The sequence below is a fragment of the Bombina bombina genome, chromosome 7, assembly GCF_027579735.1.
Source record: "Bombina bombina isolate aBomBom1 chromosome 7, aBomBom1.pri, whole genome shotgun sequence".
Lineage (NCBI taxonomy): Eukaryota > Metazoa > Chordata > Amphibia > Anura > Bombinatoridae > Bombina > Bombina bombina.
Window position 1 is genome coordinate 61,903,515 of NC_069505.1, and position 72,089 is coordinate 61,975,603.

The window sequence follows — 72,089 nt, forward strand, 5'->3', positions numbered from 1 at the left end:
TATAAAGCTCGCGGTGGGCTCTGGGAGCGGCGGTTTAGGGGTTAACATATTTATTATAGTGGCGGTGGGCTCCGGGAGTGGCGGTTTAGGGGGTAATATATTTATTTAGTTGCGGCGGTGTAGGGGGGGCAGATTAGGGGTGTTTAGACTCGGGGAACATGTTAGGGTGTTAGGTGCAGACATTTCCCATAGGAATGAATGGGATATCTGGCAGCAGCGAACTTGTACTTTAGCTATGGTCAGACTCCCATTGATTCCTATGGGATCCGCCGCCTCCAGGGCGGCGGATTGAAAACCAGGTACGCTGGGCCGGAAAAGTGCCGAGCGTACCTGCTAGTCATTTGATAACTAGCAAAAGTAGTCCGATTGTGCCGCACTTGTGTGCGGAACATCTGGAGTGACGTAAGAATCGATCTGTGTCGGACTGAGTCCGGCGGATTGAAGTTTACGTCATAAAATTCTACTTTTGCCGGTCTCTAGCCTTTGATAACTAAGGCGAATCAGCCTCGCCACAAATACGCTGCGGAATTCCAGCGTATTTGAGGTTGACGGCTTGATAACTACCCCCCAATGGGGCCAATTTATGAAAGTGCGAACGGACATGATACGAAGTAGCGTATCGTGTCCACCGCACATTGATAAATGCCGACAGCGTTTATCATTGCACACACGCAGAATGGATTGTGCATATATAAGTGCCTATACCTTCAATCTGTGTGTGTATATATGTGTTCGTTTCTTAATATGTAAATTTCTAAACGTGTCCGTGTCTTTAATCTGTGTGTGTCTAAGCGTGCGTGAGTGGAAAGAAGGGGGAGAAGGTGGAAGGAGGGAGGGGGGTTCTTATAGTGGAGGGGTGATTAGAGCCTTGGAAATTGATCTGGGAGGGGGAGGGTAATGAGGGGGGGCAGCTACACTACAGAAACAAGTTTTTATTATTATTAAATAAAATAAAAACATTTTTTTATTTCATACACAAATAAGCTTGGACGTGATAGATACTATCCTGCAAATACCCATATATTCCAGAGACCGCAATACCTTATATATTACATTTACTCATTGATATTCCCATTGCCACTCATAACATGTTTTTGCCGCTAAGGGACCATCGGAGCATTATTCAGTTATCTGCGCATGACCGGAAGTGCGTAACGCCACTTGCGGCTCAAAGCGTTTCCGGTTATTCCGGCTCAGAGGACATACACGAAGGATAAGAAAACACTCCAAGGAAATTCGTAAATATTTCCAGAGCCAAATCCACATAGAGCCACATTAGATAAGTCAAAGGTTAATATATATGGGGTGAATTTTAGGCGCAAAATTTTTGGCCCAAATCTTTTGGCGCAAATTTTACAAACGTCCTATTGGACATAACAATCTATTTAAAGCAATGGAAAGAGATAGCCGATACCAGTCTTGAGAAAGGTCTTTCGTTAGACCGAAACGCGTAGATTGCACTGGTATTGTGTCTTTGATACTTACGGTAAGCAGGATACTTATCTTGTCCAACTATAGAGACATTATTGCACTATGTTATTTTTGTTTTAAATATTTTTATTAAGTCAAATAAATTCCATTAAAATATATTCAAACATTTGAAACATCATTTCCATCAATATACAGAATTCTTCAGAATATATCATTTCAATAACAGCATTATCAGTTTAATTTGTTTATCACCATAACAATAGTTTCTGGTTTGTAAATAACATCATTTACCAGGTTATAGCTATAAGGATAGGGGGGGGGGGGTAGGTAAGCGGGGGGGGTGGGGGGGATAGGTAACATAAAGTTAGGATATAACACATATTTGGGGGGGGGGGAAATAAACCTCATCACATCAAGATCTCATATATTATGCCAATACCTCAAGTTAGCAGGGTGGATCCGTGGTTTGATTCCACAAAAAGAGCATATTAGTAAAATCTTCTGACTTATTATTGAAACTATAGTACATTTCTTCTAAACTCATAACATGTTTAATCTCTACCTTCCATTGTTGAATAGAGGGACTTTCTGTTTTTTTCCACAAGCGTGGTATAAGTCTCTTGGCTGTATTTATCATCAATTGAAGTAGTTTGTTTTTGTATTGGCAATGTAGGTGTGGGAGTTTATGAAGTAAAAATGTCTGTGCGTCAAGAACTATTGTTTGATTTAGTTTGAATGAAATGTAGTTTTCAACTTGTGCCCAGAATGGTCGGATGGTAGGGCAGTCCCACCAGATATGAGACAGTGTACCTTGGTTCCTGCATCTCCTCCAGCACAATGGAGATGCCGTTGGATAGATTCTATGCAGTCTTACTGGGGTTAAATACCACCTGGTTAAAAGTTTATAATTAGTTTCTACTATACTTGTAGATATAGAAGACTTTTTAATTAGCTTAAAACAATCTTTCCAGGATTGGTCATCAATCTGCGTATTTAGCTCTTTTTCCCATAGGGATCGAAAGGATGATGGTGTCTGTGCGTTTGACCTTATTAATATCTTATATGTTAATGATATTAAGTGTTGCGGGGGGTCGGGGAGCAGGCACATTCTCTCAAAGGGGGTACAGGCCCTTAAGAGGTCTTGTTTTTGGGGATGATTAAAAATAAAGTGTCTAATCTGGAAATATGAAAACCACGAATTCAAAGGTGCTCCTATTTCATCCCTTATTTCCAACATTGACTTAAGTCGACCATCTCTCAGTAGGGAGCAAATCGGGGTTTTAGCTACTCTATTTTGTGTGATATCCGGCAAACAAGAGTGTAGTCCCGGAAGTATGTCCCTATTAAAAATCGGTAGAAGTGGAGAGTATTGTGTTGATATGTTAGTATACTTAGCTATTAATTTATCCCAGATTCTTAATGTTTCTTCAATTAAGGGGTTAGAGGTTACAGTACAAGGGCGATATCTATTAGGTATCCAGCACACCTCACTCGTTGTAACATGAGCAAGGATGCAATTATCAACTTCGACCCAGAACTTAGGACTATGTAAATGATTCCATGACACTATACGGGAGAGATGTATTGCAGTATAGTAGTTCAAAATATTCGGTACCCCCATTCCCCCTAGCTCTTTTGGTAGATAAAGTGTGTGTCCCGGAATTCTTGATTTGGAAAAAGCCCATATAAACTTGTTTATACTCTTTTGTAGATTAGATATGTATGAATTAGAAGGGACAAGAGTCAGTGTTTGCATGAGGTATAAGATCTTAGGAAGAATGGTCATCTTAACTGCATTGACCCGTCCTAGCCATGAAAGGTGTCCAGATCTATGCCATGTGTTAAGTTCAATATGAATCTGTCTTTTAAGTTTGTGATAATTAGTTTGAATTATTTCTGGTATAGTAGGTTGTATTATAATACCCAGGTATGTAAAACGAGACACCTGGGTAAATGGTGTTTGCTCGTGAATAAATTTGTCCTCCAATGAAGTAGTTTGGGATGTCATGATCATTGACTTCTCCATGTTAACGGAAAAGTTTGAGTGTAATTTGTATTCGTCGAGATGCACTATGTTATTTTTATGTTTTACATAGGAATTCGATGCCAGATTTAGGATTACCATAAAGAAGATAACAAGCGGAAACTACACTATCATCACTTCTATACCTTCTAAGAAATAACACAGAACTGACTTTTCAGGATTTATAAAATAACACTAATTTGATCCATCAGGACCTAACTCATAAGGATAACCTATAAAGTTAATCGAACAACACATATTTTTGAGAGAGAAATTTCTCCACTCATTAGGATCACATAACATAAGGTGTACACACACCTTCATTATTTTTTTATCCTTTTTTACTATTTTTTACCATTTTTTTCATTTGACATATTTTGAATTTAAAAAGGATCCTTTTTTTCGTTTCACACAATTTTGTCACATATATCCACATATATCCACGGAATTACTTTTCTTTTCTTTTTTCAGGGTTCATCTGAGTACCCTGTGGACACCACCTTAAGCCACATAAACCCTAGTAGGGACATTGTAGCGCTCTTTCCTCAGCATATTTTTCTACCTTTCCTTTCCAGACACAGATATCCCTCTAGACGCAGCCTGGACTGCAGAGGGGACGGAAAATATACGAATATACGATCACCTTATTAGTGACAAAAAACGCCATTTAAAGGTATACCTATTGACTTCTGTGAATATATTTTTTGTCTGTCATGTAAAGATCATTATTCTATAGGCTGTGTCACAAATTTCATTCGTACACAAATTTACTGGGAGACATCCCAGCATATATATATTTATTAGTTATTCTGTTTTTAAAGTCTGTATATGTTTTACTTTTTAGTTTGATTAAATAACTATATTTTTTAAACTACTGTGTTCTTTTAACCTTCTATCCTTAGCTTTGATTTAGCGCTGTCTCACATCTGTTTTTGCTACATATCTAGTTAAACTTGAGGGGTTTTTACTGAGTTTCAGCAGGATTGGTTGAATCTTTAGGCGCTCCTATCTTTCTTCTCACATATCTTCACCTGCGACATGCCCAGCCCCACTTTGTGGCACGCCCAACCCCCGCCCATAATAGCCTAGTCCTGCCCAGCACGTCTTATCTAGTCTTCCCACTGAGCCCCACCCACAAATCACCAGTGGGTCTCCTGGAAGTGCCAACTAAGAAGGCGTATCTAGGGACACCATTGTCCTATCCCTTTAAGCAATTAGTATGGCTACATTTACTAGTATTTTATGTCCTTGTTTTTTGGTGGATTGGAGTGGGTGGAGCTATGCAAACAATAAAGGGGTGTGGCTCTGCTGCAACGTTTCCCTGGAAATAGTTTTCAAATGTATGTATGTACTGGCATATACACACAGATTGAAGACATAGATACGCATATACATACACAGATTAAGACATGGACACGCATATATACACACAGATTGAAGACATGGACATGTATACATACACACAGATTGAAGACATGGACACGCATATACACACACAGATTGAAGACATAGACACGCATATACACAAACAGATTGAAGACACGGACACATATATACACACACAGATTGAAAACATGGACACGCATAGACACACACAGATTGAAGACATGGACACGAATATATACACACAGATTGACGACATGGACACGCATATATACACACAGATTGAAGACATGGACACGCATATACACACACAGATTGAAGACATGGACACGCATATACACACACAGATTGAAGACATAGACACGCATATACACACACAGATTGAAGACATGGACAAGCATATATACACACAGATTGAAGACACGGACACGCATATACACACACAGATTGAAGACACGGACACGCATATACACACACAGATTGAAGACACGGACACACATATACACACACAGATTGAAGACACGGCCACACATATACACACACAGATTGAAGACATGGGCACGCTTAGACACACACAGATTAAAGACACGGACACGTTTAGAAATTTACAGATTAAGAAACGAACACATATATACACACACAGATTGAAGGTATAGGCACTTATATATGCACAATCCATTCTGCAGCTTCATCGCTTTCTTCCACCACTTCTCTGTCTGTAGGTTCCTCCATAGCCTCCATGATTTGTTTTGGAGGTACCTTAGATCTCCTTGAACGCCTCATGTGAAAACTTTGAAGAAACCAGCAGAAAGAGGAATACACAGGTAGTAGTAACCAGCAGGAACATAGGCAGCAATTGTAAACAGGATACACAGGCAGTAATAACCAGCAGGAACATAGGCAGCAATTGTAAACAGGATATACAGGCAGTAGTGACCAGCAGGAACATAGGCAGCAATTGTAAACAGGATACACAGGCAGTAATAACCAGCAGGAACATAGGCAGCAATTGTAAACAGGATACACAGACAGTAATAACCAGCAGCAACATAGGCAGCAATTGTAAACAGGATATACAGGTAGTAGTAACCAGCAGGAACATAGGCAGCAATTGTAAACAGAATACACAGGCAGTAGTGACCAGCAGGAACATAGGCAGCAATTGTAAACAGGATACACAGGCAGTAATAACCAGCAGCAACATAGGCAGCAATTGTAAACAGGATATACAGGTAGTAGTAACCAGCAGGAACATAGGCAGCAATTGTAAACAGAATACACAGGCAGTAGTGACCAGCAGGAACATAGGCAGCAATTGTAAACAGGATACAGAAGCAGTAATAACAAGTAGGAACATAGGCAGCAATTGTAAACAGGATAGAGAAGCAGTAATAACCAGCAGGAACATAGGCAGCAATTGTAAACAGGATACACAGGCAGTAATAACCAGCAGGAACATAGGCAGCAATTGTAAACAGGATTCACAAGCAGTAATAACCAGCAGGAACATAGACAGCAATTGTAAGCAGGTTACACAAGCAGTAATAACCAGCAGGAACATAGACAGCAATTGTAAACATGATACAGAAGCAGTAATAACCAGCAGGAACATAGGCAGCAATTGTAAACAGGATACAAAGGCAATAATAACCAGCAGGAACATAGGCAGCAATTGTAAACAGGATACACAAGCAGTAATAACCAAGCAGGAACATAGGCAGCAATTGTAAACAGGATACACAGGCAGTAATAACCAAGCAGGAACATAGGCAGCAATTGTAAACAGGATACACAGGCAGTAATAACCAGCAGGAACATAGGCAGCAATTGTAAACAGGATACACAGGCAGTAATAACCAGCAGGAACATAGGCAGCAATTGTAAACAGGATTCACAAGCAGTAATAACCAGCAGGAACATAGGCAGCAATTGTAAACCGAATACACAGGCAGTAATAACCAGCAGGAACATAGGCAGCAATTGTAAACAGGATACACAGGCAGTAGTGACAAGCAGGAACATAGGCAACAATTGTAGACAGGATACACAGGCAGTAATAACTAACAGGAACATAGGCAGTAATTGTAAACAGAATACACAGGCAGTAGTGACCAGCAGGAACATAGGCAGCAATTGTAAACAGAATACACAGGCAGTAATAACCAGCAGGGATACACAGGCAGTAGTAACCAGCAGGAACATAGGCAGCAATTGTAAACAGGATACACAGGCAGTAATTACCAGCAGGAATATAGGTAGTAATTGTAAACAGAATACACAGGCAGTAGTGACCAGCAGGAACATAGGCAGCAATTGTAAACAGGATATACAGCAGTAGTGACCAACAGGAACATAGGCAACAATTGTAAACATGATACACAGGCAGTAATAACCAGCAGGAACATAGGCAGCAATTGTAAACAGGTTACACAGGCAGTAATAACCAGCAGGAACATAGGCAGCAATTGTAAACAGGATGCACAGGCAGTAATTACCAGCAGGAACATAGGCAGCAATTGTAAACAGGATACACAGGCAGTAATAACCAGCAGGAACATAGGCAACAATTGTAAACAGGTTACACAGGCAGTAATAACCAGCAGGAACATAGGCAGCAATTTTAAACAGGATACACAGCAATAGTGACAAGCAGGAACATAGGCAACAATTGTAGACAGGATACACAGGCAGTAATAACTAACAGGAACATAGGCAGTAATTGCAAACAGAATACACAGGCAGTAGTGACCAGCAGGAACATAGGCAACAATTGTAAACATGATACACAGGTAGTAATAACTAGCAGGAACATAGGCAGCATTTGTAAACAGAATACACAGGCAGTAGTGACCAGCAGGAACATAAGCAGCAATTGTAAACAGGATACACAGCAGTAGTGACAAGCAGGAACATAGGCAGCAATTGTAAACAGGATACACAGCAGTAGTGACAAGCAGGAACATAGGCAGCAATTGTAAACAGGATACACAGCAGTAGTGACAAGCAGGAACATAGGCAGCAATTGTATACAGGATACACAGGCAGTAATAACCAGCAGGGACATAGGCAGCAATTGTAAACAGGATACACAGGCAGTAATAACCAGCAGGAACATAGGCAGCAATTGTAAACAGGATACACAGGCAGTAGTGACCAGCAGGAACATAGGCAGCAATTGTAAACAGGATACACAGGCAGTAATAACCAGCAGGAACATAGGCAGCAATTGTAAACAGGATACACAGGCAGTAATTACCAGCAGGAACATAGGCAGCAATTGTAAACAGGATACACAGGCAGTAATAACCAGCAGGAACATAGGCAACAATTGTAAACAGGTTACACAGGCAGTAATAACCAGCAGGAACATAGGCAGCAATTGTAAACAGGTTACACAGGCAGTAATAACCAGCAGGAACATAGGCAGCAATTTTAAACAGGATACACAGCAATAGTGACAAGCAGGAACATAGGCAACAATTGTAGACAGGATACACAGGCAGTAATAACTAACAGGAACATAGGCAGTAATTGTAAACAGAATACACAGGCAGTAGTGACCAGCAGGAACATATGCACCAATTGTAAACAGGATACACAGCAGTAGTGACCAACAGGAACATAGGCAACAATTGTAAACATGATACACAGGCAGTAATATCTAGCAGGAACATAGGCAGCATTTGTAAACAGAATACACAGGCAGTAATAACCAGCAGGAACATAGGCAGCAATTATAAACAGGTTACACAGGCAGTAGTGACCAGCAGGAACATAGGCAGCAATTGTAAACAGGATATAAAGGCAGTAGTGACCAGCAGGAACATAGGCAGCAATTGTAAACAGGATACACAGCAGTAGTGACAAGCAGGAACATAGGCAGCAATTGTAAACAGGATACACAGGCAGTAGTGACAAGCAGGAACATAGGCAGTAATTGTAAACTGGATACACAGGCAGTAATAACCAGCAGGAACAAAGGCAGCAATTGTAAACAGGATACACAGGCAGTAATAACCAGCAGGGACATAGGCAGCAATTGTAAACAGGTTACACAGGCAGTAATAACCAGCAGGGACATAGGCAGCAATTGTAAACCGAATACACAGGCAGTAATAACCAGCAGGAACATAGGCAGCAATTTTAAACAGGATACACAGCAATAGTGACAAGCAGGAACATAGGCAACAATTGTAGACAGGATACACAGGCAGTAATAACTAACAGGAACATAGGCAGTAATTGTAAACAGAATACACAGGCAGTAGTGACCAGCAGGAACATATGCACCAATTGTAAACAGGATACACAGCAGTAGTGACCAACAGGAACATAGGCAGCAATTGTAAACAGGATATAAAGGCAGTAGTGACCAGCAGGAACATAGGCAGCAATTGTAAACAGGATACAGAAGCAGTAATAACCAGCAGGAACAAAGGCAGCAATTGTAAACAGGATACACAGGCAGTAATAACCAGCAGGAACAAAGGCAGCAATTGTAAACAGGATACACAGGCAGTAATAACCAGCAGGAACAAAGGCAGCAATTGTAAACAGGATACACAGGCAGTAATAACCAGCAGGAACATAGGCAGCAATTTTAAACAGGATACACAGCAATAGTGACAAGCAGGAACATAGGCAACAATTGTAGACAGGATACACAGGCAGTAATAACTAACAGGAACATAGGCAGCATTTGTAAACAGAATACACAGGCAGTAGTGACCAGCAGGAACATATGCACCAATTGTAAACAGGATACACAGCAGTAGTGACCAACAGGAACATAGGCAGCAATTGTAAACAGGATATAAAGGCAGTAGTGACCAGCAGGAACATAGGCAGCAATTGTAAACAGGATACAGAAGCAGTAATAACCAGCAGGAACAAAGGCAGCAATTGTAAACAGGATACACAGGCAGTAATAACCAGCAGGAACAAAGGCAGCAATTGTAAACAGGATACACAGGCAGTAATAACCAGCAGGAACAAAGGCAGCAATTGTAAACAGGATACACAGGCAGTAATAACTAGCAGGAACATAGGAAGTAATTGTAAACAGAATACACAGGCAGTAGTGACCAGCAGGAACATAGGCAGCAATTGTAAACAGGATACACAGCAGTAGTGACCAACAGGAACATAGGCAACAATTGTAAACATGATACACAGGTAGTAATAACTAGCAGGAACATAGGCAGCATTTGTAAACAGAATACACAGGCAGTAGTGACCAGCAGGAACATAAGCAGCAATTGTAAACAGGATACACAGCAGTAGTGACCAACAGGAACATAGGCAGCAATTGTAAACAGGTTACACAGGCAGTAATAACCAGCAGGAACATAGGCAGCAATTGTATACAGGATACACAGGCAGTAATAACCAGCAGGAACATAGGCAGCAATTGTAAACAGGATACACAGGCAGTAATAACCAGCAGGAACATAGGCAGCAATTGTAAACAGGATACACAGGCAGTAATAACCAGCAGGAACATAGGCAGCAATTGTAAACAGGATACACAGCAGTAGTGACAAGCAGGAACATAGGCAGCAATTGTAAACAGGATACACAGGCAGTAATAACCAGCAGGAACATAGGCAGAAATTATAAACATGTTACACAGGCAGTAGTGACCAGCAGGAACATAGGCAGCAATTGTAAACAGGATACACAGGCAGTAATAACCAGCAGGAACATAGGCAGCAATTGTAAACAGGATATACAGGCAGTAGTGACCAGCAGGAACATAGGCAGCAATTGTAAACAGGATATACAGGCAGTAGTGACCAGCAGGAACATAGGCAGCAATTGTAAACAGGATACACAGCAATAGTGACAAGCAGGAACATAGGCAGCAATTGTAGACAGGATACACAGGCAGTAATAACTAGCAGGAACATAGGCAGTAATTGTAAACAGAATACACAGGCAGTAGTGACCAGCAGGAACATAGGCAGCAATTGTAAACAGGATACACAGCAGTAGTGACAAGCAGGAACATAGGCAGCAATTGTAAACAGGATACACAGCAGTAGTGACAAGCAGGAACATAGGCAGCAATTGTAAACAGGATACAAAGGCAGTAATAACTAGCAGGAACATAGGCAGCATTTGTAAACAGAATACACAGGCAGTAGTGACCAGCAGGAACATAGGCAGCAATTGTAAACAGGATACACAGCAGTAGTGACAAGCAGGAACATAGGCAGCAATTGTAAACAGAATACACAGGCAGTAATAACCAGCAGGAACATAGGCAGCAATTGTAAACAGGATACACAAGCAGTAGTGACCAGCAGGAACATAGGCGGCAATTGTAAACAGGATATACAGGCAGTAGTGACCAGCAGGAACATAGGCAGCAATTGTAAACAGTATACACAGCAGTAGTGACAAGCAGGAAAATAGGCAGCAATTGTAAACAGGATACAGAAGCAGTAATAACCAGCAGGAACATAGGCAGTAATTGTAAACAGGATACAGAAGCAGTAATAACAAGCAGGAACATAGGCAGTAATTGTAAACAGGATACACAGGCAGTAATAACTAGCAGGAACATAGGCAGTAATTGTAAACAGAATACACAGGCAGTAGTGACCAACAGGAACATAGGCAGCAATTGTAAACAGGATACACAGGCACTAATAACCAGCAGGAACATAGGCAGCAATTGTAAACAGGAAACACAGGCAGTAAGAACCAGCAGGAACATAGGCAGCAATTGTAAACAGGATACAGAAGCAGTAATAACCAGCAGGAACATATGCAGCAATTGTAAACAGGATACACCGGCAGTAATAACCAGCAGGGACATAGGCAGCAATTGTAAACAGGATACACAGGCAGTAATAACCAGCAGGAACATAGGCAGCAATTGTAAACAGGATACACAGGCAGTAATTACCAGCAGGAACATAGGCAGCAATTGTAAACAGGATACACAGGCAGTAGTGACCAGCAGGAACATAGGCAGCAATTGTAAACAGGATACACAGGCAGTAATAACCAGCAGGAACATAGGCAGCAATTGTAAACAGGATACACAGGCAGCAATAACCAGCAGGAACATAGGCAACAATTGTAAACAGGTTACACAGGCAATAATAACCAGCAGGAACATAGGCAGCAATTTTAAACAGGATACACAGCAGAAGTGACAAGCAGGAACATAGGCAACAATTGTAGACAGGATACACAGGCAGTAATAACCAGCAGGAACATAGGATGCAATTGTAAACAGGTTACACAGGCAGTTATAACCAGCAGGAACATAGGCAGCAATTTTAAAAAGGATACACAGCAGTAGTGACCAGCAGGAACATAGTCAACAATTGTAAACAGGATACACAGGCTGTAATAACCAGCAGGAACATAGGCAGCAATTGTAAATAGAATACACAGGCAGTAGTGACCAGCAGGAACATAGTCAACAATTGTAAACAGGATACACAGGCTGTAATAACCAGCAGGAACATAGGCAGCAATTGTAAACAGAATACACAGGCAGTAGTGACCAGCAGGAACATAGGCTGCAATTGTAAACAGGATACACAGCAATAGTGACCAACAGGAACATAGGCAGCAATTGTAAACACGATATACAAGCAGTAATAACCAGCAGGAACATAGACATCAATTGTAAACAGGCTATACAGGCAGTAGTGACCAGCAGGAACATAGGCAGCAATTTTAAATAGGATACACAGGCAGTAATAACCAGCAGGAATATAAACATCAATTGTAAACAGGATACACAGGCAGTAATAACCAGCAGTAACATAGGCAGCAATTGTAAACAGGATACACAGGCAGTAATAACCAGCATGAACATAGGCAGCAATTGTAAACAGGATACACAGGCAGTAATAACCAGCAGGAACATAGGCAGCAATTGTAAACAGAATACACAGGCAGTAATAACCAACAGGAACATAGGCAGCAATTGTAAACAGGATACACAGGCAGTAATAACCAGCAGGAACATAGGCAGCAATTGTAAACAGGATACACAGGCAGTAATAACCAGCAGGAACATAGGCAGCAATTGTAAACAGGATACACAGGCAGTAATAACCAGCAGGAACATAGGCAGCAATTGTAAACAGAATACACAGGCAGTAATAACCAACAGGAACATAGGCAGCAATTGTAAACAGGATACACAGGCAGTAATAACCAGCAGGAACATAGGCAGCAATTGTAAACAGGATACACAGGCAGTAATAACCAGCAGGAACATAGGCAGCAATTGTAAACAGTATACACAGGCAGTAATAATCAGTAGGAACATAGGCAGCAATTGTAAACAGAATACACAGGCAGTAGTGACCAACAGGAACATAGGCAGCAATTGTAAACAGGATACACAGGCAGTAATAATCAGTAGGAACATAGGCAGCAATTGTACACAGGATACACAGCAGTAATAACCAGCAGGAACATAGGCAGCAATTGTACACAGGATACACAAGCAGTAATAACCAGCAGTAACATAGGCAGCAATTGTAAACAGGATACTCAGGCAGTGTATGCATTTCCTGATTGGATCACCAGGTGTGAACAAAGTTTTTTTTAAATGTGTAAAAACACAGAGGTGTGAATATTAGTAGCACGCATATGTTCTTCGCCATTGTAAAATCCGATGAGTGGTGTTCTGTAGGATTTTGTAACCGGTGACATGCGCGGAAAAAGATGTCCAGAATGCGATTACATTATCTTCATGCATGCATTGAAGACGTGGTCGCAAATTCTGACGGGTTGCAGAATCTGACAAACAAGTGGCTGAGACATTGAGAAACATAAACAAAACTTTCTGCTGCAATAGTTCTTACCTGGCTCTACAATCTCTGCCATTGCAAGTAACAGGACTTATGGCTCTCACATTCTTATAACATCATCATGGCTTTTAGCATAATGATGTGCTAGGTGACATGCAGCAGGAGCAGCTCCCAAGCCCCTTTGTTATTAATGTGTCTGCTTACGCTCCAGATCCATGAGTGATGCCTGCATGTAGAAGCCAGTGCTATAACAGTAACAATCCATGCTGGAAACTGAGAAATCGGATATCAGGCTGAGCACTTGAGTCACTCCTGACAGTCCCGCATTTCTAAATTAAATATCCTGCCACCCGCTGCATGTCTGAGTGTGCACAGCAAAATGAACTCCTCCCCATTCCTCTGCTAAAGACTACAGCCGGCTACTTGCTCTGTAAAGACGAGGGCTCTTCCGGGCTCCAGGAAATACAAGAGCATATGAATGTCATAGGTGTCTTCAGACCTCAGAAATAGGGACTGTCCCACACAAATCAGGGCAGTTATGAGGTCTGGAATGACCAGTAGGACAAAGCAAATTTCAACAGGATACATAGGAAGTAGTGACCAGCAGGAACTTAGATAGCAAATGTCAACGGGATACATAGGCACAGCGACCAACAACAGACAGGTAGTGCTCAGAGACCAACTCCCACCAGCGGAATGAATTGCCATTTCTATTCAGCCTCCTTCACGCTGACTCAATCCACATAAACACGCTCACTACTCACACAGTCCCGTACAGATGACGTCATCATCCGAAGCACTCCATCAAATGCCTCCCAGAAATACAAAGAAGAACAAAGCAGAAAGGCACCCGGTCTTCAGACGAACACAGGACTCTCATCACTGCGGTCATTGAAGAAGTTCAGTATTCTGTATACGAAACATGTTTGACCTTTTCCTGTGATGTGTATTTCGTATTTTTGATGCCAAATTGATGCTGAATTAATGCCGAATAAATGTTTCTGCTTTTACCTGAGAGTCCTGTGATCTTCTGGAGACTGTGTGCCTTTCCGCTTTGTTGTTCTTTGGATACATAGGCAGCCAGGGTGGATACAAATCAATTATTTAAATAAATAAAAAATAAAAAAATTTTTAATTTAAATTGGATTTTTTTTAAATTAAAATGTTTATTTGGGGAAAATCTATTTAAAGATAGTTTTCTTTTTAAGATATGGTATAGTCTAAAGGTTATTCCTCTTGACAATATTATCACATTTTATTGATTTTGTAGTTCTCAAAACTGTGAATTTGTTTCTGCAGAAATAACATGCCCCTTCTTCAAATCCACCCTGCAGGCAGCAATGACCAGCAGGAACAGAGATAGAACACGTCAGCAGGACACACAGACAGCAATGACCATTAGGAACAGAGATAGAAGAACACGTCAACAGTATACACAGACAGCAATGACCAGCAGGAACAGAGATAGAACACGTCAACAGGATACACAGACAGAATGACCAGCAGGAACAGAAATAGAAGAACACGTCAACAGGATACACAGACAGCAAAGACTAGCAGGAACAGAGATAGAACATGTCAACAGTATACACAGACAGCAATGACCAGCAGGAACAGAGATAGAACATGTCAACAGGATACACAGACAGCAATGACCAGCAGGAACAGAGATAGAACAGCTCAACAGGATACACAGACAGAATGACCAGCAGGAACAGAGATAGAACACGTCAACAGGATACACAGACAGAATGACCAGCAGGAACAGAGATTGAACACATCAACAGGATACACAGACAGCAATGACCAGCAGGAACAGAGATAGAACACGTCAACAATATACACAGACAGCAATGACCAGCAGGAACAGAGATAGAACACGTCAACAGGATACACCGACAGCAATGATCAGCAGGAACAGAGATAGAACATGTCAACAGGATACACAGACAGCAATGACCAGCAGGAACAGAGATAGAACAGCTCAACAGGATACACAGACAGAATGACCAGCAGGAACAGAGATAGAACACGTCAACAGGATACACAGACAGAATGACCAGCAGGAACAGAGATTGAACACATCAACAGGATACACAGACAGCAATGACCAGCAGGAACAGAGATAGAACACGTCAACAGTATACACAGACAGCAATGACCAGCAGGAACAGAGATAGAACACGTCAACAGGATACACCGACAGCAATGATCAGCAGAAACAGAGATAGAACACGTCAACAGGATACACAGACAGAATGACCAGCAGGAACAGAGATTGAACAAGTCAACAGGATACACAGACAACAATGACTAGTAGGAACAGAGATAGAACACGTCAACAGGATACACAGACAGAATGGCCAGCAGGAACAGAGATAGAACACATCAACAGGACACACAGACAGCAATAACCAGCAGTAACAGAGATAAAAGGCGTCAACAGAATGCACGGACAGCAATGACCAGCAGGAACAGAGATAGAACACGTCAGCAGGACACACATACAGCAATGACCAGCAAGAACATAAATAAACATGTCAACAGGACACACAGACAGCAATAACCAGCAGGAACAGAGATAGACACGTCAACAGGAAACACAGACAGCAATGACCAGCAGGAACAGATATAAACATGTCAACAGGATACACAGACAGCAATGACCAGCAGTAACAGAGATAGAAAACGTCAACAGGACACACAGACAGCAATGACCAGCGGGAACAGAGGTAGAACACGTCAACAGGATACACAGACAGCAATGACCAGCAGTAACAGAGATAGAACACGTCAACAGGATACACAGACAGCAATGACCAGCAGGAACAGAGATAGAACACGTCAACGGGATACACAGACAGCAATGACCAGCAGGCACAGAGATAGAACACGTCAATAGGATACACAGACAGCAATGACCAGCAGGAATAGAGATAGAACACGTCAACAGGACACACAGACACCAATGACTAGCAGGAATAGAGATAGAACACGTCAACAGGACACACAGACACCAATGACTAGCAGTAATAGAGATAGAACACGTCAACAGGACACACAGACAGCAATGACTAGCAGGAACACAGATAGAAAACGTCAACAGGATACACAGACAGCAATGACTAGCAGGAACAGAGATAGCAGGACACACAGACAGCAGGACACACAGACAGCAATGACCAGCAGGAACAGAGATAGAACATGTCAACAGGATACACAGACAGCAATGACTAGCAGGAACAGAGATAGAACACGTCAACAGGATACACAGACAGCAATGACTAGCAGGAACAGAGATAAACATGTCAACAGGATACACAGACAGCAATGACTAGCAGGAACAGAGATAAACATGTCAACAGGATACACAGACAGCAATGACTAGCAGGAACAGAGATAAACATGTCAACAGGATACACAGACAGCAATGACTAGCAGGAACAGAGATAGAACACGTCAACAGGATACACAGACAGCAATGACTAGCAGGAACAGAGATAAACATGTCAGCAGGACACACAGACAACAATGACCAGCAGGATTCCGTGGCTAATTGTTGCTATTTAATATGCATAGAAAATGAGGTTAGCTGTTTTATTTATACCGGTACATCAATTCTCACTCTGATGTGCCATTAGGAATTTGGGCATCCACCTAATGGCTGTCCTATAATCTGAATCATGAAAGTTTCATTTTGACTTTATTGTCCCTTTAAAGGGACATGAAACACAATTTTCTTTCATAATTCAGATAGAGCATATCATTTTTATTTTTTTTTTCAATTTTTTTTTTTATTTAAACAAAAAATAACACGGTAACATTTAGATTAAAAGAGCATTGAGTAGACAAGTATAGTGTTAACATCGTATTGACATGGTCATTACCATTTTAAAAATAGTACAGAATAAGGTATATCATCACAATTTCATATTGTGTTACAAACTTGTAGTGGGGGGTAATGACCCAAGTTATAGCTCAATCTAGTCCCATTCCCCATTGGGGTGCACCCCAATTAGGGAATTTCAGAAGCCAGGGAGACCAGATCTCAAAGAATGAGTCGACTTTTTCTAGCACTTTGTAGGAGTGCTGCTCCATTTGTCCAATATGTTGGATTATGGCTAGGGTCTGGGAGAAGGATGGGGAATTCTCATTCTTCCATGATCTGGCTATCGTTAATTTCGTGGCCATGAGAACATAAATTGCAAGGGCTTCCTTTGGAGGATTAAGGTTTGACATCTGGAAGTGGAGCAGAGCTGTTTCTGGAGTATACTGCATAGTGATTCCTAGGGTGTGGAGGAGGCTATAGACTTTTTTCCAAAGTGGCTGGATAACTGGGCAGGACCACCAAACGTGTTGTGCTGTGCCTATGTGTTGACAACGTCTCCAACATTTAGGTGAGTGGGTGCTATAGATTCTGTGTAATGTAGTTGGGACTAGATGCCAGCGACTAAGGATTTTATAATGTAGCTCCCAGAGAGTAGCGGAGTGTACTAACTTTTTAGTTATTAGGAGAGCATATAATTTTAAACAGCTTTCCAATTTGTTATCTAATTTACTTTGGTCTCTTGTTATCTTTTCTTAAAAGCATACCTGGGTAGGCTCAGGAGCAGCCACGTCTTTTTAATACACATTTTATTGCCCCTCTGAAGTATTTTGTATCATGGTAATATCTCAATATTTCAAAACTGACAAATTTGTCTCAATTTTTTCATTTCTCTTTAAACATTTTTTGTGTGTGTATGTGTTAGAGTGGACTGTTATATTGAGGGAGTTTTTTTTGTTTGTCCGATAAAGTTTTGAAGATGTTTTTGTGACTCTGTTGTTCTTCACAGTGAAACTCGTCTTCTGCAGCTTTTGAGTTGGAATTTTGCAGAGAGTTTTTATTTGTTTCACAAACAGGTTTTATTGAAACTAAGACAATAAGAATTGTATGGGGTAGATTTAACAAGAGATTTAACAAGAGTCTTCAGGCTCACCGGAAACAGCAGTTATGAAGCAGCGACCTAGAGACCGCTGCTCCATAACTTGTCCGCTGCCTCTGAGGCTGCGGTCTTCAATCCGCCCGATCCTATACGATCGGGCTGATTGACACCCCCTGCTAGCGGCCGATTGGCCACGAATCTGCAGGGGACGGCATTAGCCACGAATTAGCCTGAATAAAAAATAAAAATAAATAAAAAAAAGGGCCTAAACTGCATAACGGTAGACTGTCTGCCAGTACCTAAGATGATGAGGATGAGTGTTGGGGGGGGGGGGGGGTAGCTGATCAGGGATGTGGGAGGGTAATCCCTACATTACAGTACTATTACCCCTACTAGCTAACTAATTAACCCCTTCACTGTCGGGAATTTCAGAAGTGTGGTGCGCAGTGTGGCCTTCTAATAATCAAAAACCAATGGCAAAGTCATATATGTCTGTTATTTCCGAACAAAGGGTATCACAGTGAAGCTTTTACAATAATTTGTAAAATTTAGTTTTTTCTATGAATGCATTTGGTAACAAAATGGTGGCATGAAATATACAAAAATCGTCCTAGATCAATACCTTGGGTTTTCTACCTAAAAAATGTATAGTTTTTAGAGGTAAATAAAATAAAATAGGGCTCTATTTCTGTATAAATAGAGTGATAGTAAAAATGCTAAAATTCTCCAGTATTTTAAGAAGGTTTTTTTCTGAAATTTCTGATAATGAAGGGGTTAAAACCAGAACACTGCGGGGCTGCAAGCAGGAAGCAGGCTATATACCACCCAACCTGTGAGAATCCCACAGGATGCAGGACACTTAGAACAGTGTTTTTCAACCAGTGTGCCGTGGCACACTAGTGTGCCGTGAGAGATCCTCAGGTGTGGCGCGGCAGACTGACAACAGTGAGGGGGTGTCCCTCTTTCAAATTTTGAAATATTGGTAGGTATGTGACAGGCTCATCAGGCATCATTTACATCCATGACATTGACATTCATTCACAGACAATCATTATGATTGTTTGTGAATGAATGTCAATATGTCATGTATAGTTTGTAGGAGGCATGGCATGACAGCACAGTACAGTGTGTGTGTGTGTGTGTGTGTGTGTGTGTGTGTGTGTATATATATATATATATATATATATCCTGTATTAGGCTACAATGTGTGATTTTGTAAAATATTGGAATGGTGGTGTGCCGCAGGATTTTTTAATGTAAAAAAGTGTAAAAAGTGTGCCACAGCAAAAAAAAGGTTGCAAATCACTGACTTAGAAGGTATGTAGTTACAAATACCACATAAATACATTGTCTGGAAGTTGATAAAACAGCAATAACTAAATTAAAAACAAAAAACAAAACAAGAAACCTTAACAGGTATCACATCTTTTCAAAGTTATTTTTGAACTGATCCAAACACAACACCTGGATTCCCACATCTCTACTTTTAATCTCCCGTAAACATTTTTTCTTTTTTTTAATATATATATATATTTATTTACAATCCAATTCCAGATAAGAGTGGGGAAAAAAACATCTGCACAAAGCAAAAATTACCAAGACATAAAGATGAACATACATTGTTGATTTTGACAGAAAACATTCAATATAAACAGTATTCAAATTATCATTAATCAATTTCTGCCGTATCATTTATAATTAACCAGGAATTGGATAATTTTCTGAATAAGCAAATGCAATACATGAACTTGAACAACAATCATACAAGCAAACAAAAGAGAATATCACGATAAAATGTGAATTGTTAAATTTGACAGAATACATTCAAAAATTAGATATTGATCTAAACAAGCAAATGCAACACATAAGCATAAATAATAAAAAAAGAGGACCAAACATAGGAAAGAAAGAGAGGGGAAATAAATAAAAATAACTATACCAGAATTTGTCGCCAATGTGAAGGATAACAGTCCAATTGTAACAGTTGGAGAAAGAGAGGGGAGGCACGAAATGGGTCCAGAATTTGCAGTTGAGTCTCAATAGAAAGTGACAAAATAACTTTCTCCCATTTTGATAGAAATGCTCTTAATTTATTATCTGTGCATATCAGTGGGTCTTGTTGTTCAACTGCTAATTGGAATAACATATTTTTAATGAAAGCAGAGATAGTTGGTGCCTTTCTGTCCTTCCAACTTTTCAGAATAATTTGTCTTGCAACTAGGATAGCCAAACTGATTAACTGTTTGTTCTGAGAGCATCTCTAAATAACCAGAAAGAACACTTGTTTAATTTCTAATTTAATTCTAGTGGGAAGGAATCTATTAAGCCAGAAGGAAACCTGCATCCAAAATTTCTGAAGTTTGGGACACAGGAAGAATGCATGAAGTAGGTCTGTTGCCGACTTACTACATCTGGAGCATAAATTATTGCCCTGAGGGTACCATTTAGCCATTTTTTAGGAGTGATATATGATCTGTTTATTATTCTTATATGTGCTTCTCTCTGGTATACTTGGTTACATTAGAGAAACCCTTACTAAAACATTCAAAATTGTGGCCTTCAATATCTGTGCGCCATTGTTGAAAAAGACCTGCCATTTTATCTTTTGCGTTCTGAGATATTAGAAGGTTGTATATCATAGAAATGGAGTGATTCCCAGAACTTAAACAATTGAAAGTGATATTGAGGTCCCCAAAAGACCAGGGGTTTTGATCTAGCAGTCTGTGACTCAATATAAAATGTCTAACCTGTAAATAGGCAAAAAATATTTTTTCTTCAAGTTGAATTTTAGCATCAGTGATTCAAATGTTTTAACCATTTTAGTCTGAGGATCGATTAATTGGGTTATAAACTTAAGGCCATTTTGTGCCCATTTTTTAAATACATGAGTTTTAAGAGCAATTTCAAACTCAGGATTACCCAAAATTGAAAGATAGACTGACATTTTTATCAATGTGAAGAAATTTGCAAACCTTGTTCCATGCTAAGAAGATGTTATACAAAGTATACTTTAGTATTCTCTTTTTGTCGAGATTCATCTTGTTTAGATGCAAAAGACCTCTGAGAGAGTATGGTAAAACTAAGGCTTCTTCTATATAATTAGTAATATAAGCAGAACCAGTGAGCCAATCCAGTGCTATCTTAGTCAAAGATGCCCAATTATAAAACTTGATATTAGGCAGAGTAAAGCCACCGTCCTTTCTAAGATGTGATAATTTGTTTGTTTATTGAAATACTAGGCTTCCTCTTACCCCATAGAAACCGAGAACAATTGGAATTACATTTTTGTATATCTTGGGAGTGCAGAAAGACTGGAATATTTTGAATCACAAATAATATTTTAGGAAATATAATCATTTTAATAAGGGAGATGCTAGCCAAGAGATATAAATGCAGTCTAGCTCAATTGTGGAGGTGAAGTGAACATTTTTGCCACAACGGGGAAAAATTAAGATCGTACCATTCATTCGGATTGTTAGATAAAATTATACCTAGGTATTTGATTTTTCTATAAGCTTGCATAAAAGGGTTTGACAACAGACTATCTTTCTTTTTTTACAATCCAGAGTATTTCAGATTTTTTAAGGATGATTTTATAACCCCAACATTTGCTCAATTCGGAAATGATATCTAACAGTTGGGGTATATTTGTTTTAATATTTCCCATGTAGAAGAGGATATCGTCTGCATATAAGGATAGGATAAATATTTTTTTTTCCAATTAATATGCCCTCTAAGGTTTCCTACATAATACAGCTAGAGGTTCTAATGTAATATTAAATAAGAGCGGTGAGAGAGGGCAACCCTGTCTGGTTCCTTTATATAATGTTATGTGTGGTTAAAGGATTCCATTTATGCTTAACTGTGAAATCAGAATTTGACAAATCAGTTTTATAAAACTGGGAAAACAACCTGAAAAGCCGAATAAATAAGCGATCCCATGATATGGAATCAAACGCCTTTTCAGCGTCAATCGTAAGTAGCGCAAAGTCATTCTGAATTTGTGTCTTGCTTTTAAGTTGAGATGAGAAGTGCTCAATTAGCAGCATAGCTAGTCTGATGTTTTTCTGTGATGGCCTGACTGACAAAAAACCTGTTTGGTCTGTGTGTATTATATCTCCTATGATTCATTTTAATCTGTTGGTTATAATACTAGCTAGAATCTTATAGTCAATGTTGAGGAGGGATATTGGTCAGTAGGAGTCCATAGAAGCGGCGTCTTTATCTTTTTTAAGGATAAGTACTACATTAGATGCGGTGAAGTATCTAGATGGTTTGTTTCCTTGGATAAAATAATTATTACATAGGCTAACAAGAAGGGGAGAGATTTGCTCTTCTAAGACTTTGTAAAATGCAGATCGTATTTGATCTGGGACTGGAGCCTTACCATTGGCTGATTTATTAATAGCCTGTGTAACTTCTTCCAATGTAATGTCACTATTTAATAAACATTTTTTTACTGTAAGAGCAATCAAATTGTGGAACTCATTACCTAAGGAGGTAGTCAATGCCAATACCTTAGATACATTTAAAAATGGTTTAGATTTACACACTGGCCTAGATTAAATAAAACCTGTTTCATGAAACTAATATCTTGTGGAAATAACTTGCCACAATATCATAAAAGCAAAAAATTGTTGAATTCATAAAGATTTGTACCCGGCCCTCATCAGAGCTGTGAGTTGCAAATTAAGCTCCATTATAATCAATGGTGCCTCATCTGTCTTGTAATCGTTAACTTCTCTGGGCGTATAACATGTATATTTTTGTCTCCAATATTACTAGGAAAGAGTATAAAATATACCATACACTAAATTGTAAATAGACAAATGTAATTTACCTTCTCACCTGTAGGGGATGCAATATCCAATATGTAGGGAAAACGACAAGAATGTTAAAAGTAGGGATGGGCGAATATGTTTATATTTGATTTGAATGTTAGAACGAATGTTATTGTAGAAATTCGATTTATATAATAGAATGTTGATAAGAACGAATGTTCTTAAAAATTCTATTATCGAATGTTATTTACAGTTTTCAAATGTCACTTTCGAATTTGAATGTCACATTCGAATTCAAATGTCACATTCAAATGTCACATTCAAATTCGAATATTACATTTATAAAACACAATTGTAGACTAGAAATACTATTGCGAATTCGAATGTCACATTCAAATTTGAATATTACATTTATAAAACACAGTATTAGACTAGAAATACTATTTCGAATTTGAATGTTACATTCAAATTTGATTGTAGCATTCAAATTTGAATATTACATTTATTAAACACAGTTGTAAACTAGAAATACTATTTTGAATTCTAATGTGACATTCAACTTCGAATATTACATTTATAAAACAGTATTAGACTGAAAATACTATTTCAAATTCGAATGTTATATTTGAATCCGAATGTAGTATTCAAATTTGAATATTACATTTATTAAACACAGTTGTAAACTAGATATACTATATCGAATTCGAATGTGACATTCAAATTCGAATGTCACATTCAAATTCGAATATTACATTTAAAAAACACAGTTCTAGACTAGAAATACTATTTTGAATTTGAATCTTACATTCGAATTCGAATGTCACATTCAAATTCGAATATTGCATTTCTAAATTGAATGAATACATAACTAAACATTCTATTATTTGAACGAATATTTTCTAATTTTATTGAACAATTCGAAAAACGAAAATTCAAAAATAGAATGTTAGAATGTTATATAAACATTTGAAATTTGATTCGAACAAACGAATGTATCAAAATTAGTTTTAAATTTCGAATTTTCAGAAACATTCGCTCCATCCCGAGTTAAAAGACAGAGCGTTGGAACATATTAGGGATATTGAGAATTCAGATATTTACACACCATTAGCTAAACATTTTAAAAATTAACACTTTGGTTATTCTTTATTAGTGCAAGTTCAAGCGATAGATCATGTCCCTTTCTCTAAAAGAGGAGGTGATAGGGATTATTTTTATATAACAAGCTTTATTGAAAAGTTCAGCATAACATTACATAGACAGTATTTTGAGTGCAAAGACAACAAAAAAAACTTTTCCCAGTGCAATATATCTGTAATCATATTGAAATCAGTATATATGTAGACGATAAGTCTCTTGAAGATGTAGAGATCGAAGAGTCCATCAATTTTGATCTTGTTATAGATAGGGATTATTTTTTTAGTAAAAAAAGAAGTACAGTGGATTTTTAATCTGAACACCAGAAACACATGGGGTATAAATATGGAGGTAGATGTAAATCTATTAATTTAAGAAACTTTATAGTTCAACTTTAAAAAAAATAGTTTTACAACAACTGAGAGTTTAAAAAAATACTAATTAATATAATGTAAGGAATAAAATGTAAATTAATTACCATTAAGGTTAAATTATTGGATATACTATTACACCTAATAAATATAACTGTGTTATGGTATGTCTTGTTATATGCTGTATTAATGTGCTTCAGTAAGGAAAGGGTTAAGTTTGATTTTTTTCAATTAAGGATATGCCTTTAAATAGATTGGAGGCAGACTAGCTTGTTAAGCAGTGAACAAGTGCGGTTGTCCCGCATTAAAAGCGTCTGCCGTTGCTGCCTTTGGTCATCTTTTTTTCTTAGATGACTTTTTTGCTGTTATTTATTGTTTTTATAGTGCACCAATGCATTTTATTTGACTTTTGAAGCATCCTGGCTTTAGACTTTGTGTTTTGGGACTTACGATGAGCCGGAACCTTCCTACTCATTGGTATAGCGCGTTCCACTGTAAAGGAAAAATGAATCTACCTTGTCAGTTTTGAGAAAAAAAAAAAACACGACACGAACAAGATGTGCCTCTAGCATAACCGCATCCCTGAAGACAGCTTTCACTCTAACAGTAAAGATAAAGGGCATATTCATAGATGGCAGAAGAATGAAGATAAAATCATGACTGAAATTCATTGTGCATGACATCATCTATCTTCAAAAGGATATCATTAGCCATTAACATCTACAGTATAGTTGTGTGACATTCCCAATACATAATATCTCACGCTTCAGAGAGGAATCTCTAGCAATGGAGGAAAATCATAATTACAACTGCAACACTTAACTAGTAACAGTAACTAAAATGTATGCATGTTTGTTTTGTTAGAGTAAAATAAAATCCCTGAATAGATCATGATGTCATTATGTGTAGGCCGTTGGCGTTGTAGGGCATTCTAGAATTTTTATTATATTTTCTACTGATTCATTAGTGGGCATTACTGCCATTAAAGGGACATGAACCCCCATTTTTTTCTTTCATGATTCAGATAAAGGGGCCTATTTATGAAAGGCCTGTCGGAACCTGATCCGACATTGCAGGTCATGTCCGACAGACCTCGCTGAATGCGGAGAGCAATACGCTCTCCGCATTCAGCATTACACCAGCAGCTGTTGTGAGCTGCTGGTGCAACGCCGCCCCCTGCAGATTCGGCCGCTAGCTGGGGGATGTCAGTCAACCCGATCGTATTCGATTGCGGCGATGTCTGTCCACCTCCTCAGAGCAGGCGGACAGGTTATGGAGCAGCGGTCTTTAGACTGCTGCTTCATAACTGGTGTTTCTGGCGAGCCAACGGGGCTTCAAACTCTATACGGAGCTTGATAGATATGCCCCAAAGCATTCAATTTTAAACAACTTTCTAATTTTACATCTATTATCTAATTTACTTTGTTCTATTGTATCATTTGTTGAAAGGCACGCCTAGGTAGGCTCAATAGCAGCAGTGCACTACTGAGAGCTACCAAAGGATACCAAGAGAACATAGCAAATTTGAGAATATAAGTCAATTGTTTAAAATTGTATGCTCTGTCTAAATCATAAAAAATACCCTTTAACAGCTATATTTGCATTATGAAATGGAACCCATTGCTAATTGGTTAAAACAATTACAACAGCAATAACTTCGGAAACATTAAACATGGTTAATGTAAATGTTCATACGTGTAAAATATTTCCTTTTTTTTTTATAGATAAGTAGTCTTGCTGGAGAAAACAAGAGATGGTTACATTCACCCTATGATCATAACCATATAATTATCCAAAGTCTCAAATAGAACAATGCCAGAGGAAATAAAATATAACTTGAAAATTTCCAATATGATCTTCCAGTGGATAAAAACAGTTGTTCTCTCAAAGTAACAAAAAAGAACCCAATGTATATGATTTCCTAAGAAACAATATAAATATAGTGCACTCTGTAAAACATCAGACTATATCAAATTGCTTACCAAATGTCAAAATAATGGCTCCCAAGTAGAAGTGAGCATTTACAAGATAGATCCTGCTCCATTGTTTATAATGGAAGGTTACGTATATAAATAATATATATATATTTAGGAGCAGGAAATAAGGATGCACTCGCCAGGATTTTCAGTGTTACCTTTTAATGTAACGTTTCGGGGTGTAACCCCCTTCATCAGACAAGACAAAATAACAATGTTTACCTTACAAACCACAGTGCCTTTTAAACCAACCTCAGTGATACAGTTCCAGGTCATCAACTCTGATGCCACTCCCACTAGTAGCTATCCACAGATGAAGACCCCCAAACTGTACTCCCAATGTGTAAAGCTATAAAAACCTAAACACCCAAACGACCTATACCAAATAGAAGTATACCGTATATTTAACAGATCACATATTCCAAGAGCCCCTAAGCCTAGTGAGATAGTAATACCTGAAGTCAATTAGCTCTTTCTCATAGTATTTCACCTGTTCACTCAGTTTTTTGAGCCAATCCTCGGACGTGTTTTGTTGCAATATCTGTAGATTCTGGCATTCATATTTCTTGATCTCAGTTCTAGTTTCCTGGAGTAGTCTGCCCACCTCCTGCACCACCAATAGGATAAGATCAAGGGAACATTTGTTCAGTATATTACACCAACGTTCACAGAATGCCTTGTTGTTATGTCCAAAGGTGGGTATATTCTTGATGCGAAATCCCCATGGCACATAGCTCTTCCTATGGTACTCGGAGAGATATGTTCCATGTAAGGTCAGATCCCTCTCCCTTTTCTTGAGCTTTAATAAATGGGTATACACATAGGCTGGATTGTTCGTCATAGGCCCATTTGATAGGGCATCAAAGAGAATCTCTTTTGCATCCTCCTCTATGAATTGAAATACAGATGCACCGGGAATTACATCCAGGGACCGGTGTTGTCATTGTGGGTCATATCACCCTCCATGCTCAAACAGTGCGGTAGTTCTATGGTATAGCACCAATATGTGAAGCCCCAATGTGCAAGAATGTGCATCTGTCCTGTGGTTACAGGATCAGCTTTAGGTGAGAAGAATTTAAAAGTCACTTTGTATAGCCCTCTTTTTCCGGGTGCTGCAGCAAAATAATTCAAACAGCAGGTAGGCCAGCATTAGCGGTTACAGGTTCATCCACCCAGGGTGCTTCCATTATATCGATAAGAGCAGGAAATAAGGATGCACTTGCCAGGATTTTCAGTTTTACCTTTTAATGTAACGTTTCGGGGGTGTTACCCCCTTCGTCAGACAAGACAAAATAACAATGTTTACCTTACAAACCACAGTGCCTTTTAAACTAACCTCAGTGATACAGTTCCAAGTCATCACCTGTGATGCCACTCCCACTAGCAGCTATCCACAGATGAAGACCCCCAAACTATACTCCCAATGTGTGAAGCTATTAAAACCTAAACACCCAAACGACCTATACCAAATAGAATTATACCGTATTTTTAACAGATCACATATTCCAAGAGCCCCTAAGCTTAGTGAGATTGTAATACCTGAAAAAACGTGAATGCCAGGGGCAGTTGGGGTCGTTGGGAGGTTGTCATGGCAACCAAAGTAACAAATACGGCCCCCAAAAGTGGGTATGGCACCACATGGCCAATCCGGTATCTAGAGGAACGGAGGAGCGCCCACCAACCATCCAATGAGAGGAATGTAATGTAACTAGCAATGCAGTAGAAAAACATCAAGTCTGTATAGACAAAATCTTAATAACATTGTGTCCAATACATCAAATAAAATACAATACAATACACTAAGACATCATATATCGTCCATGAGTGGAACTTAGCCTTGTAACTGGATCGTAATAACACCACGCCTTAAACACGCGCTTCCTACTCAGAGTAAACATCAACCGCAAACATATTATTGCAAGTCATAAGGGTGCGGTATTCTAACCCAATCAGGATGCTAGAAGCCTAGGATTATAATATCATACAACAGACCCAGAGGTCGTATTTAGGCAATTGCCACAAAATTAATTGGATTACAGTCAGATTGTAATGCCGTACCACACAGTCCAGGACATATGTAAATCCAGCAAGATAACGGAACACGCCGTCATGCTCTCACGGGGGTGCGGCATTATTACCCAATCACAAAACAGACAGGGCAAAAATGGTAAACAAGCTCCATAATATGAAGACCAAAAGTGGCCCTATTGGGAGTAAATAAATAACTGGTATATCAGCACAATATTCTAACCCATTATATGAAAGTGGCAATAGATTAGCGTGGTGTGGAACTATTGATAGAGGGTCAAAATATAACAAAACCCTAGCAAGATATAAACTCTGTCACAAACCAACGTAACAAACAGAAGAAACTGTATGTGTGTGCATAATAATAGCATTATACTATATGAGCAACAAAGATGGTATGTCATAATAACAGTAAAATAAACTACTCCAACAAATCAGACCCAACTCATAGATAAAGACAGAAAAAAGACAGACAGGGAGGGCAAGAGAAGAGGGAGAGACATAGAGGGATGTGGCAAAAAAAGAGAGATAACATCATGATGGGCCTGTATGCCATGCATATAGTATTACATAGTAACATAGTAGATGAGGTTGAAAAAAGACCGAAGTCCATAATCAACCTATACAAATCTAAAATACTTACAAGCTCCAGTTAAACTTAAATAATCCCACTAAAAGGTGACCCATTTAATACTAGCAATCATATCTATGAATTTTGTTTATAGACAGAAATGTATCCAAACAAATTTTTAATGTATCTAGGGTATTGGCATTCACTACCTCCTTTGGTAATGAGTTCCACAATTGTATTGCTCTTACAGTGAAAAAACATTTCTGTTGCAGGAGATTAAATCTCCTTTCGTCCAACCTTAAATTAAACAATTTTCTTGGAATAAACAGAGCTTCTGCCATCTCTGTAGAAGGGCCTTGAATATATTTATATAATGTAATCATGTCACCTCTCAAGTGCCTCTTTTCTAAAGAAAACAGACCCTGTTTGGCTAGCCTCTCCTCATAGCTTAAATTCTCCAATCCCCTTATTAGCTTTGTGGCCATTCTCTGAACTTTCCCTAGTTCTGCAATATCTTTTTTTGCGATTGGTCCCCAGAGCTGCACTCCATACTCAAGGTGAGGTCTTACCAGGGATTTATATAGTGACAGAATTATGCTTTCCTCCCTTGAATCAATGCCTCTTTTAATACATTATAGTATCTTATTATCCTTTGAAGCTGCTGCCCTGCATTGTGCACCCATCTTTAGCTTGTTATCTATTACTACTCCCAAATCCCTTTCCTACTCTGTTTGGCTAAGTCTTGTCCCATTTAAATAATACGTTGCCTGCTTATTTTTACTTCCAAAATGTAGAACCTTGCATTTTCCCATTTTAAATCTCATTTTCCATTTACCTGCCTATACTTGTAATTTTTGCAGGTCCCTTTGCAACGAAAGTTCATCCTGCTCTGACCTAATGACCTTACTTAACTTAGTATCACCTGCAAAAATATAGATGTAGCTATTTAATCCCTGCTCTAAGTCATTTATTTAAATATTAAAAAGAACAGGGCTCAGTACTGATCCCTTCCGGACTCCACTGATTACCTTTGTCCAATCTGAGTATGATACATATACTACTACTCGTTGCTCCCTATCTTTTATCCAGTTATTTATCCATTTTCAGCTATTCCCAGTCCCTTCATTTTGTGCATTAATCTCGCATGTGGCACTGTATCAAACGCCTTTGCAAAACCTAAGTATATCACATCAACTGCTTCCCCTTTATCTATATTTTTACTTACTTCCTCGTAGAATCTAATTAGATTAGTTTGACATGATCTATTTCTCATAAAACCATGCTGATTGGAACTCATAATTTTGTTTACACAAATATGCTCATCAATATAATCCCTTATAATGCCTTCAAATATCTTCCCCATTATTGATGTCAGACTAACTGGTCTATAGCTTCCTGGATCATCCCTGCTTCCCTTTTTGAAGAGTGGCACTACATCAGCTTTACGTCAATCCTGGTATACCATGCCTGAGGATAATGAGGCTTGAAAAATTAAGAGTAGAGGTTTGTCTATAACAGTGCTAAGTTCCCTTAACACCATTGGGTGTATTCCATCTGGGCCTGGAGTTTTATTTACCTTAATATTATCCAATTTTTTCCTGATATCCTCTATGCATAACCCAGTTAATGGTAGGGGCTGTCATGTTCTATTTTCTTCCGAAATATCATACAATGGTTCCTCTCTTGTGTATACTGAAGAAAAAAAATGGTTTAGTACCTCAGCCTTCTCCCTGTCACTGTTACTCATGCTACCCTCCACGCATTGTAATGTACCTATATTGTCCTTCTTAGATTTTTTGCTATTTATGTACTTAAAGAACCTTTTAGGATTAGACTTAGAATCCTTTGTAATTAATTTTTTATTTTCAATTTTGGCTAATTTGATTGCTTTTTTGCATGCTTTGTTACATTCCTTATAAACATGGAATGTTGAGTCTGTACTATTTTCTTTGAATAATTTAAATGCCCTACATTTTTTCCTAATTTCTCTTAACACATTATTATTGAGTGACATTGGCTTGGATTTTTTATTTTTATAACCATATGGTATTTGTTGATATGTATATTTATTTAACAAAGTTTAAAATGTTATCCATTTATCCTCTGTATTTTTATTAGAGAATACTTTTTATGTTATTTAATGATTCCCTTAAATCGTTGAATTTTGCTTTCTTAAAATTAAAAGTCTTGGTTAAACCTTTAAGACACTGCTTATGAAAAGAGATTTCAAATGTGACCATGTAATGATCACTGTTACCCAAATGTTCTTTGACTTCTATGTTTGATATTATATCTGTATTATTTGATAGCACTAAATCTAATATAGCGTTACTCCTAGTTGGCTCCTCTATTAATTGTGACAAGAAGTTATCCCTGAGAACATTTAAAAATCTATCCCACTTAGCTGAATTACTAGTTTCATTGGGCCAGTTTGTATCAGGGTAGTTAAAATCTCTCATAATTACAGCACTAATATTAGCAGCCTTACCTATTTGCATTAGTAGTTTCTTACAGGTCACTAATGTTGGGGAGCTTGTAGCATGTTCCTAGTAATATTTTTTTAGGATTTCCCCCCCACTCTTTGTTTCCACTCACAGGGTCTCTACATTGTCGCCTGTATCATAAGTATCTTCCCTTATTGTAGGTTTAAGGTTAGGTTTAATATACATGCAGATTCCTCCACCCCTTTTATTATTCCTGTCCCTCCTAAATAAAGTATACCCCTCTAAGTTAACTGCCCAGTCATGTGAATCATCCCACCAAGTTTCAGTTATACTGATAACATCATAGTCCTCTTCTGCAACTAAGAGCTCAAGCTCCCCTATTTTACTTGTCATGCTTCTTGCATTTGTTGCCATACATTTAATTTTCATGTGCTTTCTGCTGATACTTGGTGTGCTTTCCTCCATACTTTCTAATGTGACATTTCTTAAGCCGTGCCTTCCTTGAGATATTAAAGGAATGACATATTCACAGACTGATCTCTCTGTTCTATTGTGTTCTAACTGACCCTCCCCCCCCCCTTTGCCTAGTTTAAAAGATTCTCTAAACGTGCTACAGGATACAAAGCCAGTCCAAATGGGCATTTAACCCGTTGGGGGTCAGAGTCCCCAATCTATAGGTCCACCTGGCTTCTCTTTGAAGAAGAACCTTCCCCCTGTCCCCACCTCTGGGGAGGGGTGGGACATGGTCAATGATGGTATATTTCAAGTTGATCACCGTGTGTCCTTTTTGGACAAAATGTCTGGCCACAGGTTGATCAGAGGATCCCTTTTGTATGGCCAAGCATATGGATGCTCAAAAATAAATCAAAATGTCAGTTGCTGTTATTTAAATAAAAAGTCTTTTATTGAAAAATATATTAAAACATGGAGGGTGCATACCCTATAGACAAGAGAAATAGACTAACATGTTTCGGCCTGCGCCGTATTCATAGTCCTAAAACACCAAACACACACTCAGATTTAAAAACCCACCTCTGGGATTTAATTGGTGGAAATCCTAAGCATCAATTAGGGTATTTAAAGAAACAGTGTATACAGATTTGTATCTATTGACAAAGTAGTAGGATTTTGCACATATTCACATTCACAATTTATAGTGTGCACATTAAACAATATCTAAGACCAAATGTATACAAAAATATTCAAAAAGATATATATTTTCAAAGCAATCCTTCATTGCTATGTTGTATCTTTGTTATTATAACATTAATAAGTCAATTCAATTTGTTTTACAATGTGTTCAAGATCAAAGTTTAATATTTCATGTTGATAGACTTCCTAATACTAAAGATTATTGGTGGACATTTAGAATACCAAATGAATTCCTTTGACAAAATTAATTGTTAGATGGAGATATAGAGGTATAGGGAGAATAGGAAAAAATCCATATTCACATAAAGGCTCCCTTATTGGTAGCGATAACAATGGTAATACTTAATTACTATCAGTACGGTGTTTTTTTGTTTTGTTGTCTGGAAGGGCAACATACATGGATGTCCTAAGCTACCATGTATCCTGAATTTTATAGGAGTATGCAGGTATACTCTGGGCTTGTTCATTTTATATATACAACATTGGTGGAAGGAATTTAAAAGGGGATTTGAAACAAGGGGCATAATGTCCAAGATTACTGTGTATATAGGTGCAATAGTTTATCAAACAAGCACCTAAAGTTTTATTCAAAACATGGCTTACTGTCCATCCTGCAGATGGATTAGCGTTATACTGGGGGGTGATAGGTAAACAGGCTTAGTTCCAGTGGTTAATAAAATCATATTCAGAGTTCAGACCCAATGGAACCTTAGTCTGGAGTCTGAAAATCCAATAAATCTCCTGCCTGGATAAAACCTGAAACCTGTCCCCCCCCCCTCTGCCGAGCCTGGACTTTTTCAATGATCATCCATCTAAGGCTTGTACAGTCTTGTTCATGCGTGTTGACAAAATGGTTAACTAAAGGGGTGCTGCTTTTACCTACTCTAATAGTAGATAGATGTTCACGTATCCGTGAGCGCACCTCCCCTTGTTGTTAACCCTATGTATTGTAGATTACAAGTTGTACACCATAAGAGGTAAATGCAGTAGGTAGATCTACAATTCACACAGGTAGTCACATCAAAAGTTTCCCCTGTAATGCATGATTGAAAAGAGGAGCCAATCTGAACATGTTCACGTGCTTTACATTGGGGGTTCCCACACCTATAGGTGCCCCTATGTCGAAGCCAAGAGGACTGAGTGGACGGAGCAGGTTTCCTAAGTTGTGAAGGGGATTATATACTCCCCACCGACTTATTCCTCCTATATGAGAACCTGCAAACCTTCACTGACTGCATCCACTAGACCATCGTTGGCTGCAAGCAATCTAAAATGCCCCCGGATTATATTACAAATTGTATGATATTGTTCTGAATAATCAGTAACAAATGTCAATTTGCGTTTAGAATTACTGTTGGATCTCTTGTTATCTGCCAGGAGGGAATCTCTTTTTATTCTATCCACTTCTGTCCTCGCTTTCTTAAGGACCTTATTACTGTAACCCCTGTCCTTGAGTCTATCCTGCAGCGCTTCAGCATGGTGTTCATAATCTTCTGTTCGCGTACAGTTTCTTTTAACGCGAATAAATTGTCCCTTTGCCACAGAATAAGGCACCTGCCTAGGGATGACAGCTTTTTGCGTGTAAGATACTATTGCCTGAAATAGGCTTTCTATACACTTCTGATGTAATCTCACCTGACTTGCCAGCCTCTGAGCTCAACATCCAAATAATGAATTTTTTGTTTGTTTGTTTCATGAGTGAAGCGCAGATTGAAATCATTCTGCCCCAGGTATTCACAAATTCATCTACTGAATATCTCTCACTGTCCCAAACAAACAACAAATCGTCTATGAAACGATGGTATGTCTTAATCGCAGGCCGGAAGGTGTTACTATCTGCATAGATGTGGGACCGCTCCCACCAACCCATGTATAAGTTGGCATAAGTGTGGGCGCAACTTAGGCGCCCATAGCGGTCCCACATCTCTGCAGATAGTAATCACCCTCAAATTGAAAATAGTTATGTGTCAGTAGGAACTTCCGTGACCTCCAACACAAATGCTCTGTAGGGCTCACCGTGTGTTGTTTCATGAATTAGAAAGTATTCAATGGCCTTCAAACCTAGATGATGGGGGAATAGAAGAGTACAATGCAGTAACATCCACGGTGAGCCACACAGAGTCCCCGTGTCCACTCTATTTGGTCAATCATGTTAAAACATGTTTTGTATCCCTAATATAGCTAGGAGGGCAGTAACAAGTGGCTGCAGTAAATCATCAAGCCACTCCGAAAGATGTTTCTAGCATAGATCCTATTCCGCTAACTATTGGCCTACCCTGTACCATTTTCTCTGGTCTTATAGCACCTTAGGCAGGTGGTGGAATATCGGAATGACAGGATGCTTAACATATAGATATTGACACGTATCATTGTCAATACAACCTTCTTCCAGATCCCCATCCAAAAGGTGCATCAGTTGTCTCTGAAACACATTAGTTGGGGTCACCCCTAAGCTTTGTGTAACTGCCTGGTATCTTCCAATTGCCGCAAAGGCCTCAGCAATATAGCTTGACCTATTCATGACAACCACGGAGCCCCCCCTTATCCGCTTGCTTTATGACAATATTCATAGTGGTCACTCAGTGATCTCATAGCTTGTTGTTCGTGTATGTTTAGGTTACTCTTAACAGGTTTCTTTGTGTGATTAAGAGTTCTTAAATCCGCCCTCTACTCTTTCTATAGAAGGTTTCTATAGTATTCCCCCTGCTCTGAATGGGGTAGAAAGTGGAGGGATTTTTGTATTTCTTGTGCAAAGTAGTTTGATCATTTACTCTATTAACCCCTGTCTCTTGCTCCCAAACCTCTCAGAGCTAGGAGGTCCAACACATATCCTGGAAATGAAACCCTTGGTATATATTAGAGATTGTTTGCCCCTGGGGTTGTTCCATAAACCTTTCTGAATTGTCCATTTTGAAGTGCTTACAGAGTGTCAAATTTTGGACAAATTTGTTAAGATCTAACATTGTTTTAAACAAATTAAATCATTAAATTAAATTATATCTTTGTGTAATCCCTGCACCATTGATTCAGCATACAGAGCTGAAGAGGTCGCATGTGAAAACGAGCAAAGGGGATCGCGTCCGATGCAGCAGTCATAAGACCTAGAATTTCCATGCATAAGGCTACCGAAGGGAATGATTGTGACTGAAGGTTTCGACAAGGCAATATCAATTTTAGACGTCTCTTGTCTGTCAAAGACAGAGTCATGGACACTGAATCTATCTGGAAACCTAAAAAGGTTACCTAAGTCTGAGGAATCAATGAACTTTTTGGTAAATTGATCCTCCAACCATGATGTTGAAGAAACAACACAAGTCGATTCGAATGAGATTCTGCTAAATATGAAGACTGAGCAAGTACCAAGATATCGTCCAAATAAGGAATACCACAATACACTGTTCTCTGATTACAGACAGAAGGGCACCGAGAACCTTCGTAAAAAATTCTTGGAGCTGTAGCTAGGCCAAACGGCAGAGCCACAAACTGGTAATGCTTGTCTAGGAAAGAGAATCTCAGAAACTGATAGTGATCTGGATGAATCGGAATATGCAGATATGCATCCTGTAAATCTATAGTAGACATATAATGCCCTTGTTGAACAAAAGGCAGGATAGTCCTTACAGTTACCATTTTGAATGTTGGTATCCTTACATAACGATTCAATATTTTTAGATCCAGAACTGGTCTGAAGGAATTTTCCTTCTTTGGTACAATGAAGAGATTTGAATAAAACCCCAGTCCCTGTTCCAGAACTGGAACTGGCAAAATTACTCCAGTCAACTCTAGATCTGAAACACATTTCAGAAATGCTTGAGCCTTCGCTGGGTTTACTGGGACACGGGAAAGAAAAATCTCTTTGCAAGGAGGCCCTTATCTTGAAGCCAATTCTGTAACCCTTCTGAAAACAATGTTCTGAATCCAAAGATTGAGAACGGAATTGACTCAAATTTCTTAGAAAAACGTAATCTGCCCCCTACCAGCTGAGCTGGAATGAGGGCCGCACCTTCTTGTGGACTTAGGAGCTGGCTTTGATTTTCTAAAAGGCTTGGATTTATTCCAGACTGGAGATGGTTTCCAAAACTGATACGCTCCTGAGGATGAAGGATCAGGTTTTTGTTCCTTGTTGTGACAAAAGGAACGAAAACGATCATTACCCTGGAAAGAAAGGGAAAGCAGAGTAGACCTTAGAAGACATAACAGCATTCCAATCTTAAGCCCAAAAAGCTCTTCTAGCTAAAATAGCTAGAGACATATACCTGACATCAACTCTAATGATATCAAAGATGGCAATACCAATAAAATTATTAGCATGTTGAAGAATAATAAATGCTATGAGAATTATGATCTGTTACTTGTTGCGCTAAAGCTTCTAACCAAAAGATGAAGCTGCAGCAACCATCCACTAAAGATATAGCAGGTCTAAGAAGATTACCTGAACACAAGTAAACTTTTCTTAGAAAGGATTCAATTTTCCTATCTAAAGGATCCTTAAGGAAGTACCATCTGCCGTAGGAATAGTACGCTTAACCAAGAGTAGAGACAGCCCCATCAACTTTAGGGATTTTTGTCCCAAAACTCTAATCTGTCAGATGGCACAGGATATAATTGCTTAAAACGTTTAGAAGGAGTAAAATGAATTACCCAAATTATTCCATTCCCTGGAAATTACTTCAGAAATAACTACAGGAGATTTAAAAACCTTATCTAAACATTTAGATTTAGTATCAGAGGACCAGAATCCTCAATTTCTAATGCAATTAGGACTTCTTTAAGTAAAGAACGAATAAATTTCATTTTAAATAAATATGAAGATTTATCAGCATCAACCACTGAGACAGAATCCTCTGAACCAGAAGAACCATTATCAGAATCAGAATGATGATGTTCATTAAAAATTCATCTGAAAAATGAGAAGTTTTAAAAGACTTTTTACATTTACTAGAAGGAGGAATAACAGACATAGCCTTCTTAATGGATTTAAAAACAAAATCTCTTATGTTATCAGGAACACTGAGTATTAGATGTTGACAGAACAGCAACAGGTAATGTAACAGTACTTAAAGGAAATATTATCTGCATGAACAGTTTGTCATGACAAAACAGTACAAACAACAGCTGAGGAACAGATACCATAAGTTTACAGTAGATACACTTAGCTTTGGTAGCTCCAGCCCCAGGCAGGGATATTCCAGAAGTATCATCTGACTCAGCTTCAACGTGGACATCTTGCAATATGTAATAGAAAAAACAACATATAAAGCAAAATTGATCAAATTCCTTAATGACAGTTTCAGGAATGGGAAAAAAATGCCAGTGAATAAGCTTCTAGCAACCAGAAGCAAAAAATCAATGAGACTTAAATAATGTGGAGACAAAAGTGACGCCCATATTTTTTTCGCGCCAAAAAAGACGCCCACATTATTTGGCGCCTAAATGCTTTTGGCTGCAAAAATGACGCCACATCCGGAACGCCGACACTTTTGGCGCAAAAGAAACGTAAAAAAATGACGCAACTTCTGGCGACACGTATGACGCCGGAAACAGAAAATAATTTTTGCGCCAAAAAAGTCCGCGCCAAGAATGACGCAATAAAATGAAGCATTTTCAGCCCCCGCGAGCCTAACAGCCCACAGGAAAGTCAAATTTTTAAGGTAAGAAAAAAATGAATTATTCATATGCATTATCCCAAATATGAAACTGACTGTCTGAAATAAGGAATGTAGAACATCCTGAGTCAAGGCAAATAAATGTTTGAATACATACATTTAGAACTTTATAAAAAAAGTGCCCAACCATAGCTTAGAGTGTCACAGAAATAAGACTTACTTACCCCAGGACACTCATCTACATGTAGTAGAAAGCCAAACCAGTACTGAAACGAGAATCAGTAGAGGAAATGGTATATATAAGAGTATATCGTCGATCTGAAAAGGGAGGTAAAGAGATGAATCTCTACGACCGATAACAGAGAACCTATTAAATAGACCCCGTAGAAGGAGATCACTGCATTCAAATAGGCAATACTCTCCTCACATCCCTCTGACATTCACTGCACGCTGAGAGGAAAACCGGGCTCCAACCTGCTGCGGAGCGCATATCAACGTAGAATCTAGCACAAACTTACTTCACCACCTCCATAGGAGGCAATGTTTGTAAAAACTGATTTGTGGGTGTGGTGAGGGGTGTATTTATAGGCATTTTGAGGTTTGGGAAACTTTGCCCCTCCTGGTAGGAATGTATAACCCATACGTCACTAGCTCATGGACTCTTGCTAATTACATGAAAGAAATGGTCTTTTACACAGCGCAAGAACGCCTCTCTTTTTATCTGGTTTGCAGATAATCTTGAAACATGAAATCTCCCTCTTGGGAGAAAGTCCTTGAATTCCAATTGATAACCGTGGGTCACTATTTCTAGTGCCCAAGGGTCCTGAACATCTCTTGCCCAAGCCTGGGCAAAGAAAGAGTCTGCCCCTACTAGATCCGGTCCCAGAGGGGGGGGTCGCCCCTTCATGCTGTCTTAGTAGCAGCAGCGGGCTTTTCGGATGGTTTAACCTTTATTCCAGTTCTGGTTGGGTCTCCAGACTGACTTAGATTGGGTAAATTCCCTTCCTTTAAAGTTTTGAAAGGAACGAAAATTATTCTGTTTACCCCTCATCTTAACAGGACTTATCCTGAGTTAGGGCATGGCCTTTACCTCCTGAAATGTCAGAAATGATTTCCTTCAATTCAGGCCCAAAAAGGGTCTTACCTTTAAAAGGAATAGCTAAAGCTTAGTTTTTGATGAGACATCAGCAGACCAAGATTTGAGCCACAACGCTCTACATGCTAGGATAGCAAATCCTGCATTCTTTGCCACTAATTTAGCAATTTGATAAGCGGCATCAGTAATAAAAGAATTAGCTAGCTTGAGAGCCTTAATTCTATCTAAAATGTCAGCTTTTTGCGTGTAAGATACTATTGCCTGAAATAGGCTTTCTATACACTTCTGATGTAATCTCACCTGACTGCCAGCCTCTGAGCTCAACATCCAAATAATGAATTTTTTGTTTGTTTGTTTCATGAGTGAAGTACAGATTGAAATCATTCTGCCCCAGGTATTTTACAAATTCATCTACTGAATATCTCTCGCTGTCCCAAACAAACAACAAATCGTCTATGAAACGATGGTATGTCTTAATCGCAGGCCGGAAGGTGTTACTATCTGCATAGATGTGGGACCGCTCCCACCAACCCATGTATAGGTTGGCATAAGTGGGGGCGAACTTAGCGCCCATAGCGGTCCCACATCTCTGCAGATAGTAATCATCCCTCAAATTGGAAAAATAGTTATGTGTCAGTAGGAACTCCCGTGACCTCCAACACAAATGCTCTGTAGGGCTCACCGTGTGTTTTTTCATGAATTAGAAAGTATTCAATGGCCTTCAAACCTAGATGATGGGGAATAGAAGAGTACAATGCAGTAACATCCACGGTGAGCCACACAGAGTCCCGTGTCCACTCTATTTGGTCAATCATGTTTAAAACATGTTTTGTATCCCTAATATAGCTAGGGAGGGCAGTAACAAGTGGCTGCAAGTAAATCATCAAGCCACTCCGAAAGATGTTCTAGCATAGATCCTATTCCGCTAACTATTGGCCAACCCAGTACATTTTCTATGGTCTTATGCACCTTAGGCAGGTGGTGGAATATCGGAATGACAGGATGCTTAACATATAGATATTGACACATATCATTGTCAATAAAACCATCTTCCAGAGCCCCATCCAAAAGGTGCATCAGTTGTCTCTGAAACACATAGTTGGGTCACCCCTAAGCTTTGTGTAACTGCTGGTATCTTCCAATTGCCGCAAGGCCTCAGCAATATAGCTTGACCTATTCATGACAACCACGGAGCCCCCCTTATCCGCTTGCTTTATGACAATATTCATATTGTCACTCAGTGATCTCATAGCTTGTTGTTCGTGTATGTTTAGGTTACTCTTAACAGGTTTCTTTGTGTGATTAAGTGTTCTTAATCCGCCCTCTACTCTCTATAGAAGGTTTCTATAGTATTCCCCCTGCTCTGTCATGGGGTAGAAAGTGGAGGGATTTTTGTATTTCTTGTGCAAAGTAGTTTGATCATTACAATATTAACCCCTGTCTCTTGCTCCAAACCTCTCAGAGCTAGGAGGTCACACATATCCTGGAAATGAAACCCTTGGTATATATTAGAGATTTGCATAAATAAAAAGATGAGAAGCGCTCAGTGTGCCTAGAGGGATATGGCTGCAACCTCACTGACGAGGCCCACAATAGGCCGAAACGTACGTCTGGGGTTTTGCTGTTTCTCTTGTTCAGAGAGGGATTGCCTGGTATTTCGGGGCTGGACTGTACTGTGAAGTCAGGATCAGACTGATATGCTACAGGAAAGTTCTTCTCTGTGAAAGGCACACATTGAGCAAAAAGAGGCTGCTTCTAGGGTGGTAACTAGCCATAGAACAAGCTATTATGCTATTGTTCGTTCCCAGGTTGAGCGCTTCTCTCTTTTTATTTATGCAAGTTATGACACTTAGGGAAGTCTCCCTAAGTGTGATGCGGGAATCCAGACGTGGACCCGTTGCTCAGTGGGCTAGAGGGATATGGCTGCACCTCACTGACGAGGCCCACAATAGGCCGAAACGTACGTCTGGGGTTTTGCTGATTCTCTTGTTCAGAGAGGGATTGCCTGTATTTCGGGGCTGGACTGTACTGTGAAGTCAGGATCAGACTGTTATGCTACAGGAAAGTTCTTCTCTGTGAAAGGGCACACATTGAGCAAAAAGAGGCTGCTTCTAGGGTGGTAACTAGCCATAGAACAAGTCTATTATGCTATTGTTCGTTCCCAGGTTGAGCGCTTCTCTCTTTTTATTTATGCAAGTTATGACACTTAGGGAAGTCTCCCTAAGTGTGATGCGGGAATCCAGACGTGGACCCGTTGCTCAGGAGTGCCTAGAGGGATATGGCTGCAACCTCACTGACGAGGGCCCCACAATAGGCCGAAACGTACGTCTGGGGTTTTGGCTGTTTCTCTTGTTCAGAGAGGGATTGCCTGGGTATTTCGGGGGCTGGACTGTACTGTGAAGTCAGGATCAGACTGATATGCTACAGGAAAGTTCTTTCTCTGTGAAAGGCACACATTGAGCCAAAAAAGAGGCTGCTTCTAGGGTGGTAACTAGCCATAGAACAAGCTATTATGCTATTGTTCGTTCCCAGGTTGAGCGCTTCTCTCTTTTTATTTATGCAAGTTATGACACTTAGGGAAGTCTCCCTAAGTGTGATGCGGGAATCCAGACGTGGACCCGTTGCTCAGTGTGCCTAGAGGGATATGGCTGCACCTCACTGACGAGGCCCACAATAGGCCGAAACTTACGTCTGGGGTTTTGCTGTTTCTCTTGTTCAGAGAGGGATTGCCTGGTATTTCGGGGCTGGACTGTACTGTGAAGTCAGGATCAGACTGATATGCTACAGGAAAGTTCTTCTCTGTGAAAGGCACACATTGAGCAAAAAGAGGCTGCTTCTAGGGTGGTAACTAGCCATAGAACAAGCTATTATGCTATTGTTCGTTCCCAGGTTGAGCGCTTCTCTCTTTTTATTTATGCAAGTTATGACACTTAGGGAAGTCTCCCTAAGTGTGATGCGGGAATCCAGACGTGGACCCGTTGCTCAGTGTGCCTAGAGGGATATGGCTGCACCTCACTGACGAGGCCCACAATAGGCCGAAACGTACGTCTGGGGTTTTGCTGTTTCTCTTGTTCAGAGAGGGATTGCCTGGTATTTCGGGGCTGGACTGTACTGTGAAGTCAGGATCAGACTGATATGCTACAGGAAAGTTCTTCTCTGTGAAAGGCACACATTGAGCAAAAAGAGGCTGCTTCTAGGGTGGTAACTAGCCATAGAACAAGCTATTATGCTATTGTTCGTTCCCAGGTTGAGCGCTTCTCTCTTTTTATTTATGCAAATTATGACACTTAGGGAAGTCTCCCTAAGTGTGATGCGGGAATCCAGACGTGGACCCGTTGCTCAGTGTGCCTAGAGGGATATGGCTGCACCTCACTGACGAGGCCCACAATAGGCCGAAACGTACGTCTGGGGTTTTGCTGTTTCTCTTGTTCAGAGAGGGATTGCCTGGTATTTCGGGGCTGGACTGTACTGTGAAGTCAGGATCAGACTGATATGCTACAGGAAAGTTCTTCTCTGTGAAAGGCACACATTGAGCAAAAAGAGGCTGCTTCTAGGGTGGTAACTAGCCATAGAACAAGCTATTATACTATTGTTCGTTCCCAGGTTGAGCGCTTCTCTCTTTTTATTTTATGCAAGTTATGACACTTAGGGAAGTCTCCCTAAGTGTGATGCGGGAATCCAGACGTGGACCCGTTGCTCAGTGTGCCTAGAGGGATATGGCTGCACCTCACTGACGAGGCCCACAATAGGCCGAAACGTACGTCTGGGGTTTTGCTGTTTCTCTTGTTCAGAGAGGGATTGCCTGGTATTTCGGGGCTGGACTGTACTGTGAAGTCAGGATCAGACTGATATGCTACAAGGAAAGTTCTTCTCTGTGAAAGGCACACATTGAGCAAAAAGAGGCTGCTTCTAGGGTGGTAACTAGCCATAGAACAAGCTATTATGCTATTGTTCGTTCCCAGGTTGAGCGCTTCTCTCTTTTATTTATGCAAGTTATGACACTTAGGGAAGTCTCCCTAAGTGTGATGCGGGAATCCAGACGTGGACCCGTTGCTCAGTGTGCCTAGAGGGATATGGCTGCACCTCACTGACGAGGCCCACAATAGGCCGAAACGTACGTCTGGGGTTTTGCTGTTTCTCTTGTTCAGAGAGGGATTGCCTGGTATTTCGGGGGCTGGACTGTACTGTGAAGTCAGGATCAGACTGATATGCTACAGGAAAGTTCTTCTCTGTGAAAGGCACACATTGAGCAAAAAGAGGCTGCTTCTAGGGTGGTAACTAGCCATAGAACAAGCTATTATGCTATTGTTCGTTCCCAGGTTGAGCGCTTCTCTTCTTTTTATTTATGCAAGTTATGACACTTAGGGAAGTCTCCCTAAGTGTGATGCGGGAATCCAGACGTGGACCCGTTGCTCAGTGTGCCTAGAGGGATATGGCTGCACCTCACTGACGAGGCCCACAATAGGCCGAAACGTACGTCTGGAGTTTTGCTGTTTCTCTTGTTCAGAGAGGGATTGCCTGGTATTTCGGGGCTGGACTGTACTGTGAAGTCAGGATCAGACTGATATGCTACAGGAAAGTTCTTCTCTGTGAAAGGCACATATTGAGCAAAAAGAGGCTGCTTCTAGGGTGGTAACTAGCCATAGAACAAGCTATTATGCTATTGTTCGTTCCCAGGTTGAGCGCTTCTCTCTTTTTATTTATGCAAGTTATGACACTTAGGGAAGTCTCCCTAAGTGTGATGCGGGAATCCAGACGTGGACCCGTTGCTCAGTGTGCCTAGAGGGATATGGCTGCACCTCACTGACGAGGCCCACAATAGGCCGAAACGTACGTCTGGGGTTTTGCTGTTTCTCTTGTTCAGAGAGGGATTGCCTGGTATTTCGGGGCTGGACTGTACTGTGAAGTCAGGATCAGACTGATATGCTACAGGAAAGTTCTTCTCTGTGAAAGGCACACATTGAGCAAAAAGAGGCTGCTTCTAGGGTGGTAACTAGCCATAGAACAAGCTATTATGCTATTGTTCGTTCCCAGGTTGAGCGCTTCTCTCTTTTTATTTATGCAAGTTATGACACTTAGGGAGACTTCCCTAAGTGTGATGCGGGAATCCAGACGTGGACCCGTTGCTCAGTGTGCCTAGAGGGATATGGCTGCACCTCACTGACGAGGCCCACAATAGGCCGAAACGTACGTCTGGGGTTTTGCTGTTTCTCTTGTTCAGAGAGGGATTGCCTGTATTTCGGGGCTGCACTGTACTGTGAAGTCAGGATCAGACTGATATGCTACAGGAAAGTTCTTCTCTGTGAAAGGCACACATTGAGCAAAAAGAGGCTGCTTCTAGGGTGGTAACTAGCCATAGAACAAGCTATTATGCTATTGTTCGTTCCCAGGTTGAGCGCTTCTCTCTTTTTATTTATGCAAGTTATGACACTTAGGGAAGTCTCCCTAAGTGTGATGCGGGGAATCCAGACGTGGACCCGTTGCTCAGTGTGCCTAGAGGGATATGGCTGCACCTCACTGACGAGGCCCACAATAGGCCGAAACGTACGTCTGGGGTTTTGCTGTTTCTCTTGTTCAGAGAGGGATTGCCTGGTATTTCGGGGCTGGACTGTACTGTGAAGTCAGGATCAGACTGATATGCTACAGGAAAGTTCTTCTCTGTGAAAGGCACACATTGAGCAAAAAGAGGCTGCTTCTAGGGTGGTAACTAGCCATAGAACAAGCTATTATGCTATTGTTCGTTCCCAGGTTGAGCGCTTCTCTCTTTTTATTTATGCAAGTTATGGACACTTAGGGAAGTCTCCCTAAGTGTGATGCGGGGAATCCAGACGTGGACCCGTTGCTCAGTGTGCCTAGAGGGATATGGCTGCACCTCACTGACGAGGCCCACAATAGGCCGAAACGTACGTCTGGGGTTTTGCTGTTTCTCTTGTTCAGAGAGGGATTGCCTGGTATTTCGGGGCTGGACTGTACTGTGAAGTCAGGATCAGACTGATATGCTACAGGAAAGTTCTTCTCTGTGAAAGGCACACATTGAGCAAAAAAAAGGCTGCTTCTAGGGTGGTAACTAGCCATAGAACAAGCTATTATGCTATTGTTCGTTCCCAGGTTGAGCGCTTCTCTCTTTTTATTTATGCAAGTTATGACACTTAGGGAGACTTCCTAAGTGTGATGCGGGAATCCAGACGTGGACCCGTTGCTCAGTGTGCCTAGAGGGATATGGCTGCACCTCACTGACGAGGCCCACAATAGGCAGAAATGTACGTCTGGGGTTTTGCTGTTTCTCTTGTTCAGAGAGGGATTGCCTGGTATTTCGGGGCTGGACTGTACTGTGAAGTCAGGATCAGACTGATATGCTACAGGAAAGTTCTTCTCTGTGAAAGGCACACATTGAGCAAAAAGAGGCTGCTTCTAGGGTGGTAACTAGCCATAGAACAAGCTATTATGCTATTGTTCGTTCCCAGGTTGAGGCGCTTCTCTCTTTTTATTTATGCAAGTTATGACACTTAGGGAGACTTCCCTAAGTGTGATGCGGGAATCCAGACGTGACCCGTTGCTCAGTGTGCCTAGAGGGATATGGCTGCACCTCACTGACGAGGCCCACAATAGGCCGAAACGTACGTCTGGGGTTTTGCTGTTTCTCTTGTTCAGAGAGGGATTGGCCTGGTATTTCGGGGCTGGACTGTACTGTGAAGTCAGGATCAGACTGATATGCTACAGGAAAGTTCTTCTCTGTGAAAGGCACACATTGAGCAAAAAGAGGCTGCTTCTAGGGTGGTAACTAGCCATAGAACAAGCTATTATGCTATTGTTCGTTCCCAGGTTGAGCGCTTCTCTCTTTTTATTTATGCAAGTTATGACACTTAGGGAAGTCTCCCTAAGTGTGATGCGGGAATCCAGACGTGGAACCCGTTGCTCAGTGTGCCTAGAGGGATATGGGCTGCACCTCACTGACGAGGCCCACAATAGGCCGAAACGTACGTCTGGGGTTTTGCTGTTTCTCTTGTTCAGAGAGGGATTGCCTGGTATTTCGGGGCTGGACTGTACTGTGAAGTCAGGATCAGACTGATATGCTACAGGAAAGTTCTTCTCTGTGAAAGGCACACATTGAGCAAAAAGAGGCTGCTTCTAGGGTGGTAACTAGCCATAGAACAAGCTATTATGCTATTGTTCGTTCCCAGGTTGAGCGCTTCTCTCTTTTTATTTATGCAAATTATGACACTTAGGGAAGTCTCCCTAAGTGTGATGCGGGATCCAGACGTGGACCCGTTGCTCAGTGTGCCTAGAGGGATATGGCTGCACCTCACTGACGAGGCCCACAATAGGCCGAAACGTACGTCTGGGGTTTTGCTGTTTCTCTTGTTCAGAGAGGGATTGCCTGGTATTTCGGGGCTGGACTGTGCTGTGAAGTCAGGATCAGACTGATATGCTACAGGAAAGTTCTTCTCTGTGAAAGGCACACATTGAGCAAAAAGAGGCTGCTTCTAGGGTGGTAACTAGCCATAGAACAAGCTATTATGCTATTGTTCGATTCCCAGGTTGAGCGCTTCTCTCTTTTTATTTATGCAAGTTATGACACTTAGGGAAGTCTCCCTAAGTGTGATGCGGGAATCCAGACGTGGACCCGTTGCTCAGTGTGCCTAGAGGGATATGGCTGCACCTCACTGACGAGGCCCACAATAGGCCGAAACGTACGTCTGGGGTTTTGCTGTTTCTCTTGTTCAGAGAGGGATTGCCTGGTATTTCGGGGCTGGACTGTACTGTGAAGTCAGGATCAGACTGATATGCTACAGGAAAGTTCTTCTCTGTGAAAGGCACACATTGAGCAAAAAGAGGCTGCTTCTAGGGTGGTAACTAGCCATAGAACAAGCTATTATGCTATTGTTCGTCTCCCAGGTTGAGCGCTTCTCTCTTTTTATTTATGCAAGTTATGACACTTAGGGAAGTCTCCCTAAGTGTGATGCGGGAATCCAGACGTGGACCCGTTGCCTCAGTGTGCCTAGAGGGATATGGCTGCACCTCACTGACGAGGCCCACAATAGGCCGAAACGTACGTCTGGAGTTTTGCTGTTTCTCTTGTTCAGAGAGGGATTGCCTGGTATTTCGGGGCTGGACTGTACTGTGAAGTCAGGATCAGACTGATATGCTACAGGAAAGTTCTTCTCTGTGAAAGGCACACATTGAGCAAAAAGAGGCTGCTTCTAGGGTGGTAACTAGCCATAGAACAAGCTATTATGCTATTGTTCGTTCCCAGGTTGAGCGCTTCTCTCTTTTTATTTATGCAAGTTATGACACTTAGGGAAGTCTCCCTAAGTGTGATGCGGGAATCCAGACGTGGACCCGTTGCTCAGTGTGCCTAGAGGGATATGGCTGCACCTCACTGACGAGGCCCACAATAGGCCGAAACGTACGTCTGGGGTTTTGCTGTTTCTCTTGTTCAGAGAGGGATTGCCTGGTATTTCGGGGCTGGACTGTACTGTGAAGTCAGGATCAGACTGATATGCTACAGGAAAGTTCTTCTCTGTGAAAGGCACACATTGAGCAAAAAAGAGGCTGCTTCTAGGGTGGTAACTAGCCATAGAACAAGCTATTATGCTATTGTTCGTTCCCAGGTTGAGCGCTTCTCTCTTTTTATTTATGCAAGTTATGACACTTAGGGAAGTCTCCCTAAGTGTGATGCGGGAATCCAGACGTGGACCCGTTGCTCAGTGTGCCTAGAGGGATATGGCTGCACCTCACTGACGAGGCCCACAATAGGCCGAAACGTACGTCTGGGGTTTTGCTGTTTCTCTTGTTCAGAGAGGGATTGCCTGGTATTTCGGGGCTGCACTGTACTGTGAAGTCAGGATCAGACTGATATGCTACAGGAAAGTTCTTCTCTGTGAAAGGCACACATTGAGCAAAAAGAGGCTGCTTCTAGGGTGGTAACTAGCCATAGAACAAGCTATTATGCTATTGTTCGTTCCCAGGTTGAGCGCTTCCTCTCTTTTTATTTATGCAAGTTATGACACTTAGGGAAGTCTCCCTAAGTGTGATGCGGGAATCCAGACGTGGACCCGTTGCTCAGTGTGCCTAGAGGGATATGGCTGCACCTCACTGACGAGGCCCACAATAGGCCGAAACGTACGTCTGGGGTTTTGCTGTTTCTCTTGTTCAGAGAGGGATTGCCTGGTATTTCGGGGCTGGACTGTACTGTGAAGTCAGGATCAGACTGATATGCTACAGGAAAGTTCTTCTCTGTGAAAGGCACACATTGAGCAAAAAGAGGCTGCTTCTAGGGTGGTAACTAGCCATAGAACAAGCTATTATGCTATTGTTCGTCTCCCAGGTTGAGCGCTTCTCTCTTTTTATTTATGCAAGTTATGACACTTAGGGAAGTCTCCCTAAGTGTGATGCGGGAATCCAGACGTGGACCCGTTGCTCAGTGTGCCTAGAGGGATATGGCTGCACCTCACTGACGAGGCCCACAATAGGCCGAAACGTACGTCTGGGGTTTTTGCTGTTTCTCTTGTTCAGAGAGGGATTGCCTGGTATTTCGGGGCTGGACTGTACTGTGAAGTCAGGATCAGACTGATATGCTACAGGAAAGTTCTTCTCTGTGAAAGGCACACATTGAGCAAAAAAAGGCTGCTTCTAGGGTGGTAAACTAGCCATAGAACAAGCTATTATGCTATTGTTCGTTCCCAGGTTGAGCGCTTCTCTCTTTTTATTTATGCAAGTTATGACACTTAGGGAAGTCTCCTAAGTGTGATGCGGGAATCCAGACGTGGACCCGTTGCTCAGTGTGCCTAGAGGGATATGGCTGCACCTCACTGACGAGGCCCACAATAGCCGAAAACTGTACCGTCTGGGGTTTTGCTGTTTCTCTTGTTCAGAGAGGGATTGCCTGGTATTTCGGGGCTGGACTGTACTGTGAAGTCAGGATCAGACTGATATGCTACAGGAAAGTTCTTCTCTGTGAAAGGCACACATTGAGCAAAAAGAGGCTGCTTCTAGGGTGGTAACTAGCCATAGAACAAGCTATTATGCCTATTGTTCGTTCCCAGGTTGAGCGCTTCTCTCTTTTATTTATGCAAGTTATGACACTTAGGGAAGTCTCCCTAAGTGTGATGCGGGTGGAATCCAGACGTGGACCCGTTGGCTCAGTGTGCCTAGAGGGATATGGCTGCACCTCACTGACGAGGCCCACAATAGGCCGAAACGTACGACTGGGGTTTTGCTGTTTCTCTTGTTCAGAGAGGGATTGCCCTGGTATTTCGGGGCTGGACTGTACTGTGAAGTCAGGATCAGACTGATATGCTACAGGAAAGTTCTTCTCTGGAAAGGCACACATTGAGCAAAAAGAGGCTGCTTCTAGGGTGGTAACTAGCCATAGAACAAGCTATTATGCTATGTTCGTTCCCAGGTTGAGCGCTTCTCTCTTTTTATTTATGCAAGTTATGACACTTAGGAAGTCTCCCTAAGTGTGATGCGGAATCCAGACGTGGACCCGTTGCTCAGTGTGCCTAGAGGGATATGGCTGCACCTCACTGACGAGGCCCACAATAGGCCGAAACGTACGTCTGGGGTTTTTGCTGTTTCTCTTGTTCAGAGAGGGATTGCCTGGTATTTCGGGGCTGGACTGTACTCGTGAAGTCAGGATCAGACTGATATGCTACAGGAAAGTTCTTCTCTGTGAAAGGCACACATTGAGCAAAAGAGGCTGCTTCTAGGGTGGTAACTAGCCATAGAACAAGCTTTTATGCTATTGTTCGTTCCCAGGTTGAGCGCTTCTCTCTTTTTATTATGCAAGTTATGACACTTAGGGAAGTCTCCCTAAGTGTGATGCGGGAATCCAGACGTGGACACCGTTGCTCAGTGTGCCTAGAGGGATATGCTGCACCTCAACTGAACGAGGACCACAATAGGCCGAAACCGTACGTCTGGGGTTTTGCCGTTTCTCTTGTTCAGAGAGGGATTGCCTGGTATTTCGGGGCTGACTGTACTGTGAAGTCAGGATCAGACTGATATGCTACAGGAAAGTTCTTCTCTGTGAAAGGCACACATTGAGCAAAAAGAAGGCTGCTTCTTAGGGTGGTAACTAGCCATAGAACAAGCTATTATGCTATTGTTCGTTCCCAGGTTGAGCGCTTCTCTCTTTTTATTTATGCAAGTTATGACACTTAGGGAGACTTCCCTAAGTGTGATGCGGGAATCCAGACGTGGACCCGTTGCTCAGTGTGCCTAGAGGGATATGGCTGCACCTCACTGACGAGGCCCACCATAGGCCGAAACGTACGTCTGGGGTTTTGCTGTTTCTCTTGTTCAGAGAGGGATTGCCTGGTATTTCGGGCTGGACTGTACTGTGAAGTCAGGATCAGAGCTGATATGCTACAGAAAGTTCTTCTCTGTGAAAGGCACATTGAGCAAAAAAGAGCTGCTTCTAGGGTGGTAACTAGCCATAGAACAAGCTATTATGCTATTGTTCGTTTCCCAGGTTGAGCGCTTCTCTCTTTTTATTTATGCAAGTTATGACAACTTAGGGAAGTCTCCCTAAGTGTGATGCGGGAATCCAGACGTGGACCCGTTGCTCAGTGTGCCTAGAGGATATGGCTGCACCTCACTGACGAGGCCCACAATAGGCCGAAACGTACGTTCTGGGGTTTTGCGTTTCTCTTGTTCAGAGAGGGATTGCCTGGTATTTCGGGGCTGGGACTGTACTGTGAAGTCAGGATCAGACTGATATGCTACAGGAAAGTTCTTCTCTGTGAAAGGCACACCTTTGAGCAAAAAGAGGCTGCTTCTAGGGTGGTAACTAGCCATAGAACAAGCTATTATGCTATTGTTCGTTTCCAGGTTGAGCGCTTCTCTCTTTTTATTTATGCAAGTTATGACACTTAGGGAAGTCTCCCTAAGTGTGATGCGGGAATCCAGACGTGGACCCGTTGCTCAGTGTGCCTAGAGGGATTATGGCTGCACCTCACTGACGAGGCCCACTATAGGCCGAAACGTACGTCTGGGGTTTTGCTGTTTCTCTTGTTCAGAGAGGGATTGCCTGGTATTTCGGGCTGGACTGTACTGTGAAGTCAGGATCAGACTGATATGCTACAGGAAAGTTCTTCTCTGTGAAAGGCACACATTGAGCAAAAAGAGGCTGCTTCTAGGGTGGTAACTAGCCATAGAACAAGCTATTATGCTATTGTTCGTTCCCAGGTTGAGCGCTCTCTCTTTTTATTTATATATTAGAGATTGTTTGCCCCTGGGTTGTTCCATAAACCTTTCTGAATTGTCCATTTTGAAGTGCTTACAGAGTGTCAAATTTCGGACAAATTTGTTAAGATCTAACATTGTTTTAAACAAATTAAATCATTAAATTAAATTATATCTTTGTGTAATCCCTGCACCATTGATTCAGCATACAGAGCTGAAGAGGTCGCATGTGAAAACGAGCAAAGGGGATCGCGTCCGATGCAGCAGTCATAAGACCTAGAATTTCCATGCATAAGGGTACCGAAGGGAATGATTGTGACTGAAGGTTTCGACAAGCCAATATCAATTTTAGACGTCTCTTGTCTGTCAAAGACAGAGGTCATGGACACTGAATCTATCTGGAAAACCTAAAAAGGTTACCTAAGTCTGAGGAATCAATGAACTTTTTGGTAAATTGATCCTCCAACCATGATGTTGAAGAAACAACACAAGTCGATTCGAATGAGAATTACTGCTAAATATGAAGACGTGAGCAAGTACCGAAGATATCGTCCAAATAAGGAATACCACAATACCCTGTTCTCTGATACAGACAGAAGGCACCGAGAACCTTCGTAAAAAATTCTTGGAGCTGTAGCTAGGGCCAAACGGCAGAGCCACAAACTGGTAATGCTTGTCTAGGAAAGAGAATCTCAGAAACTGATAGTGATCTGGATGAATCGGTATATGCAGATATGCATCCTGTAAATCTATAGTAGACATATAATGCCCTTGTTGAACAAAAGCAGGATAGTCCTTACAGTTACCATTTGAATGTTGGTATCCTTACATAACGATTCCAATATTTTAGATCCAGAACTGGTCTGAAGGAATTTTCCTTCTTTGGTACAATGAAGAGATTTGAATAAAACCCCAGTCCCTGTTCCAGAACTGGAACTGGCAAAAATTACTCCAGGTCAACTCTAGATCTGAAACCATTTCAGAAATGCTTGAGCCTTCGCTGGGTTACTGGGACAACGGGGAAAGAAAAAATCTCTTTGCAAGAGGCCTTATCTTGAAGCCAATTCTGTACCCTTCTGAAACAATGTTCTGAATCCAAAGATTGAGAACGGAATTGATCCAAATTTCTTAGAAAAAACGTAATCTGCCCCCTACCAGCTGAGCTGGAATGAGGGGCCGCACCTTCATGTGGACTTAGGAAGCTGGCTTTGATTTCTAAAAAGGGCTTGGATTTATCCAGACTGAGAGTGGTTTCCAAACTGATACCGCTCCTGAGGATGAAGGATTCAGGTTTTTGTTCCTTGTTGTGACAAAAGGAACGAAAACGATCATTACCCTGGAAAGAAAGGGAAAGCAGAGTAGACTTAGAAGACATAACCAGCATTCCAAGTCTTAAGCCAAAAAGCTCTTCTAGCTAAAAACAGCTAGAGACATATACCTGACATCAACTCTAATGATATCAAAGATGCAATACAAATAAAATTTATTAGCATGTAGAAGAATAAAAATGCTATGAGAATTAATGAACTGTTACTTGTTGCGCTAAAGCTTCTAACCAAAAGATTGAAGCTGCAGCAACATCCACTAAAGATATAGCAGGTCTAAGAAGATTACCTGAACACAAGTAAACTTTTCTAGAAAGGATTCAATTTTCCTATCTAAAGGATCCTTAAGGAAGTACCATCTGCCGTAGGAATAGTACGCTTAACAAGAGGTAGAGACAGCCCCATCAACTTTAGGGATTTTGTCCCAAAACTCTAATCTGTCAGATGGCCACAGGATATAATTGCTTAAAACGTTTAGAAGGAGTAAATGAATTACCCAAATTATTCCATTCCCCTGAAATTACTTCAGAAATAACTACAGGAGATTTAAAAACCTTATCTAAACATTTAGATTTAGTATCAAGAGGACCAGAATCCTCAATTCGTAATGCAATTAGGACTTCTTTAAGTAAAGAACGAATAAATTTCATTTTAAATAAATATGAAGATTTATCAGCATCAACCTCTGAGAGAGAATCCTCTGAACCAGAAGAACCATTATCAGAATCAGAATGATGATGTTCATTTAAAAAAATTCATCTGAAAAATGATTCAGTATTTACATTAATACCTGACCTACTGCGTTTTACCCTGTAACAAAGGTAATTTAGATAATACCTCTGTAAGGTTAGTTGACATCACTGCAGCCATCTCCTGCAGAGTAAAAGAATTGCAGCCATCTCCTGCAGAGTAAAAGAATTAGACGCACTAGAAGTACTTGGAGTCGCTTGTGTGGGCGTTAAAGATTTGTGACACTTGGGAAGAATTGGATGGCAAATCCTGATTCTCTTCATACTGAGAATCATCCTTAGGCACACTAGCTTGACCAAATATATGGTCTATACAATTAAGGCTCTTCAGTACAAGAGTTACACAATAGCTTCCAAAAACACATAGAACAATGAGATTCAGATACCTCAATGTCAGACATGTTTAAACAGACTAGTAATAACACAGAAGTCGTTTAAACACTTTATATATTGCTTAAAATAAACTTTGAAAAACGTGTACTGCGCCTTTAAGAAAATAAAAAGTGAACAATTTTTCCAAACAGCTTAAATAACGTTAAATTACCTCCAAATTTAACTTAAATTTGTTGGTTTATCCAAAAATTACTGCACCCCTGTAGTAAGGGGAGAAATAAGGCTCTAAAGTACTTAGATCAACAACTTGTCACGTTTACAGTCAAAAATACCCTCTGCAACCTCGCCACAGCTCTGCTGTGGCGCGTACCTGCCCCCAGGGTACTTCGAAACAACTTTCCAACACTCCGGACCAGAGTTTCAAAGTCCAGTAGCCACAGGAGTAACTGCTTGCTGCTGCCAAGTCTGAAGGAAGTGCGCATCTGAGCGCACGAAAAACAAGCCCCGCCCAGGCCCCCTTAAGGTCGATGCCGTAGTAGGCCCAAACACAACCACATGGGGGGAAGGCGGTTTAACACACAAGTTAACAAACACAATGTACACCCTCAAACACACCAGTAAACAGGTTATTGCCAAAATAAAAATGTTAAGAACCGTTTTTTCATTGCCTCTCCCATAGTGTCATATAATGCCCAAGATTATGTCAACAATCTATAAATAAAATCCAGGGACTCCAGTAACACCCTATCTGTAAAATAGGCATTACTGATTACCCCATTCCCATACAGGGAAAATACATGCCAGCCAGTTCTGATATATCAGTCCTCCTGAGAAATAAAAGGCTGCACATACCTGAATGCTGCTTATAGCATGAAACCGGTCTCTCCACACTGAAGATGTCTCATCTGTTACCTTCAGAAGTTCTTGTGGGAAACCAGCGTGGATCTTAGTTATCAGCTGCTAAGATCATCAAACTCAGGGCAGAAATCTTCTTCCCATAACCCCCTGAGGAAAATAGTACGCACCGGTACAATTTAAAATAAAAAACTTCTTGATTGAAGAATCTAAAACTAACACCTCACTTTACTCTTCCTATAACTAACATAGGCAAAGAGAATGACTGGGGTGGAGGGGAAGGGAGGAGCTATATATACAGCTCTGCTGTGGTGCTCTATGCCACTTCCTGTTAGCAAGAAGGGATAATATCCACAAGTAAGGATGAAATCCGTGGACTCGTCGTATCTGTAGAAGAAAGATAACTTATTTTACCCAGCAAGGTGGGCGCACACCGCTGGATTCTGGTGGCAGAGGTGGGATGGAGAGTAAATAAAAACACTGGTGCAAACATGAAACTTATAGCCAATCGGGTGTTTGGGCTTAACCAGATAATTAGTCTAAATCATGTTTATTTTGGTATTGCTGACCCACTTCATTTGAAGACACTTTTCTACTGTACTTTTTATTGTGCAAGAAAACAAAAGATAAACACTGCGCATGAAGGACAAAATGGAAAAAAAAAAACAGTTTTGAGAGGGCAGGTGCCAGTTAGGGGTATAGTCTCTGAAGTGCAATATGCATTATACAGAGGAGACAAATCCTGTATAACAGAATTTATGTTTTACCTGATAAATTACTTTCTCCAACGGTGTGGTCCGGTCCACGCGTCATCCTTACTTGTGGGATATTCTCTTCCCCAACAGGAAATGGCAAAGAGCCCAGCAAAGCTGGTCACATGATCCCTCCTAGGCTCCGCCTACCCCAGTCATTCGACCGACCGTTAAGGAGGAATAATTTGCATATGAGAAACCATATGGTACCGTGGTGACTGTAGTTAAAGAAAATAAATTATCAGTCCTGATTAAAAAAACCAGGGGCGGGCCGTGGAGCCGGGAACACACCGTTGGAGAAAGTAATTTATCAGGTAAAACATAAATTCTGTTTTCTCCAACATAGGTGTAGTCCCCGGTCCACGGCGTCATCCTTACTTGTGGAACCAATACCAAGCTTTAGGACACGGATGAAGGGAGGGAGCAAATCTGTCACCTAAATGGAAGGCACCACGGTTTGCAAAACCTTTCTCCCAAAAATAGCCTCAGAAGAAGCAAAAGTATCAAACTTGTAAAATTTGGTAAAAGTGTGCAGGTGAAGACCAAGTCGCTGCCCTAACATATCTGATCAACAGAAGCCTCGTTCTTGAAGGCCCATGTGGAAGCCACAGCCCTAGTGAATGAGCTGTGATTCTTTCGGGAGGCTGCCGTCCGGCAGTCTCGTAAGCCAATCTGATGATGCTTTTTAATCCAAAAAGAGAGAGAGGTAGAAGTTGCTTTTTGACCTTCTCCTTTTACCGGAATAAACAACAAACAAGGAAGATGTTTGTCTAAATCCTTTGTATCATCTAAGTAGAATTTTAGAGCGCGAACAAACATTCCAAATTGTGCAACAAACTGTTCCTTCTTTGATACTGGTTTCGGACACAGAGAAGGTACGATAATCTCATGTTAATGTTTTTGTTAGAAACAACTTTTGGAAGAAAACCAGGTTTAGTACGTAAAACCACCTTATCTGCATGGAACACCAGATAAGGAGGAGAACACTGCAGAGCAGATAATTCTGAAACTCTTCTAGCAGAAGAAATTGCAACTAAAAACAAAACTTTCCAAGATAATAACTTAATATCAACGGGAATGTAAGGGTTCAAACGAACCCCCTGAAGAAACTTAAAGAACTAAATTGAGACTCCAAGAGGAGTCAAAGGTTTGTAAACAGGCTTAATTCTAACCAGAGGCCTGAACAAAGGCTTGAACATCTGGCACAGCTGCCAGCTTTTTGTGAAGTAACACAGACAAGGCAGAAATCTGTCCCTTCAGGGAACTTGCAGATAATCCTTTTTTTCCAATCCTTCTTGAAGAAGGATAGAATCTTAGGGAATCTTAACCTTTTCCCAAGGGAATCCTTAGGATTCACACCTACAGATATATTTTTTTCCAAATTTTGTGGTAATCTTCTATTACCAGGGCTTTCTTGGCCTGAACAAGAGTATCGATAACAGAATCTGAGAACCCTCGCTTCGATAAGATCAAGCGTTCAATCTCCAAGCTGTCAGCTGGGAGTGAAACCAGGTTCGGATGTTCGAACGGACCCTGAACAAGAAGGTCTCGTCTCAAAGTTAGCTTCCAAGGTGGAGCCGATGACATATTCACCAGATCTGCATACCAAGTCCTGCGTGGCCACGCAGGAGCTATCAAGATCACCGACGCCCTCTCCTGATTGATCCTGGCTACCAGGCTGGGGATGAGAGGAAACGGCGGGAACACATAAGCTAGTTTGAAGGTCCAAGGTGCTACTAGTGCATCCACTAGAGCCGCCTTGGGATCCCTGGATCTGGACCCGTAGCAAGGAACTTTGAAGTTCTGACGAGAGGCCATCAGATCCATGTCTGGACTGCCCCACAGCTGAGTGACTGGGGGGCAAAGATTTCCGGATGGAGTTCCCACTCCCCGGATGCAATGTCTGACGACTCAGAAAATCCGCTTCCCAATTTTCCACTCCTGGGATGTGGATAGCAGACAGGTGGCAGGAGTGAGACTCCGCCCATAGAATGATTTTGGTCACTTCTTCCATCGCTAGGGAACTCCTTGTTCCCCCCCTGATGGGGGGTTGATGTACGCAACAGTTGTCATGTTGGTCTGATTGAAACCGTATGAACTTGGCCCTCGCTAGCTGAGGGCCAAGCCTTGAGAGCATTGAATATCGCTCACAGTTTCAGAATATTTATCGGTAGAAAGAGATTCTTCCCGAGACCAAAGACCCTGAGCTTTCAGGGATCCCCAGACCGCGCCCCAAGCCCATCAGACTGGCGTCGGTCGTGACAATGACCCACTCTGGTCTGCGGGAATGTCATCCCTTTGTACAGTTTGTCCAGGGACAGCCACCAACGGAGTGAGTCTCTGGTCCTCTGATTTACTTGTATCTTCGGAGACAAGTCTGTATAATCCCCATTCCACTGACTGAGCATGCACAGTTGTAATGGTCTTAGATGAATGCGCGCAAAAAGGAACGATGGTCCATTGCCGCTACCATCAACCCGATCACTTCCATGCACTGAGCTATGAAGGAAGGAGGAACGGAATGAAGTATCCGACAAGAGTCTAGAAGTTTTGTTTTTTCTGGCCTCTGTCAGAAATATCCTCATTTCTAAGGAGTCTATTATTGTTTCCAAGAAGGGAACCCTTGTGACTGGAGATAGAGAACCTTTTTCCACGTTCACTTCCATCCGTGAGATCTGAGAAAGGCCAGGACAATGTCCGTGTGAGCCTTTGCTTGAGGGAAGGGACGACGCTTGAATCAGAATGTCGTCCAAGTAAGGTACTACAGCAATGCCCCTTGGTCTTAGCACAGCTAGAAGGGACCCTAGTACCTTTGTGAAAATCCTTGGAGCAGTGGCTAATCCGAAAGGAAGCGCCACGAACTGGTAATGCTTGTCCAGGAATGCGAACCTTAGGAACCGATATGTTCCTTGTGGATAGGAATATGTAGATACGCATCCTTTAAATCCACCGTGGTCATGAATTGACCTTCCTGGATGGAAGGAAGAATAGTTCGAATGGTTTCCATCTTGAACGATGGAACCTTGAGAAACTTGTTTAAGATCTTGAGATCTAAGATTGGTCTGAACGTTCCCTCTTTTTTGGGAACTATGAACAGATTGGAGTAGAACCCCATCCCTTGTTCTCTTAATGGAACAGGATGAATCACTCCCATTTTTAACAGGTCTTCTACACAATGTAAGAATGCCTGTCTTTTTATGTGGTCTGAAGACAACTGAGACCTGTGGAACCTCCCCCTTGGGGGAAGCCCCTTGAATTCCAGAAGATAACCTGGGAGACTATTTCTAGCGCCCAAGGATCCAGAACATCTCTTGCCCAAGCCTGAGCGAAGAGAGAGAGTCTGCCCCCCACCAGATCCGGTCCCGGATCGGGGGCCAACATTTCATGCTGTCTTGGTAGCAGTGGCAGGTTTCTTGGCCTGCTTTCCCTTGTTCCAGCCTTGCATTGGTCTCCAAGCTGGCTTGGCTTGAGAAGTATTACCCTCTTGCTTAGAGGACGTAGCACTTTGGGCTGGTCCGTTTCTACGAAAGGGACGAAAATTAGGTTTATTTTTTGCCTTGAAAGGCCGATCCTGAGGAAGGGCGTGGCCCTTACCCCCAGTGATATCAGAGATAATCTCTTTCAAGTCAGGGCCAAACAGCGTTTTCCCCTTGAAAGGAATGTTAAGTAGCTTGTTCTTGGAAGACGCATCAGCCGACCAAGATTTCAACCAAAGCGCTCTGCGCGCCACAATAGCAAACCCAGAATTCTTAGCCGCTAACCTAGCCAATTGCAAAGTGGCGTCTAGGGTAAAAGAATTAGCCAATTTGAGAGCATTGATTCTGTCCATAATCTCCTCATAAGGAGGAGAATCACTATCGACCGCCTTTATCAGCTCATCGAACCAGAAACATGCGGCTGTAGCGACAGGGACAATGCATGAAATTGGTTGTAGAAGGTAACCCTGCTGAACAAACATCTTTTAAGCAAACCTTCTAATTTTTTATCCATAGGATCTTTGAAAGCACCACTATCCTCTATGGGTATAGTGGTGCATTTGTTTAAAGTGGAAACCGCTCCCTCGACCTTGGGGACTGTCTGCCATAAGTCCTTTCTGGGGTCGACCATAGGAAACAATTTTTTAAATATGGGGGGAGGGACGAAAGGAATACCGGGCCTTTCCCATTCTTTATTAACAATGTCCGCCACCCGCTTGGTATAGGAAAAGCTTCTGGGAGCCCCGCCCGGCACCTCTAGGAACTTGTCCATTTTACATAGTTTCTCTGGATGACCAACTTGTCACAATCATCCAGAGTGGATAATACCTCCTTAAGCAGAATGCGGAGATGTTCCAACTTAAATTTAAATGTAATCACATCAGGTTCAGCTTGTTGAGAAATGTTCCCTGAATCAGAAATTTCTCCCTCAGACAAAACCTCCCTGGCCCCATCAGACTGGGTTAGGGGCCCTTCAGAAACATTATTATCAGCGTCGTCATGCTCTTCAGTATCTAAAACAGAGCAGTCGCGCTTACGCTGATAAGTGTTCATTTTGGCTAAAATGTTTTTGACAGAATTATCCATTACAGCCGTTAATTGTTGCATAGTAAGGAGTATTGGCGCGCTAGATGTACTAGTGGGCAAGACTCGTGTAGACGAAGGAGGAATGATGCAGTACCATGCTTACTCCCCTCACTTGAGGAATCATCTTGGGCATCATTGTCATTGTCACATAAATCACATTTATTTAAATGAATAGGAATTCTGGCTTCCCCACATTCAGAACACAGTCTATCTGGTAGTTCAGACATGTTAAACAGGCATAAACTTGATAACAAAGTACAAAAAACGTTTTAAAATAAAACCGTTACTGTCACTTTAAATTTTAAACTGAACACACTTTATTACTGCAATTGCGAAAAAACATGAAGGAATTGTTCAAAATTCACCAAATTTTCACCACAGTGTCTTAAAGCCTTAAAAGTATTGCACACCAAATTTGGAAGCTTTAACCCTTAAAATAGCGGAACCGGAGCCGTTTTGAACTTTAACCCCTTTACAGTCCCTGGTATCTGCTTTGCTGAGACCCAACCAAGCCCAAAGGGGAATACGATACCAAATGACGCCTTCAGAAAGTCTTTTCTAAGTATCAGAGCTCCTCTCACATGCGACTGCATGCCATGCCTCTCAAAAACAAGTGCGCAACACCGGCGCGAAAATGAGGCTCTGCCTATGCTTTGGGAAAGCCCCTAAAGAATAAGGTGTCTAAAACAGTGCCTGCCGATATTATTATATCAAAATACCCAAATAAAATGATTCCTCAAGGCTAAATATGTGTTAATAATGAATCGATTTAGCCCAGAAAGAGTCTACAGTCTTAATAAGCCCTTGTGAAGCCCTTATTTACGATCGTAATAAACATGGCTTACCGGATCCCATAGGGAAAATGACAGCTTCCAGCATTACATCGTCTTGTTAGAATGTGTCATACCTCAAGCAGCAAGAGACTGCTCACTGTTCCCCCAACTGAAGTTAATTGCTCTCAACAGTCCTGTGTGGAACAGCCATGGATTTTAGTGACGGTTGCTAAAATCATTTTCCTCATACAAACAGAAATCTTCATCTCTTTTCTGTTTCTGAGTAAATAGTACATACCAGCACTATTTCAAAATAACAAACTCTTGATTGAATAATAAAAACTACAGTTAAACACTAAAAAACTCTAAGCCATCTCCGTGGAGATGTTGCCTGTACAACGGCAAAGAGAATGACTGGGGTAGGCGGAGCCTAGGAGGGATCATGTGACCAGCTTTGCTGGGCTCTTTGCCATTTCCTGTTGGGGAAGAGAATATCCCACAAGTAAGGATGACGCCGTGGACCGGACACACCTATGTTGGAGAAATACCAGTCTTGTCCTTCCCTGACAGTACAGAAATGTCTGCTTGGTGAGAGGCGCAAGTGAGCTAAAAGAGGCTGCACAATTCCGCATGGTAAACTTCTAAGCTCTGTCTGTCCCCTGTTAAAGGGACAGTCAACACCAAAATGTTATTGCTTAAAAAGTTAGATAATGCCTTTACTACCCATTCCCCAGCTTTGCACAACCAACATTGTTATATTAATTTACTTTATAACATTTAAACCTCTAAATTTCTGCCTATTTCTCAGCCAATACAGACAGCCTCTTATCACATGCATTTGTATTTGCTTTTCACAACAGGAGACTGCTAGTTCATTGTGCTCTTTCCAGTGGAGTTGTGCACAACACAGAACTAATTGGAAAAAATGCAAGTCGATGGATAATAAATAAATAGCCACGTGAGTAGGGGCTCTCAATAGAAGCTTAGATATAAGGTAATCACAGAGGTAAAAAGTAAATTTATATAACCATTAGTTATGCAAAACTGGGGAATGGGTAATAAAGGGATTATCTATTTTTTTTTTTAAACAATACAAATTTTGGAGTAGACTGTTCCTTTAAGTTTTCCAGGTCACACGTTCTGCTTACCCAGGAAGAATGCTCCTTCATCTGATGCTGGTTACTATGAGGACCGTTGGCATGACCTCGCCAAAAACAATTCTGACAAAGCTGGTAGCTATGGCACTGCTGGCAGCGGTATCGAAAGCCCATCATACTTTCACATCTGCAAAAGGAGCACTCGACGGGATGGAAGACTGAGGGGAGAGAAGGGAGAATAAAATAGAAACAATATAATACAGTATTAGTCACTAAATGTTCTCTTCTGTAAAAGGCAAACAAACAATTTTTTAACCCGATTAATTTCTGTCCTTTCATATATGATGAACATTGTTTAAGTTTAATATGTTTTAATGGAAGTGAACATGAAATAAAATAAGTCCACTTGATATGTACTATAATTAAAACATTAAATGGGATTCATGTTGCCCACACATCAATTAAATTTGACCTAATATGCAACACAGACAAAATGGTTCAAAGTGAAGATACCTAGTCCAAGTTCAAATCTATTCTTTCAAGTTCATTTCTTTCACTTGTGTATTTAGGTAAATTTGTGGTCTTCAAATAACTACATGAAACATTCTACAAATTGCACATACATCAAAAGATATTTAAAGGTGATTAATTACTTGGAAGTGATGCAACATTTCTGTAAAAAAATTATTAAAAAATATCATAAGAACAATTATGTAAAGAATGAAGATAAAAAGTCACATCCTACTGTAAAGGGATTTTAAACATCCAATCAGGATGCTTGTCCTAGGACTTACAAGAGAGCATGTATCTGTCACAGTCACTTTATTTCCCTACTCAGTTTACTATGAAATCTTGTGAGGTTGTGGTTAAATCCCATGAGATTACAGTAAAGCAAAGTGTGACCTCACCACTGAAAAACATAATTTATGTAAGAACTTACCTGATAAATTCCTTTCTTTCATATTAGCAAGAGTCCATGAGCTAGTGACGTATGGGATATACATTCCCACCAGGAGGGGCAAAGTTTCCCAAACCTCAAAATGCCTACAAATACACCCCTCACCACACCCACAAATCAGTTTAACGCATAGCCAAGAAGTGGGGTGATAAGAAAAAAGTGCGAAAGCATAAAAAATAAGGAATTGGAATAATTGTGCTTTATACAAAAAAATCATAACCACCACAAAAAGGGTGGGACATGGACTCTTGCTAATATGAAAGAAATTAATTTATCAGGTAAGTTCTTACGTAAATTATGTTTTCTTTCATGTAATTAGTCCATGAGCTAGTGACGTATGGGATAATGACTACCCAAGATGTGGATCTTCCACGCAAGAGTCACTAGAGAGGAGGGATAAATAAAGACAGCCAATTCCGCTGAAAATAATCCACACCCAAAATAAAGTTTAAATCTTATAATGAAAAAAAACTGAAATTATAAGCAGAAGAATCAAACTGAAACAGCTGCCTGAAGTACTTTTCTACCAAAAACTGCTTCAGAAGAAGAAAACACATCAAAATGGTAGAATTTTAAAAGTATGCAAAGAAGACCAAGTTGCTGCTTTGCAAACCTGATCAACCGAAGCTTCATTCCTAAACGCCCAGGAAGTAGAAACTGACCTAGTAGAATGAGCTGTAATCCTTTGAGGCGGAGTTTTACCCGACTCGACATAAGCATGATGAATTAAAGATTTCAACCAAGATGCCAAAGAAATGGCAGAGGCCATTTGACCTTTCCTAGAACAGGAAAAGATAACAAATAGACTAGAAGTCTTTCGGAAATTCTTAGTAGCTTCAACATAATATTTCAAAGCTCTAACTACATCCAAAGAATGCAATGATCTCTCCTTAGAATTCTTAGGATTAGGACACAATGAAGGAACCACAATTTCTCTACTAATGTTGTTAGAATTCACAACCTTAGGTAAAAATTTAAAAGAGGTTCGCAACACCGCCTTAACCTGATGAAAAATCAGAAAAGGAGATTCACAAGAAAGAGCAGATAATTCAGAAACTCTTCTAGCAGAAGAGATGGCCAAAAGAAACAAAACTTTCCAAGAAAGTAATTTAATGTCCAATGAATACATAGGTTCAAACGGAGGAGCTTGAAGAGCCCCCAGAACCAAATTCAAACTCCAAGGAGGAGAGATTGACTTAATAACAGGTTTTATACGAACCAAAGCTTGTACAAAACAATGAATATCAGGAAGATTAGCAATCTTTCTGTGAAAAAGAACAGAAAGAGCAGAGATTTGTCCTTTCAAGGAACTTGCCGACAAACCTTTATCCAAACCATCCTGAAGAAACTGCAAAATTCTCGGAATTCTAAAAGAATGCCAGGAAAAATGATGAGAAAGACACCAAGAAATGTAAGTCTTCCAAACTCGATAATATATCTTTCTAGATACAGATTTACGAGCCTGTAACATAGTATTAATCACAGAGTCAGAGAAACCTCTTTGACTAAGAATCAAGCGTTCAATCTCCATACCTTTAAATTTAAGGATTTGAGATCCTGATGGAAAAAAGGACCTTGTGACAGAAGGTCTGGTCTTAACGGAAGAGTCCATGGTTGGCAAGAGGCCATTCGGACAAGATCCGCATACCAAAACCTGTGAGGCCCTTGAGGATCCCTGGATCTGGACAGATACCTGGGAAGTTTCTTGTTTAGATGAGAAGCCATCAGATCTATTTCTGGAAGTCCCCATATTTGAACAATCTGAAGAAATACCTCTGGTTGAAGAGACCATTCGCCCGGATGTAACGTTTGGCGACTGAGATAATCCGCTTCCCAATTGTCTATACCTGGGATATGAACCGCAGAAATTAGACAGGAGCTGGATTCCGCCCATACCAGAATTCGAGATACTTCTTTCATAGCCAGAGGACTGTGAGTCCCTCCTTGATGATTGATGGTTCAATCTCCATACCTTTAAATTTAAGGATTTGAGATCCTGATGGAAAAAAGGACCTTGTGACAGAAGGTCTGGTCTTAACGGAAGAGTCCATGGTTGGCAAGAGGCCATTCGGACAAGATCCGCATACCAAAACCTGTGAGGCCCTTGAGGATCCCTGGATCTGGACAGATACCTGGGAAGTTTCTTGTTTAGATGAGAAGCCATCAGATCTATTTCTGGAAGTCCCCATATTTGAACAATCTGAAGAAATACCTCTGGTTGAAGAGACCATTCGCCCGGATGTAACGTTTGGCGACTGAGATAATCCGCTTCCCAATTGTCTATACCTGGGATATGAACCGCAGAAATTAGACAGGAGCTGGATTCCGCCCATACCAGAATTCGAGATACTTCTTTCATAGCCAGAGGACTGTGAGTCCCTCCTTGATGATTGATGTATGCCACAGTTGTGACATTGTCTGTCTGAAAACAAATGAACGATTCTCTCTGTAGAAGAGGCCATGACTGAAGAGCTCTGAAACTTGCACGGAGTTCCAAAATATTGATTGGTAATCTCACCTCCTGAGATTCCCAAACCCCTTGTGCTGTCAGAGACCCCCAAACAGCTCCCCAACCTGTCAGACTTGCATCTGTTGAAATTACAGTCCAGGTCGGAAGAACAATAGAAGCCCCCTGAACTAAACGATGGTGATCTGTCCACCACGTCAGAGAGTGTCGTACAATCGGTTTTAAGGATATCAAATGAGATATCTTTGTGTAATCCCTGCACCACTGGTTCAGCATACAGGTCGCATGTGAAAACGAGCAAAGGGGATCGCGTCTGATGCAGCAGTCATAAGACCAAGAATTTTCCATTTCTAAAATTGATTTCGACAAGCTGAAATCAATTTTAGACGTCTCTTGTCTGTCAGAGACAGAGTCATGGACACTGAATCTATCTGGAAACCCAAAAAGGTTACCCTTGTCTGAGGAATCAATTAACTTTTTGGTAAATTGATCCTCCAACCATGATCTTGAAGAAACAACACAAGTCGATTCATATGAAATTCTGCTAACAGACAGAAGGGCACCGAGAACCTTTGTAAAAATTCTTGGAGCTGTTGCTAGGCCAAACGGCAGAGCCACAAACTGGTAATGCTTGTCTAGGAACGAGAATCTCAGAAACTGATAGTGATCTGGATGAATCGGAATATGCAGATATGCATCCTGTAAATCTATTGTGGACATATAATGCCCTTGCTGAACAAAAGGCAGGATAGTCCTTACAGTTACCATTTTGAATGTTGGTATCCTTACATAACGATTCAATATTTTTAGATCCAGAACTGGTCTGAAGGAATTCTCCTTCTTTGGTACAATGAAGAGATTTTAATAAAACCCCAGCCCCTGTTCCAGAACTGGAACTGGCATAATTACTCCAGCCAACTCTAGATCTGAAACACATTTCAGAAATGCTTGAGCCTTCACTGGATTTACTGGGACACGGGAAAGAAAAAATCTCTTTGCAGGAGTCCTTATCTTGAAGCCAATTCTGTACCCTTCTGAAACAATGTTCTGAATCCAAAGATTGTGAATTGAATTGATCCAAATTTCTTTGAAAAAACGTAAACTGCCCCCACCAGCTGAGCTGGAATGAGGGCCGCACCTTCATGTGGACTTGGGAGCTGGCTTTGGTTTTCTAAAAGGCTTGGATTTATTCCAGACTGGGGATGGTTTCCAAACTGATACCGCTCCTAAGGCTTTTGTTCCTTATTGTGACGAAAGGAATGAAAACGACTATTAGACCTAAATTTACCTTTAGATTTTTTATCCTGTGGTAAAAAAGTTCCTTTCCCTCTAGTAACAGTTGAGATAATAGAATCCAACTGAGAACCAAATAATTTATTACCCTGGAAAGAAAGGGAAAGCAATGTTGACTTATAAGACATATCAGTATTCCAAGTTTTAAGCCATAAAGCTCTTCTAGCTAAAATAGCTAGAGACATATACCTGACATCAACTCTAATGATATCAAAGATGGCATCACAAATAAAGTTATTAGCATGTTGAAGAAGATTAACAATGCTATGAGAATTATGATCTGTTACTTGTTGCGCTAAAGCTTCCAACCAAAAGGTTGAAGCTGCAGCAACATCCGCTAAAGATATAGCAGGTCTAAGAAGATTACCTGAACATAAGTAAGCTTTTCTTAGAAAGGATTCAATTTTCCTATCTAAAGGATCCTTAAAGGAAGTACTATCTGCCGTAGGAATAGTAGTACGCTTAGCAAGAGTAGAGACAGCCCCATCAACCTTAGGGATTTTGTCCCAAAACTCTAATCTGTCAGATGGCACAGGATATAATTGCTTAAAACGTTTAGAAGGAGTAAATGAATTACCCAAATTATTCCAGTCCCTGGAGAGTACTTCAGAAATAGCATCAGGGACAGGAAAAACTTCTGGAATAACTACAGGAGATTTAAAAACCTTATTTAAACGTTTAGATTTAGTATCAAGAGGACCAGAATCCTCTATTTCTAATGCAATTAAGACTTCTTTAAGTAAAGAACAAATAAATTCCATTTTAAATAAATATGAAGATTTATCAGCATCAACCTCTGAGACAGAATCCTCTGAACCAGAGGAACTATTATCAAAATCAGAATGATGATGTTCATTTAAAAATTCATCTGAAAAATGAGAAGTTTTATAAGACCTTTTACGCTTACTAGAAAGGGGAATAACAGACATAGCCTTCTTAATGGATTTAGAAACAAAATCTCTTATATTAACAGGAACACTCTGAGTATTAGATGTTGACGGAACAGCAACAGGTAATGTAACATTACTAAAGGAAATATTATCTGCATTAACAAGTTTGTCATGACATTCAATACAAACAACAGCTGGAGGAACAGCTACCATAAGTTTACAGCAGATACACTTAGCTTTGGTAGATCCAGCACCAGGCAGCGATTTTCCAGTAGTATCTTCTGACTCAGTGTCAATCTGGGACATCTTGCAATATATAATAGAAAAAAACAACATATAAAGCAAAATTGATCAAATTCCTTAAATGACAGTTTCAGGAATGGGAAAAAAATGCCAGTGAACAAGCTTCTAGCAACCAGAAGCAATAAATAATATGACTTAAATAATGTGGAGACAATAGTGACGCCCATATTTTTTAGCGCCATAAAAGACGCCCACATTATTTGGCGCCTAAATGCTTTTAGCGCCAAAAATGACGCCACATCCGGAACGCCGACACTTTTGGGGCAAAAAAACCGTCAAAAATGACGCAACTTCCGGTGACACGTATGACGCCGGAAACAGAAAAAAGTTTTTGCGCCAAAAAAGTCAGCGCCAAGAATGACGCAATAAAATGAAGCATTTTCAGCCCCCACGAGCCTAACAGCCCACAGGGAAAAAAAGTCAAATTTTTAAGGTAAGAAAAAAATGATTAATTTATTCATATGCATTATCCCAAATATGAAACTGACTGTCTGAAATAAGGAACGTTGAACATCCTGAATCAAGGCAAATAAATGTTTGAATACATATATTTAGAACTTTATAAAAAAGTGCCCAACCATAGCTTAGAGTGTCACAAAAATAAGACTTACTTACCCCAAGACACTCATCTACATGTAGTAGAAAGCCAAACCAGTACTGAAACGAAAATCAGTAGAGGTAATGGTATATATAAGAGTATATCGTCGATCTGAAAAGGGAGGTAAGAGATGAATCTCTACGACCGATAACAGAGAACCTATGAAATAGACCCCGTAGAAGGAGATCATTGAATTCAAATAGGCAATACTCTCCTCACATCCCTCTGACATTCACTGCACGCTGAGAGGAAAACCGGGCTCCAACCTGCTGCAGAGCGCATATCAACGTAGAATCTAGCACAAACTTACTTCACCACCTCCATAGGAGGCAAAGTTTGTAAAACTGATTTGTGGGTGTGGTGAGGGGTGTATTTATAGGCATTTTGAGGTTTGGGAAACTTTGCCCCTCCTGGTAGGAATGTATATCCCATACGTCACTAGCTCATGGACTCTTGCTAATTACATGAAAGAAAAGTTGATTTGCTGTTTTTTTAAACCATGAAGCTGAAGGATTGCTGCTCACAGACCACTTCCTCAGGTAAACTCATGACATATCTTCCTTTTTTAGGGTAATTTGATATTTATTAGTCAGCTTTTTACAGATATGCTGCACCGCTTTCAAGTGATTAGCATATAGGTAACACGCCCCTTTAATAAATGTTCTTGGCTAGCACACCAAGTGAATCTCTTAAAGAGACATTAAACTGCTGGGCACAGCTACATTAGTATGGTCACTGCTCACTATGCTATTGCTTTTCCTACTGTGCCTTTAGCAACGTCCTAACTTTTGTGGCGTCCTGCTCCATTCTAAAACCAAACAGCGGTTGATCGGATGGGGGGGGGCTTGTCTAGCAACGCAGGCAGTTCACCCAAGAGCTAATCAGCGCTGTTTTTAAGCACATGATCGAAGTGACGATCATGTGCTTCGGGTTTTTTTTTTACACTTGTATGGATCGGTTCGTCCTGAAGGGAATTAAAGGTACCAGATGCACCGTGTGACAGAGCAGGGCGCATATACAGACCAGTGATGTTTCTGCACTGCCCCCCTCATGTTAGCAAGCAAAGTACAGAGCAGGGGCGTCCCACTGTTTGCAGCAGATACATTGCTCTGTATTATTCCTCAGTACTATTTTCTGTAAAACTGTGTAAACAATGCTAAGATATAAAGCTCCCTCTCTGTGTCATGCACACTAACCCCAAGCACATGGCTACACCACTGATCTGTGAGCGTGCACTGCTTTTGTCACAGGGTGTGAGAATGTGCTCAAAGATGGTGGCGCCCAGTGTGAGGTGCAACAGCACCTGCAACTCAAAGGTTCTGTCATACTTGGGACCAAATGTAACATGTTTAGATCGTTACTGGAGGTTGCATCAAAGCAGTTGTTGTGGAAAAGTGAGTGAAAATAATGTCAACCACTATCCCTTTTTTCACCACACAAAAAAGCTCCTATTATGCAATAAAATCTATCTGTATGCCGCATTCCATAAAAAAAAATTAGGCAGCATTTTAAGTATTTGTTTTAATTTTAAGAGATAGAAAAATGTGCCTTTTTGAGAACACAACTCCAAAACTATTCAAATGTTATGAATTTCTTGCAACACTGACTGCGCCTGCAGCCTGCAACACTGACTGCAGCCTGCAACACTGACTGCAGCCTGCAGCCTGCAACACTGACTGCAGCCTGCAACACTGACTGCAGCCTGAAACACTGACTGCAGCCTGCAACACTGACTGCAGCCTGCAACACTGACTGCGCCTGCAGCCTACAAAACTAACTGCGCCTGCAACACTGACTGCGCCTGCAACACTGACTGCGCCTGCAACACTGACTGCGCCTGCAACACTGACTGCGCCTGCAGCCTACAACACTGACTGCGCCTGCAACACTGACTGCAGCCTGCAACACTGACTGCAGCCTGCAACACTGACTGCAGCCTGCAACACTGACTGCAGCCTGCAACACTGACTGCGCCTGCAGCACTGACTGCGCCTGCAGCCTACAACACTGACTGCGCCTGCAACACTGACTGCGCCTGCAACACTGACTGCGCCTGCAACACTGACTGCGCCTGCAGCCTACAACACTGACTGCGCCTGCAACACTGACTGCGCCTGCAACACTGACTGCGCCTGCAGCACTGACATAAAACTAATTCTGATCATTCAATCCAAAGTCATAAGCACCTGAAAAACAATGTTTTACACTGAACAGTCTGGTGAACATACAGTTGCACCCACACTGACTATCAAGGTTATAAGAAATTCATCCATCTTATCAAGCGCTCGCATGTGTAACCTGTTCGGTCTGTGACTGCAGCCCATTAATGTGTTTATATGCAGCTGATGTCGATGATTAAAACATCATGGATTTTAAGAAATAATAGGAATAGCTTTGAAAAAAAGTATTATCTGGTAAATCCATGATCCTCTGATATACTCTGCGCTATTATAAGTGTTACTTAATAGATAAAACAAATACATATGTCACTTCCTTTCAGAACGCCAATCAAGATGATGTCATTCTTCAGCATTAAATTTTATATATGTCAATTTTTTTTATAAGAAGTGACTACATATTTAAAATAAAATATTTAAAGATTATATTTAAAAATTATTTTAAAACATGAGAAAAATAGCTTAGGTCAAATTAAACTTATCTATACATACTTATGGTTATAAAACCTTTTTAACAGTTAGCATTGATCTCTATAATGCAAAATAATACAATTTATAAAGTTGTATATACCAGAGGAAAACTGTACAATGTTCCATAAGATTTAACATATTTAAATAATTGTTCAAATTTTTATATTATGTTTCATTTTGTTATATTATAATATCCCCTTGCAAATTAATGTATGGAATACCCCTTTATTTTATAAGAAATCGAATTAGAAACAAAATAACTGATCCCCTTTTCTCAGAGAAAACCATCTGACAATCTTGCGTCTAATTTAACCCCTTAACGACCGAGGACGTGCAGGGTACGTCCTCTAAAAAAATACCCTTAACGACCAAGGACGTACCCTGCACGTCCTCGGTGTGGAAAGCAGCTGGAAGCGATCCTGCTCGCTTCCAGCTGCTTTCCGGTTATTGCAGTGATGCCTCGATATCGAGGCATCCTGCAATAACCCTTAGTAGCCATCCGATGCAGAGAGGGTCACTCTGTGGCCCTCTCTGCACCGGATATCTATGGCTTCCATCGTTGGTGGGTGGGAGCGTGTGTAGGAGGT